Source organism: Gopherus evgoodei, chromosome 24 (assembly GCF_007399415.2).
Source record: "Gopherus evgoodei ecotype Sinaloan lineage chromosome 24, rGopEvg1_v1.p, whole genome shotgun sequence".
Lineage (NCBI taxonomy): Eukaryota > Metazoa > Chordata > Testudines > Testudinidae > Gopherus > Gopherus evgoodei.
The window spans coordinates 10,519,749-10,589,733 of record NC_044345.1 but is presented as its reverse complement, the minus strand read 5'-3'; the positions used below and the strand labels follow the sequence as shown (position 1 = coordinate 10,589,733).

General features: G+C 52.4%; 2 protein-coding genes across 3 annotated transcripts; both read left to right on the top strand.

Moving 5' to 3' along the window:
* The first annotated feature begins 21,196 nt into the window (after positions 1 to 21,196).
* On the top strand, positions 21,197 to 61,556 carry LOC115639627 (zinc finger and SCAN domain-containing protein 21-like). The gene is made up of 8 exons (XM_030542613.1): positions 21,197 to 21,252; positions 33,863 to 33,952; positions 35,044 to 35,232; positions 43,693 to 43,821; positions 52,542 to 52,733; positions 54,156 to 54,257; positions 60,354 to 61,474; positions 61,518 to 61,556. The coding sequence occupies exons 1-8, from the start codon at positions 21,228 to 21,230 to the stop codon at positions 61,554 to 61,556; spliced, it is 1,887 nt and encodes a 628-aa protein (XP_030398473.1). The 5' UTR covers positions 21,197 to 21,227.
* LOC115639429 (basic salivary proline-rich protein 1-like) lies at positions 61,519 to 64,141 on the top strand. 2 transcript variants are annotated; one of them, XM_030542149.1, is made up of 3 exons: positions 61,519 to 61,850; positions 62,538 to 63,171; positions 63,269 to 64,141. In XM_030542149.1, exons 1-3 carry the CDS (start codon positions 61,610 to 61,612, stop codon positions 63,477 to 63,479), a joined length of 1,086 nt encoding a protein of 361 aa, XP_030398009.1. In that variant the 5' UTR covers positions 61,519 to 61,609; the 3' UTR covers positions 63,480 to 64,141. The 2 variants fall into 2 exon arrangements, with proteins under 2 accessions (XP_030398009.1, XP_030398008.1); XM_030542148.1 differs by having other exon boundaries at positions 62,538 to 64,141.
* Positions 64,142 to 69,985: the final 5,844 nt, after the last annotated feature.

Here is a 69,985-nt window from a genome sequence, read left to right as displayed (position 1 = left end):
TCCCAGTGACCGTACATCCCAAAGCCCTCCTTATAACACCACTCCCTAAGCCATCTGTTGATCGCCATAATCTTGTCACTCCTTCGTCGCCCCGCTCTAGGAACCGGCAGAATCCCACTGAAGATCACCTGAGCCTCGATGTCTTTGAGCCTCTTCCCCAGTCTGGCATAGTCCTCCTTGATACAGTCCAGCGAGTAACTAGCCGTATCATTCGTTCCCACATGAAGGATAATCAACGGATTCTTTCCCGCTCCTGCTAAGATCGTATTCAGCCTCAGGTCCACATCCTGTATCTTAGCCCCTGGCAGACAGCATACCCTTCTGTTCTCCCGATCAGGTCTAGTTACAGGCCTATCTACTCTTCTCAGTAAAGAGTCTCCAATCACGTAGACTTGCCTTTTCCTGGCGACAGTGCGATTCTGCGGTCTATCCCCCACAGCAGGTGGTCGCAATTCCTCTCGATTTGTATTCGCCCTTACAATCCTCCTAGGGCTCATACTTGGTGTCGCCTCCATTGACTCCTCCCCTTCTTCTGCAGGACTAGCTGCTCGCCTCTTCTTCCTCGCCCTTTCTCCTTCAGCAGCCTGCTGTGCTCCATCTTCATTTCCCAACTCAGCAAACCTGTTCCTGAGTTCTATTTCTCCATCGCTGGCCCGTCTTTTCCTCTGCCTGGTTCTCCTAGTCACATGCTTCCACCGTCCACTTTCCTCACCCAGCAGCCCCTCCTCAGAGTCCTTTGGTCCTGCTTCTATCTGCTCGTCTGAGCTTGTCCCCTGTGCCTCATCATGTCTGTGTTCCATCAACTGCTCAAATCCCCTTCTAAACTCAGCCAGAGTTTCCACTTGCATCTCCAGTCCCCTTACCTTTTCCTCCAGCAGCTCTATCAGGCGGCACTTCATGCAGATGAAACTCCTTTCAGGTGCTCCCATCTTTGCCCTTTTTAAAGCCAGTTCCTCTGATATTTCTTCTTACAGAATAACACTTGATAAGTCTGCCAATACACAAAAATGCATTGTTTTGAAAATAAAAGCCTGTCAAAAATAGAGACACCTTTAACAAATTCCGGCATGGCCTAACCCATGCAGCCAGGTGATGAGCGTGCCAATTCGCCCAAGAATCCAACTTCTCTGCTGCAGAAATAGGTGTTACTCACAGTGGAAAAAGTCCTCATAGTGTAAGGGGGCTTCTCATTGTTTCTAAGTCCAGTTGATCTCTCCCAAAGTAGTTTGGAAAATGCATTTCAAGGCAAAATAAGCAACACCCCAGGCAGGGGGTCGCCCGCGCTCCCCTCGGGCAGGGGGAGACAGGCAGCAGTGCCAGTGGCTCCATGGAGCTGGGCCTATGTTCAGAAGGGGCCCCGGCCTGCTTCACTTGCACTGCACCCTGAGATCCCACTGGCTTCCCCGACCCACCAGCTGCTTCTTTTGGCCTGCCCGCTGGCCAATCGAGAGTTCCTCTCCGCCCCCTGGCTGGACCCCAGTGCACCTCCAGCTCTAGGCAGTCTCTGCTTCCCACCACCTGTGGGGCCCCGCGTCTCCCCAGAGCTGAGCCGCCTGGCACTGGTGCAGAAACCTGGCCAGTCTCAGGCAAGTGGGTCCTGAGGGAGCCCAGCTGGGGCAGGCCCTGGCCTGGCTGATTGCACCACTTCCGAGAGGCTGGAGTGATTCCTGGACCAGGGACCAGCCCTAGCTGCGCTGCCGGCTCAGCCTGGCAGACACAGTTGCCTCCTACCCGGACTGGTGAGTGCAGCCGGGAGGCAGGCCATGGGGCAGTGGGTTTCCTGGGGATCGGGGGAGGTGCTGGGCTGTGATGGGGTGGGGAAGATGGTGTTGGGGAACTAGGGAGTGGGGGTTCTGTGGGGGTGCTGGGCAGTTGTGGGCAGGGGGGTGCTGGGCAGGCGTGGTGTTGTGCAGGGCACTGTGCATTTGTAGGGGAGTTGGAGGGGTGCTGGGCATAGTGGATCCAGGGGGCTCTGGCCATAGGGAGTCGCAGGGGTGTTGAGTGAGGGGGGCAGTGTAGTGCAACATGGGCCTACCCCCGAGGGCAAGGGGGAGGCCGGCAGCACGGGGCCAGGCAGGCCACTGAGTATCTAGCAACTGCTGGTTTGTAAATAGTGCCCTCGCACTGGGCTGCGTGGAGCGAGGTCATCCCTGCTATACCATGCCTCACTGCCCCTGGCTGGCCCCTCGCTCTGAGGACTGACCTCCCCATGCCAGGGTCCATTGCCTCCATGGGAGCCCACAAATATGTTTTGCCCTGGGCCCATAAAAGATTAATCCAACCCTGACAGTCAGGGAATCGCCCGCTCTCCCCGCAGGCAGAGCTCTCCTCCTCTCATCACCTTCTGATTGTTTTAATCAGCCTTCCATCTCCCAGGGTTTGCGCAATCACCAGGCTCAGCACCCTGGGCGAGGTGAGTACACTGCCGTCTTCCCCATCTCTTGTCTACCCACCAACAAGCCTGGCTCCCTTTCTCATCTGACCTATTAACCTGCGTTCAGTTTGTTTCTCCATTCATAAAATAGAGACAACTGTCATCTGTCAATGAGAGAGGCCATTCAAACTCTGAATAACTAATAGCTTTGAGAAGGTGAATTGAATACTCCTGCTCACCTTCTCATTGTGCAGAAACAAGGGTTGTTTCTGTTAGGGTTGCCAACTTTCTACTGGCACAAAACCGAACACCCTTGCCCTACTCCTCATCTGAGGCCCTGCCCCTGCTCACTCCATCCCCTCTCCCTCTGTTGCCCTCTCTCCCCCACCCTAACTCTCTCGCTCATTCTCACCAGGCTGGCTCAATACAGGGGGGTGAGGGCTCTGTCTGGGGGTGTGGGCTCTGGGGTGGGGCCAGAAATGAGAGGTGCAGGATGCGGGACGGGGCTCCAGGCTGAGGCAGTGGGTTGGGATGCAGGAAGGGGCGAGGTCTCTCTCTGGGGGTGCAGGCTCTGGTGTGGGGCAGGGGATGAGGGATTTGGGGTGCAGGAGGGTGCTCTGGGCTGGGGCCAAGGGGTTTAGAGGGCGGGAAAGGGATCATCAGGGCTGAGGCAGGGGGTTGGTGCGTGGGAGGGGGTGAAGGGTGCAGGCTCCAGACAACGCTTACCTCAAGCAGCTCCCGGAAGCAGAGGTATGTCCCCCCATCTGACTCCTACAGGGAGACATCACCAGGTGGCTCTATGTGCTGCCCCGTCTGCAGGCAGTTCCTAGCCAATGGGAGCTGTGGAGCCAGTGCTTGGAGTAGGGACAGCGTGTGGAGCCCCCTGGCTGCCCCTACACCTAGGAGACAGAGGCAGGACATGCTGCTGCTTCCGGGAACCGCAGGGAGCCTGCCTTAGCCCCGCTGTACCACTGACTGGAATTTTAACAGCCTGATCAGTGGTGCTGACTGGAGCTGACAGGGTCCCTTTTTGACCGGGCGTTCCAATCGAAAACTGGACACCTGGCAACCCTATGCAGCAGAAATTGGCTCAGCTCTTAAACCACTTGCTGCAACAGGAAGTGAAGTGTGTGTGGTCTGGACTTTCCTGGAAGCCCCAGGTGGCACCCCAACTTGTCCTCACATGCTGCTAGGAATATCCACCTGATGCCAGCTAGAGACTGACCTTGCTCTGGGGGTAGGGGCAAAATGCAGGTTGCAGGAAACAAACAAACCAAACACACTGTATGGGGGGGGAGATGTCAGCAAGCCAGTAAGGTGCCTGAAACCACTATGGCTTATTGCTAAAAGCAGCCAAGTCAGCAGGCTTAGTTTAACAAAGGAAGGAGGGGAGGGCATTTTGGGTGCCACAGAAAGGGCAACTTGACCCCTTTTCCTTCCTGATAAGAATTGTGTTGAAGTTACTGATACGTGCATTTTAGAAGAGCAGGATGTGCCCCAGGAATGTCTGTTGGGGCCTCAAGGCTGCAAACTCTGGAAAAACTCGCACCTGGTTAATCAATAATCAGAAGGAACCTCTTGCTTGACCATTGAAACTGCTTACTTAACAAGTTTTCTTTAAGGGACACGTCATTCTATTACTAATGCATAAATAAGGGGAAAAAGCTTGAGGTAATTGGACTCTTCCGGACTCTCTCTCTGGATACATCTTGCAGTCCCCAGCGGCAGACAGGCTGCTGCTGTGCCACTCAACAGCCACACTCAGCTTCAGTAATTATCGAGGGTTAGCAGTGTTTTACTAACCTGTAAATGCTTGAGACTAAGTAAAGTTTAGCTTTAAGTGAAAGCACTCTTGTGTTGTCCTGTTTGTGTGAGCCATCTATCAGTCGAACGGCTGTGTCTCCCCTGATTTATTTCCTGATACCACCTCGCACAGAGTAAAAGTTATGAAGAACTTTAGGTTGAAAGAATCCCAGGTAATAACAATATTTCAGCCAGCAACAATCACTCTGCCTGAGCTGTCAGTTTCGATGCTGATGGAGCCAAAGTTCAGGGCTGATTGGACCCTGCTTCTCTGAGTTATTAGCTCTGAGCGGCGCAGCCTGGGGGCTAAGGGGGGCTTCTGCACCCCAGAAGCAGCCTGCAGATCCGGGTCCTAGGCTGGGAAGCCAGGAGATTCCACAAGCCTCTCTTGCCTGCAGACACCACCATCCCAGCTCCCACTGGCCAGGAACCAGCCAATAGGAGTTCAGAGCTGGTGCTCGGAGCAGTGGCAGTGCACGGAGCCCAGTGCCCCCCCCCCCCCCTCGGAGCCAGACCTGCTTCCAGGGCACAGCGCAGTGCCAGCCAGGAGAGGTAGGTACTAGCCTGCCTTAGCACCGCAGCACTGCCGATCAGACTTTTAATAGCGCGGTAAGCAATGCTGACTGGAGCCGCCAGGGTCCCTTTTCTACTGGGTGTTCCGGTCAAACACTTGGTCACCCTAGTTTCAATTATGTTGCAAGAAGGAAATTTTTTAAAATGACACCAGGTTTTGGGTTGGTTTGTTTGTTTTAAACACACTGCATGATTAACTTACTACTATAAGATCTCACCGAGCCAAAAGCTTCATAGGATTGTAGAAAGGATGAGACATTTATATGGACAATGAGAACATGCAGAGTTACTGAAGGGTTAAAATCCATGTGCATTTTATATAACAACCTGGTATATGGATTGTGCCAGCTCTTTTCCAGACCCAAAGTCCAGAGTTTAGTCAAGGGACCAGAGGCCTACCAAATAGTGATTAGCTAAGAGAAGCGGAATAAACAAAAAATAGTCTTGCTTTGCTAAATAAGCTTAGTCAGCAAATTGCCAGATGTTGGTGCTGAGAACTAAATAATTGTCTTATTCAGAGTTGCAAATTGAACAAAGAATCCGTGTTCCTATTGTGGTAGTTTCTTCTGTAGGGAGATGTTGTTCCCACATATCCAAACTTGAGTTTATGAAAGGTTGGCACATGTCAGAATAAGATATAGCCTCCTTCAACCTCTCTTTCCCAGGGACCAATGGCTGCCTTAAAACATAAAGAAGCCAATCTTTATTGCCATATACTTTCACTGTTTATTTGCTTCAACCTCTAGGACTGTACCTTTTGGACAATCAAAGGATTTGTTTCATTCCTATGGACCCCAAATCAGAATTCAACATGTATATTTTATACTACTAACATTTTATCAAAGTATTAATTAAATGTTAACTTGCTAACTTGAGACCATGGGCAGAGACATTACGTAACCTGGTAACCATTGGCTAATGTGCTATCTTGTCTTGCTGCAAAACCTATCCGGGGGTGTAGAACTGCCTACCCCGTCACTTTCCCCCGCCCATGGAAAATCCATATATTCTATTGTAATCAATTGATTGACAGTGTCTCTGAGCCTGATGAGCAAGGTGACACTCCCCGAGCACTGTACATAATAAACTCCTATGCTTGACCTCTACTCAGTGTGAATTTATGTTCCTTCAGTTACATTTGTAAGGGAGAAAGAGAAAGAAAGAATGTTACCCTGTGGTAAGCTTTGCTGGGCAGGAAACAGGCACGGCTAGCTGGAATGGGTGGGGGAGTCAGTGGGCAGAGGAGACGCATGGGGCGGTTACATGTCCTCCCCTTTACATGTCCCCCACTCCCCCCTAGTATGGGGAGACTAGAGTTGTCTATGGATCAAAGTGGTTGTTAAATGTCTGACTGCATTTGATGTTTAAACTTCATGAAAACTAATGGAATGTTACTTGCATTGGTTTCACTTATCCGTATCCCATTATAAAGCAGTAGAAAACATTTACTATTGTGTATAGCCCATCAAATGAGAAAGAAGCCTCGTGGAATGCAAATGAAGAACTCTTCTGTTAAAGTGCTAATTTCAAAGCAAGTGGTCATTGTGTGTGATGCTTGGAGGTCCAAGACTCACAATGCGCTCCTCACAAAGGAAAAGCCCACATGGGTAGTAACACTGTCAGCTTGTTTTCTGTGAGAAACTATATGTATGGACTCCACAAAAGGTCCTTCATCTCTGGACTGTTTGGACTCTTACAGGGAAGTGTACCAGATGCAAAGCAGAGATCCTCAGATACCATCTGAGTACCCTGAATAGACTTTTGGGAAACTGGCAGCTTCTTACATCACTTCCACCATTTGGAATTACAAACTGACTCACCTGTGCATAGTTTTACCAGCTTTAACCTCTCAATAACTCTCATTTCCTTTTCTTAGCTAATAAACCTTTACTTAGTTTACTATAGAATTGGCTACCTGTGTTGTCTTGTCTTTGGTAAGAGCTAGAGTACCGGTTGATCTGCGGTAAGTGACTGGTTTATTGGGAATGAGAGTAACCTAATGTGGTGTGATTTTTGGTTTGAGTGACCTTTTATCACAAAGCCTAGTTTGTCTGGGTGGCAAGATAGACTGGAGAGTCTGAGGGGACTGTCTGTGACTCCATGGTACGACCAGGGCTGGCTCCAGGCACCAGCTAAGGAAGCAGGTGCTTCGGGAGGCCAATATCAAGGGGCAGCACTCCGGTCGCTACTGGGGTAGCACCTCCAGGACTTCGGCGGCAAGTCCCTCAGTCCCTGTCAGAACGAAGGACCTGCTGCCGAAGAGTGGAGCGGTGCATTTGGGATGCCGCGCCTTTTCCCCCCTCCCCCTTGGGGCAGCAGAAAACCTGGAGCCAGCCCTGGGTAAGACTGATGGTAGAGTGATCCCGGTGCTCACATTTGTTACTGGTTTGGTGAAATCTAATTATAGAACACACCACCAGCTTGAGGTGTCTGCCCTGTTTTCTGACAATCTGCTCGAAGTAGACACTGATGAAGTGGGTTTTAGCCCACAAAAGCTTACGCCCAAATAAGTTTGTTAGTCTCTAAGGTGCCACAAGGACTCCTCATTGTTTTTGCTGATACAGACTAACACAGCTACCACACTGAAACTTCAGACAGTGTGACACTGGAGGAGGGCTACAGCTGAGAGTACAACACACGTCTGCATCAGGCAGTGGCTCTGCCAGGGCTAGGATTTTTGGGGGTGACTATTTGTACCAAGCCACTGGATGACTCCAGGCAAGTCCTTTCCCTTTTGGGGGTCTCTGATTCCTCCTCTGTATAATGGGGCCCAAGCTGTCACCGAGGAGCAGTGGCAGAACAGAGCTTGCAGGGAGCTAACAGCTGTATCTCCTGGAGAAATGGCTACCAAATACTGAGTAATGCAACAGAGACCAATATTTCTGGTGAGTTTTCTCTTTGCTGTGTTGCAATCAATGTCTCCTGAGCATGAGAAGACTCCAGGGAGGGGGAAAGTTGCCAAATCCACTCAAGGGTCCCAGAGCTCTGCTGCAGGCACTGCAGGGAAACCCTGCAGGGAGGCTTTCTGGAGAAAGGCTGAATGAGGATTTGCCCTCCAGGTTCCCAGCCTAGTTCTGCATGCAACAAAGGGTTCAAGACAGAAGACTAGTGCCAGACTACAAGCATTTGGCATCTCATAGCTGGAAATAGCCAGACAGCTGATATAAACTGTCCAAGCTCTAAGGAGTGGAATGGAGTTCTGCTGGTTTACACCAGTGGAATCTCTTGGAGCTGTGCTCTTCCAGCTGGGGAGAAGTCTGGAGAAGCTGTGGGAGGTAGGGATGGATGTTTGTTTCTTTGGTTTTTGCACGTGCTGTCACTGCTAATTTCATTCCTGCTGTCCCGGGTGTATAAAGACAGAGTCATATTTTAATCTCTTAGAATTGTTGTTGGTGCTGAAGTCACCAGCCCTAGGTTTAAGCCACTAGACCACGGTCATGGTATGTTTTGTTCCTGATAGGTAAAAGGCTGCTCTGTATGGGTTTTTTTAGGGAGAAGGGATAGCTCAGTGGTTTGAGCATTGGCCTGCTAAATCCAGGGTTGTAAGTTCAATTCTTGAGGGGGCCATTTGGGGCAAAAATCTGTTTGGGGATTGATCCTGCCTTGAGCAAGGGGTTGGATTAGCTGACCTCCAGAGGTCTCTTCCAACCCTGATATTCTAAGACAAATACCATTGTTCTCCCAGCAATCCTTGTGTCAGTGGGACACTAACTCCCAAGAGTGCCAGTGCTTGCAGCATCAAGGCCTTTGATGATGCTTGTAAAAAGAGCAGGTGAGATGTGTGTTTAAGTTGACAGGGCCCTGTGATGGAAGTGGAGCAGACTGAGAATCTAGGTGCTACCCCAAGCCAGAATCACACTCCCTGGTACAGCAAAGTATTAGAACGTGCCTAACTCCAAGCTTGTCAGCACTAGGGAAGTCAATAGGGTTATTCCTGTGCTTGAAGTCAGGCAAGTGCATAAATCCTGGCTGGCCTAGAGCAGTGGTACTCAACCTGTGGGCCATATGTGGCCCAATTAGCACACAGCTGTGGCCTCGCTGTGTGCTGAAGGCTGCTGGGCCCATGGGCTGCCCTGGTGCCTGGTGCAGCATGGTCCTGGTTGCCCTGCCCTGCCCCAGCCCTCCTTGCTGTGCTTCCCTGCTGCCTGACCCCCACCCAGTGAGGTCCAGGATCAGGGCTGTTGTGTGGCAGGGTCACAGGGGGTAGGGGCTACCCAGTGGCCCCAAGTCTGAGGTCTGTTCCTGGCTCCACACAGTGGAGGAGGTCTGTGGGTGGGCTAAATCATTGGGTATAGAGGTCTATTGGGTGATGGGTTGGATCACAGAAACCCTCTGGGAGCTGCCAACTGATGTGCCAAGACTACCTCTGCTCCTGTTTTCCCTGCCAGCTCAGGACTCCAGCACCCTGTCTTGCTGAGCCAGACACACCCATCTGCTCCAACACAGCCCCAGGGTCTGAATTACTTGCCCCAAAGCTACAGGTTTACCTGAAAACAGCTAACAGAAGTGTGCTTGTCTTTAACACTTAGAAGCCCAACTCTCAATGGGGTCTAAATCCAAATAAATCCATTTTACCCTGTATAACGGTTATACAGGGTAAACTCATAAATTGTTTGCCCTCTATAACACTGATAAAGAGATATGCACAGCTGTTTGTCCCCCCAGGTATTAATACATACTCTGAGATAATTAATAAGCAAAAAGTGATTATTAAATACAGAAAGTAGGATTTAAGTGGTTTCAAGTAGTAACAGACAGAACAAAGTAAGTCACCAAGCAAGATGCACAAATCTACATGTAATCAAACTGAATACAGATAAGATCCTCACCAGTTACAGAATGCTCCCTTTTACAGACTAATCTCCTTTTAGCCTGGGTCCAGCAATCACTCACACCCCTTTGTTCCAGTTTCTACCAAGTAACCTGGAGCAGGGGGTGGCTCCCTTGTTAGCCAGCTGAAGACAAAATGGAGGGGTCTCCCACAGGTTTAAGACTCTCTTGTGGGTGGAGACTCCCCCCCCTCCTCGTTCCTATGCAAAGTCCAGCTCCAAGATGAAGTTCTGGAGTCACCTGGGCAAGTCACATGTCCATGCATGACTCACAGTCTTTACAGGCAGAAGCCATTGTCCACGTGATATCTTGCATGTCTCCAGGAAGACTTCTTATGTGGGTTGGAGAATTCCAAGATGCATTGCTCCCCAAGTGCTTCCTGATCAGGTACTTAACCTTGCAAACTCCTTCCAAAAGAAGCTGACCAAATGCCTCACTTAGCTTACTTAGAAATCAAGCAAGTATACAGCCAATAGTCTTAACCTCAAGTACAAAATGCTATATGTGTACAAATAGGATGACTAGATATAGTAGATCATAACCTTTACAGAGATATGTTACATGGCACAGGCAGAACAAAACATATTTCAGTTATGTCGTATTCCCATAAAACCTTATGGGAGGTACCGGCACAGGGGGGTGCAGTGGTTCTCAACCTGCAACGCACAATGATAAATAAGTTGAGAATCACTGGCCTAGAGGGAGCTCAGCATAGTTAGCTTACTAAAGAGGTTAAGCTGTGATTTAATCATGGTCTATAACAGGGGTCGGCAACCTACGGCAAAGACGGCACATGAGCTGATTTTTAATGGCACGCTGCTGCCAGTGCCGGCAGGCATCAGTCTGCCATTAAAAATCCAGCCCAGCCCGGCTTGCTCTTCTCTGCCCCCCACACCTCCTCCTACGGGGGCAGGGAGCAAGGGGCAGGAGGCAGAAGCTTGGTTCCCCTCTTCCCGCAGTGTGCTGGGTTCCAGCCCCTCCTCCTCCTCTCCGTCCCTCCCTCCCTGCTGGCTGATCAGCTGATGGCCCTTGCGAGGGAGGGGGTCAGGGAGGAGTGGAGTCAGCGTGCTCCCTGCTCCTGGCAGAGAAGCAGCAGGGACAGGACCTTGGGGAAGGGGGAGGGGGTGGAATAGGGGCATATCCCCTCCAGCTCCCTGCTGTGAGCATCCGACCCCAGCCCACACCGCCACCCTCTGCCCTGACCCCCCACACACACACCCAGCCCTCTGCCCTGAGCCCTGCAGCCCCACGCACACCCTAGGCCCATGCCCTGAGCCCTGTACCCCCACTCACACACACCCAGCCCTCTGCTTGACTCCTTCAACCCCCCACGACCCCAGCCCTGACTCTGGCACCCCCACACATACTCAGGTCCCCCACTTCCCATGCCCTGACATCTGCACCCCCTCACATGCCCCCAGCCCTGGCTCTTGCATACACCCCGCATACCCAGCCCCCCTACACCCCATGCATCCTCCACATACTGACCCTTGCACCCCTCACATTCCCACCCCCGCCCTGAGAATCAAACGAGAGCTCCTGCACTCCCCCCCCATTCCCACCTGCACCCTTTGCACCAAATGGGAGCGGCCCAGGTAAGCGCTCCATACCCAGATCTCCTGCCCCAACTCTGAACCCCCTCCCTCATTCTAGCTCCTGGCCAGACCCTACACCCCAACCCCCAGCCTGCTCCTTCCCCCCAGCCCTCTGCTCAGTCCACTCCCGCCCTCAGCTCAGTGCAGAAGAAAATGGGTGAGAACCAGGGAGAAGGTAGGTACCCACTGTATGTGGGCAGGGCCAGGACCCCAGGCCGGCAGCGGGCTGAGCGGGTCTGGCAGCTGGGATCCTGGCCAGCAGGAGCTTGCGAATTGAAACCCTGAGTCTGTGGTCCCAGCCGCAGGCCCCACTCAGCCCACTGCCGGCCCAGGTGAACAGAACCCCAGACCAGCAGCAGGCTGGTGGCGTAAGATCAACATTTTAATTTCATTTTAAATGAAGCTTCTTAAGCATTTTGAAAACCTTGTTCATTCTACAATACAATAGTTATATAATATATAGACTTTAGAGAGAGACCCTCTAAAAACCATTGAAATGTATTTCTGGCACGTGAAACCTTAAATTAAAGTGAATAAATGAAGACTCGGCACAACGCTTCTGAAAGGTTGCCGACCCCTGGTCTATAAGTACTCTCACCCCATTTGACCAGCATGGTTAGCCGAGATCCAAGATGATGCCAGTTGTTTCAGAGAGGGGCAGGAATTGACAATGGAGTAAAAATCCTTGATGTGATCCTGTTCATTTATAAAGAATGTACAGAGTTCTGTTTCCTTGAACATAGCAACTAAGGGCTTGTCTTCACTGGTACTTTACAGCGCTGCAACTTTCTGACTCAGGAGTGTGAAAAAACACTCCCCTGGGCACAGCAAGTTTCAGTGCTGTAAAGCACCAGTGTAGACAGTGCATCAGTGCTCGGAACTGCTCCTCGTGTGCCGTGACTACACAAGTCATGTTAAAGTACTGCCGTGGCAGCACTTCTAACATTGCCAGTGTAAACTAGCCCATTGTGTTTGCTCACATTTCCAAGCCTCCTTCTAGCGAACACTCAGCCCAAAAGCTCTCTCTCACCCTGCTTCTGTGTTGTTGGGTGCTTCCTTGCTGCCTTCTCTCTGCTTCTCTGGCCTCTCTTGTGCTTCTCTCACATGGAGACAGACATGCACACCTCCAACAAACCATATCCAATCAAACCCCTCCCACCCACATGTGCCTTGCCCATATCTGTGTTTTCAGTGGAGGCTGCTATTGTTTCAGCTATCTGCTTCCATAAAAGAGCTTAACTGTTCCTTACAATCAAACTACAATGAAGAGCTGCTGTCACATTCATCAGTTTCAAGGTTTAACCCAACCTGTAACAGAACCTACACACGCATATCAAAGCGCACTGATTAGGAGCTGAAGTCAGCAAAGTTCAAGTTGGAAATAAGGTGCAAATTTTTAACAGTTATTTAGACACATGGGAGAGTCTCCATCACTTTCAGTCTTTAAACCACAACTGGATTCTTTCTAGAATATACACTCTTGTTTAGCTACATGCTATGGGCCTGGGTCAGGTTCTCTGCCTGGGATATGCAAGTCATCTGACTAGAGGTCAGTATGGGCCTTTCTAGCCAGTGCAGTGATGGATGTGGCTTTTTAACTGATCAGTAAAATAGCTGAGACACACATTATGATGAGCGGGCTTTAGGTCATACCCTTTGAAGAAGGGATAGCTCAGTGGATTGAGCATTGGCCTACTAAACCCAGAGTTGTGAGCTCAATCCTTGAGGGGGCCATTTAGGGATCTGGGGTAAAAATCTGTCTGGGGATTAGTCCTGCTTTGAGCAGAAGGTGGGACAAGATGACCTTCTGAGGTCCCTTCCAACCCTAATCTTCTGTGATTCATGCTGGGGATTTGGGGGCAGAGCACATCCAAGCCTGGAAGTGGGCTGGGTCACACAGGGTTGCAGAACCAGCCAGAATAATGAGCTCTAACCCATGGCTGGGCTCCCTCCCAGGGCTGGAACAGAACCCAGGAGTCCTGTGTAAGATGCTTGGGAGCAGCTGACAGGCCTGGGACATGGAGCAAGTACAGATTGAGACCAGCAGCAGCAGCCAGCTCTGAGCACCAGAGGTGAAACATTCTGCGCCTGTGCCACGTTCCTCCTCCTCTGTACCTCAAACTCTTCCAGCACTTTCCATGCTGTACCCCCTCCCTCCTCTGTACCCCAAATTCTCTGCCACCCCCTCCTCTGTACCCCAAATTCTCCCCTGCTTTGTGCTGTGCCCCCACCCTCCTCCCTGCACCCCAAACTCTCCCCTACCCTCCTCCTCTGTACCCCAAATTCTCCCCTGCTCTGTGCTGTGCCCCCGCCCCTCCTCCTCTGCACCCCACTCTCCCCCACCCTCCTCCTCTGCACCCCAAACTCTCCCCCACCCTGCTCCTCTGTCCCCCAACTCTCCCCCATTCTGTGCTGTGCTCCCTCCACTCCCGTACCCCAAATTCTCCACCACCCCCTCCTCTGTACCCCAAATTCTCCCCTGCTCTGTGCCCCCGCCCTCCTCCTCTGCACCCCAAACTCTCCCCCATTCTGTGCCCCCTCCATCCGTACCCCAAACTCTCCGCCACCCCCTCCTCTGTGCCCCAAACTCTCTGTGCTGTGTCCCCAAGCCGCGAGTACCCCAGGCTCCGCGCCCCGCCGGCTCCCGTTGCTAGCCCCGCCCCCTTCCCCTCCGTCCCACGCGGAGCCGCCACAGCTGGTCGCTGAGCTGGGGGAGGGGAGGGGAGGGAAGGGGCCGGGCCCGCCGCTGCTACTGCGCCTGCGCGGCTCTGCCGGCCACGTCTCCGCGGCAGATTCGGATGGGATGAGGCGCGCGGCGCTTTGTGACCCTGCCCAGGAGCGCAGCTGCCGCGCGGGGTGAGTGTCGCGCCCCCTCCCCCTCTCCCTCCCCGGGCCACGCAGCCGGAGCCTTCCCGCCTGGCGGGGCGCCTAGGGGCAGCAGCGCTGCGGGCGGCGGGGAGCGCACCACTAGACCCAGCCGTCCGTGCCCCCGTAGCTAAGGGGGTGCAAGCGCTGCGGGTGGGACAGGAGCCACTGCGGTAATTCCTGCCCTGGCTGCAGCTCCGCCTCGTGTAGACAAGCCCCCGGAGTCTCTCCAGAGGTGCAAGGGTAAGCACATCTGGACCGCAGCTGGAGAGAGGCGAGGGAGACCTTTCCTCACCCCCAGTGTAGACAGCCCCGGAGAGAAGGGGAGGATGCCCCTTGCCTGCCCGGGTGCTGGTGGGGGCAGTATTTGCCCCAGCTGGCAGTAAGTTTTGCCCCCAATGCAATGTCTCAGAGCAGACTGGAGTAAGAGCTGCTGTGGGCAGGGGTAGACACTGGAGGCTCCTCTATACTAGCTTGGTGGTTTTCAAACTGTTTTTTTCTGGGGACCCAGCTGAAGAAAATTGTTGATGCCTACAACCCAAGGGAGCTGGGGATGTGTGGTTTGGGGAGTGGGAGGGGCTCAGAGCTGGTGGGGGTCTGAGCTGGGGGTGCAGGCTATGGGGTGGGGCTGGGGATGAGGAGTTTAGGGCGCAGGAAGGGGTTCTGCGGTTGGGGGGGGTGCAGGGTTGAGGCATGGATTTACCTCCGGAGGCTCCCGGTCAGCGTTGCAGCTGGGATGCTAAGACAGGCTTCCTGCCTGTCCTGGCACCATGGAACGTGCTGTGCCCTGGAAACAGCCAGCAGCAGGTCTGGTTCCTAGGCAGAGGTGTGCAAGCACCTCTGCATGGCTCTTGCCCGCAGCTCACATTGGCCAGGAACCAGTGCGGAGCCGGTGCTTGGGAATGGCAGCGTTTGGAGTCCCGTCACCCTTCCTGCCTAGATGTCAGACCTGGTGCTGACCACATCCTGGGCGCAGTGCGGTGTCATGACAGGTAGGCACTAGCCCACTTTAACTGGGCAGCACCACCAATGGGGCTTTTAACGTCCCGGTCAGCGGTGCTGACAAGAGCTGCTTTGGTCTCTGAGTGCTGAGCAAGATGACCCAGTGCCTTACATACCCAGTACTTTGAAAAACACTGCACTAGGCCACAGTACCATCTGCGGGCAATGTTACTGTTAATGTGAACATAGCCATGGTGTGCTCTGCTGTAGTGGTTTTATCTCCTGTTATCTCTGTCTTCCTGTTGTAAACGATTGTGTTATCTGGACCTGCACAATGATGATAAACTCAAGAGCTGCCACGTTCCACCCCAGCAGTGGCTGGATTTTCATGGCGGATAAGTGATCTCTGCTCAAAGTTTGCATATGTTCATGGTACCTGGGGCGAAGGTGTTTCCTACATATACATGTACAACAGGTGGACAAACTGTGGCCCACAGGCCACATCCGGCACACAAGACTGTCCTGCCTAGCCCTTGAGCTCCTGGCTGGGGAAGCTAGCCCATGGCCCCTCCCCTACAGTCTCCTTCCCCCAGCCTCAGCTCACCTGTGCTGCCAGCGCTCTGGGCGATGGGGCTGCAAGCAGGGGGCAGTTTGGCTGCAAGAGCTGCTGGCCTGCCCCAGTGCTTTAAAGTGCTCGGTGGCCGGGCTGGCTCCAGCCGGACGGCTCGGCTGCCAGTCCTGGTGCTCTAAGTGGCATTGTAAGGGGGTGGGATAAGGGGCAGGGGGTCTCGGGGGGCAGCCAAGGGAGCAGGGGACGGTTGGAAGGCGTGGGAGTCCCGGGGGGGCCTGTCGGGGTGGGGTTGTGGATAGGGGTTGTGGCAGTCAGGGGACAGGGAGCAGGGGGGTTGGATAGGGGGTGGGGTCCTGGGAAGGGGCAGTCAGGGGACAAGGAGCAATAGGGGTTGGATAGGTCGGGGGTTCTGAGAGGAGCAGCCAAGGGGTGCAAAGTGGGAGAGGGCGGATGGAGGTGGGGGCCAGGCTGTTTGGGGAGGCACAGCCTTCCTTCCCCAGCCCTCCATATAGTTTTGGAACCCCAATGTGACCCTCAGGCCAAAAAGTTTGCCCACCCCCGATGTAAGATGTTTGTACAGTTCTCCATCTGTGAACCAAGCCAAGCCTGATGCATTTCTGAGCCCACGTCCACACTACAGGGTAAAATCGATGTTATTAAAATCGATTTTATAAAGCAGGCTTTATAAAATCGATTTTGCGCGTCCACACTAGGGCTACTTACATCGATGTTGAGCGTCCATGTTCCCTGGCGTCCATGTTTTCCCTGAGCGTTGCACTCTGGGTACCTATCCCACAGTTCCTGCACGGGTCCCTGCCCTTTGGAATTATGGGTTACTAGCCCAGTGCATGATGGGATCAAAGTCCCCGTCCTGGGTGGTTCTGGGTACAGCCCCCCCCCTTCCTGTAAACGGCACACAGTCAGTTCGCGCTGTTTTTACTGGCTGCAGTGAGGGAAACGCCATTTTGCAGCAAGCATGGATCCAGGTCTGCTCTTGTCCTTGATCGCGAATGCTGTAAATAATTCACGCATTCTCGTTCTATCACTGCTGACCCATGATGCAGAAATGCAAGAGAGAATGCTTGAATGCGGGGACGACAGCGATGACGAACTGGAGAACGAGTTTTCTGACACCCCGGGCCCCTGCACGTTGGAGCTCCTGACGGTTATGGGTGAGGTTCTACCCGTTCCGCGCCACTTTTGGGCACGGGAAACAAGCACTGACTGGTGGGACCGCATAGTCCTGCAGGTGTGGGACGATTCGCAGTGGCTGCGGAACTTTCGCATGCGTAAGAGCACTTTCTTTGAACTTTGTGACTCGCTTTCTCCTGTCCTGAAGCGGCATAATACCAGGATGAGACCAGCCCTCACAGTGGAAAAGCGAGTGGCAATAGCCATATGGAAGCTTGCAACGCCAGACAGCTACCGGTCAGTCGGGAATCAATTTGGAGTGGGCAAATCTACTGTGGGGGCTGCTGTGCTGGAAGTATCCAAAGCAATCATTAAGCTGCTGCTTCGAAAGGTTGTGACTCTGGGAAACGTGCAGGCCATTGTGGATGGCTTTGCTGCAATGGGATTCCCTAACTGTGGGGGGGCCATAGATGGAACCCACATCCCTATTTTGGCACCGGAACACCAGGGTGCCCAGTACATTAACCGCAAGGGGTACTTTTCGATGGTTCTGCAAGCCCTGGTGGATCACAAGGGACGTTTCACCAACATCCACGTGGGATGGCCAGGAAGGGTTCACGACGCACGTGTCTTCAGGAGCACTACACTGTTTAAACGGCTGCAGCAAGGGACCTACTTCCCTGATCAGAGAATAACAGTTGGAGATGTCCAAATGCCTATAGTTATCCTTGGGGACCCAGCCTACCCCTTGATGCCCTGGCTAATGAAGCCATACACAGGCAGCCTTGACAGTGCTCAGGAGTTGTTTAATTACAGGCTGAGCAAGTGCAGAATGGTGGTAGAATGTGCATTTGGCAGGCTTAAGGCGAGATGGCGAACGCTTCTCACTCGCTCAGATCTTAGCCAAACCAATATCCCCTTTGTCATTGCTGCTTGCTGTGTGCTCCACAATCTCTGTGAGAGCAAGGGGGAGGCCTTTATAGCGGGGTGGGAGACTGAGGTAAACCACCTGGCCGCTGATTATGCGCAGCCGGACACCAGGGCAATTAGAAGATCTCACCAGGATGCTGTGCGCATCAGAGAAGCACTGAAAAGTAGCTTCCTCATGGGCCAGGGTACAGTTTGAATGCTGATTTTCCTTTCAATTGATTGCTGCCCTCCCCGTCTATGCGGTGTTGCTGCTGCAAGATACTTTGCCTGCAGCATTCCTCAATTGCTTGCTTAGGTTACTTGCGAGAGCTGTCCATTGGAAAACATATAATTCTGTATTTCCCAATTATTACCTACCTCCACCATTAGCTGCTTCCGTCTGCTGCTAGGCACAGGACCTGCAACCTTCCTTAACTGCTATTTTATTGAAAATAAAGTTACTACTATGTGTTACAAGAATTGTGTTCTTTATTTAAAATCAGATCCTTTCATCAATCAAGCATCATGCTTGTTGTTACAATACTGTGCTTGAAATTTCATAACTCAGCGTTCTATGGGGGACGGAGCGAGGGAGGTTTGGAGGAAGGGGGAGGGAGGTTTGAAAGAAGAAAGTGCATCAGAGTAGACAGAACAAGAATTCTCATGGACCAGGGTATGGTATGGCTGCTTTCTTTGTTTTCCCTTTATTACCCATATCCCCAATTGTCAAATCCTGATGCTGATAACTAGCTTCCGTGCAGCTTTCCAAAGCTGCTTGCTTCAGTTCATTACCAAACTACAGTCACACTTCCTTAATAGCATGACCTGAGAGTAAAAATAGGCAAAGGTGCCATGGGAGAAGTTTGGATCATTAGAGGAGGGAAAAAACAGGACACAAAGGGCTTTTCAATCTAATGAAAGCCTTCTGGTTGGAGTGTCCGCAGCAGTGGAGGGGGCTGGTGTAGAGAGACTTCCCCCACGCGTTCTTACACGCCTGGTTCTGGAAGGTGTGGGACAGGGTGAGTACTGAGGGAGGTTATACACGGGCTGTAGGGGCATTCTGAAACCACGGAGCTCTTGCAGCATATCACGGAGGATGTCAGTTTGATCACGAAGAAGATCCAGAGTTGCTGCTCGCCAGCGCTGATCTTCCTGCCACCTGACATCATTTTTGGCGTCCCTCCTGTCTTCGCGTTGACTGGCAGCCTCCCTGTACTTTGCGACCAATTGCTTCCAGTCTCCCTGCTGAGCTCTCTCTGTACGGGTCACTGCCATAATTTCGGTGAACATGTCCTCACGCGTCCTCCTTTTCCTCAGTCTTCTTATGATACCCCCCCCAAGTGGATGAGAAGCGAGAGGGAGGCTGGAGAAATGTGCAGCTGTGTGTGGGGGGGTGGGGTTTGGAAAGAGTGATAAAAGAATCATGAGACACATTTCACACAACCATTCATACAGTCTTTCTCCTCACTGACCTGTGCCTGTTACCGAACCTTGAACATTTTACTTTACCACAAGGTCACCTTAGGATTCCTTTAATACTTATTGCTTGTGGCTGAGGACAGAGAGTTCTGCTCAGACGCAGGTCAGGGAAGCACACAGACCTTGTCCGGAGAAAATGGGAAGTTAATAATGGCTAGTAATCCCTGTAGTAGATTGTACTGGTAATCAAGCTACTGTCCTTCCCTGCTTTGCTCTCGCGTTCCCCGAACAAGCAGGTCTCCTTGCCTGCGGTTTGCTGGGTGGTTCGGGGAACGGGAGAGCAAACCGCGGCGAGGCTGCTCTCCTTCCCTGCTTTGCTCTCGCATTCCCCGAACAAGCAGGTCTCCTTGCCTGCGGTTTGCTGGGTGGTTCGGGGAACCGGAGAGCAAACCGCGGCGAAGCTGGTCTCCTTCCCTGGTTTGCTCTCGCGTTCCCCGAACAAGCAGGTCTCCTTGCCTGCGGTTTGCTGGGTGGTTCGGGGAACCGGAGAGCAAACCGCGGCGAAGCTGGTCTCCTTCCCTGGTTTGCTCTCGCGTTCCCCGAACAAGCAGGTCTCCTTGCCTGCGGTTTGCTGGGTGGTTCGGGGAACGGGAGAGCAAACCGCGGCGAAGCTACTCTCCTTCCCCGGTTTGCTCTCGCGTTCCCCCAACAAGCAGGATGGAGACTTTTCTAAAAACCACCTCATGGGTCAGTGTTTTAGGAAAGGTAAAAAAAATTACACTCACCAGAGGATGGTCCCTCAGCTTCATTTTCTGGAGTACTGCCTTGAGATGGCTGGCAGGGAACCTCAGTAAGGGTGAGGAAAAGATCCTGGCTGTTTGGGGGGATAAAATGCTCTGTGCTCTCTGCTGGAGCCTCCTCCTCTTGGTCCTCATCATCCTGATCATCGCCATCAAATAAATCTTCCGTAGTTGCAGGAATCACGACGCCCACCTCTGAATCAACAGACAAGGGGGGGTTCGTCGTTGCGCTGTTCCCCAATATTGCGTTAAGCTCGTCGTAGAACCGGCATGTTTTGGGGGCAGAGCCTGACCTGCCCTTTGCTGCTTTGGTCTTCTGATACGCCTGTCTGAGCTCTTTCACTTTCACTCGGCACTGTAACGAGTCCCTGGTATGTCCCCTCTCCCGCATGGCATTAGAAATTTTTTCAAAGGTTTTCTCATTTCTTCTGCTCGAGCGCAGTTCTGAAAGCACCGACTCTTCTCCCCATACAGCTATCAGATCCTGTAACTCCTGTGTGCTCCATGCTGGAGCTCTTTTCCTATTTTCAGGAGACTGCATTGTTCTCTCTGCTGCTGAGAGCTCCACGCTGTGCAAGCAGGAAATGGAATTTCAAAGTTCCCGGGGCTTTTCCTGTTTACCTGGCCAGCAGAAGAGTACCTTTACCTGTGTAGAGCGGCCACTAGAGCACTGTGGGATACGTCCCGGAGGCCATTAACTTCGATGGCCGTCCACACTATCATAAAATCGATTTTAAAAAATCGATTTTGGGGTTACTCCTCTCGTTTTGATGGAGTTCCAAAATCGATTTTAGGGACCCTTAAAATCGATTTTATGCACTCTGTAGCGTGGACGGTTACAGCTTAAAATCGATTTAAAGCTCTTAAAATCGATTTAAAGCTCTAGTCTGGACCTGGCCTGAGATCAGCGGGTTGGAGCAGTGGGAAGGTTTCAGGTATGTCCGTTGGAATGGGAAGGTTTAGCTGCTTTTCTGAGACTGCCTTGCATAGGGCTTGGACACTTGGAAAGTTAAGGGCAATCAACTGAAGGGTGAAGTGAGAGTGATTGGGGCTTGTCTACCTGGCACCGGGGCCATGAATTGTAGCCTGTGCTGACCTGTAGAGTTCTGACTGCTCCATGGAGACATGGGTGGCGGAACTAAAAGGCGTCCACTGTGCATTAACATAGTCCTTTTTGAAATGGGACTATACAGCATATTTAGTTAGTGCCAGCAGATAGAGCATAACATGTTACTGTGCTCTGTAATTTATGCACTGAAGCACAAGCCTTAAGTTAAAGCATGTTTTCTTCTGAGAGAAAGCAGGAGTTAAGGGGCCATAGTTTGCCATAACTTAAATTCTCTTCCTAGGCCACTTAACTTCAGGATGAGACACACACCCCCCTCCGCCACGAGGATGTAAATCAATTTTGACGTATGTGCTTTGACTTCACATCTGAAGGTGATGTGCCTTAACTTTTCTGTCCCTGTGTAAACATGGCTTCATGTCCTGAGTATCCAAATGGTAACAAAGAGAGGTGCTGGAACAGTTTTTACATGGGGGGGCGCTGAGAGCTATTGAACAAACTGTAAACCCTGTATATGATGGAAACCACTGCAAGCCAGAGTGTGCCGCAGCACTTCTAGTTCTAGCACCTATGGTAACAAGTAGGTTTGAAGTTAATTCCCTTAGGGTACTGGCTTTCCCTACCTAAACGCCCCCATTCCCCCCCACTCCCTGCTGGTCTGTTGCCAGTGTAGTCATTTTCCACACCCCCATAGATTGGAACAGCCAGGGGCACCATTTAGGGAGGGCGGGCAGGGGGCTTCTCCCCCTCCGTTTCCTACCGCAGTGGAGTGCAAACAGGAAAACGAACTGTTGCTCTGCGCTCAGAGGAATCTGCAACCCTTAGCTGGGGTCTGAGTAAGAAGTTGCTGTTGGCTGACAGGGCTGTCCTCCAGGATGTTGGATCAACAGCTCCCCCCTGGGCCCTGGGAAAAGTAAATTACCTGGCTGTGTGGGCCGCTGCTGCTCCGTGTCCCAGAGCCGGAGAACTGTCTGCATTGCTTTGCACCCCTGCACAGAGCGAGTCTAAAGAGGTTCCCAAATGCCCCCTGAAGCTGGGTGCCTGAGAGCCTGTGTGCCCTTTAGCGCCCCAGCAGCAGTACAAGCAGCCCTGGGACCAGGCGGATCTCAAAGCACTTCATGTGGCTGCTTGTCACCCAGCTGAGAGCCAGGAGAGAGCAGTTTCTGGGAGAAGAGACCTGTTGAGTGCTGATCAGCTTTGTGAGAGAGTTAAGGAGATCAGTTTTATTTTCATTGTAACAGTCAGTCAGACATTTCAGTTGGTCTTGATAGAAATCAGACTAAGGCATTGTACATAGCTCTGCTTCTCAATCAGAAAATACAAATGTTTCAATTAGTTTATGGACTCCTGGGACACCTTTTTTACAATTCCTGCAGTGTTTTTAATCCTACCAGGTTGTTACAGCCTTAGAACAGGTCTCTCTACTAATGTCCTTAATATTTGAGTATGGCCTTGAAAATAACATTGTTTAGAGGGCAGATTTTCTTAATAACATTTAAGATGTATAGTGTCATATTTTCTTTAAGACACAGTTAAGAATCATCCAGTTGGGTCACTGTAGATGCACACTTAAGATCTCTGTGTTACATTATAAAACTGAACAGGTTCCAGAGGCTAAAACAGGCTTTCAGATCTGTCATTTGTAAATGCAAGTTCAATTTTTAAATTTGTTTTTATGTTTTGAATCTTGACAGTGTTAGTACCTTCAACTGGAGTGTGTTTTCATCTGTGCTGGAGAAATATCAAACACATTAAATATATAGCTTATGTTGAAGACTTTATTTCTAATTGACAAGTAACTTAATAGGAAAAGAAAACCCATTGGGAAAGGGATAATTTACTAGAAATACAACTTCAGGTGTGTCAGAGCTGATTGACCAGCATGGGTTTCTTGTGTATTGTAATATTTTCTTTCCAATTATCACTTTAAAAGCTTTTTTTTTTTTGTAAGCTAGTGCCAAAACATTTTTTTCCTTTAATTTGTTAGTTATTCCACGTTTTGGAAGAATGCTTGAGGGGAAACTCAACTACTTTAGACATAACTTTTTAATGAGAATTGAGATATACAAATTAAGCTATTTGCTTGCTTATAATTTTCCCAAAGGTAATACTTTTAAATTTATATGTGGGTGATTGGTGTGATGTTTTAAGGACAATGATATTAAGCAAATATTTTAGATGAATTTTATTTACCGATATTAAGGCTTCTAAACTTATGTATGAAAGTAAATGCAAAGTAATGCACATTGGAAAACAATCTGAGCTATACACACAAAATGACGGAGTCTAAATTAGCTGTTACCACTCAAAAAAGAAATCTTGGAGTCATTGTGGATAGTTCTCTGAAACAGCTGTGCAGTGGCAGTCAAAAACCTAACAATGTTAGGAACCTTTGGGAAAGGGATATCATAATGCCTCTTTATAAATTCATTGTACGCCCACATCTTGAATACTGTGGGCTCATCTGATCGCTCCGTCTCAAAAAAGATATACTAGAAATGGAAAAGGTATAAAGAAAGGCAACAAAAATGATTAGGGGTATGGAGCAGCTTCTGTATGAGGAGAGATTAAAAAGACTGGGACTTTTCAGTTTGAAGAAGAGATGATTAAAGGGGGATAAGATAGAGGTCTATAAAATCATGACTGGTGTAGTGAAAGTAAATAAGGAAGTCTTGTTTACTCATAACATAAGGACTAGGGGTCACCAAATTAATAGGTAGCAGGTTTAAAACGAACAAAAGGAAGTATTTCTGCACACAATGCACAGTCAACCTGTGAAACTCTTTGCCAGAGGATGTTGTGAAGGCCAAAACTATAACCGGGTTCAAAAAAGAACTAGATACATTAATGGAGGCTAGGTCCATCAAAACAACAAGGAGTCTGGTGGCACCTTAAAAACTAACAGATTTATTTGGGCATAAACTTTCATGGGTAAAACCCCCACTTCTTCAGATACATGGAGTGAAAATTACAGATACAGGGATAAATATATATTGGCACATGAAGAGAAGGAAGTCTCCTTACAAGTGGAGAACCAGTGTTGAAGTCTAATTCAGTCAGGGTACATGTGGTCCGCTCCCAATAATTGATGAGAAGATGTCAATACCAAGAGAGGGAAAATTGCTTTTGTAGCGAGCCAGCCACTCCCAGTCCCTATTCAACCCCAAATTGATGGTGTTAAGTTTGCAAATGAATTGTAGCTCTGCTGTTTCTCTTTGAAATCTGTTTTTGAAGTTTTTTGTTGAAGGATGGCTACTTTTAAATCTGTTATTGAATGTCCGGGGAGATTGAAGTGTTCTCCTACTGGCTTTTGTATGTTAACATTCCTGATGTCTGATTTGTGTCCATTTATCCTTTTATTTAGGGACTGTCTGGTTTGGCCAATGTACACGGCAGAGGGGCATTGCTGGCTCATGATGGCTATATCATATTAGTAGATGTGTGGCTGAATGACCCCCTGATGGTGTACTTGGGTCCTATGATGGTGTCACTAGAGTAGATATGGGGACAGAGAAGGCAACAGGGTTTATTATAGGGATTGATTCCTGGGTTAGTGTTTCTGTGGCGTGGTGTGTAGTTGCTGGTGAGTATTTGCTTCAGGTTGGGGGGATGTCTGTAAGCGAGGATTGGCCTGCCTCCAAAGGCCTGTGAGAGTGGGGGATCATTTTCCAGGATAGATTGTAGATCATTGATGTGCTGGAGAGGTTTTAGCTGGGAGCTGTATGTGATGGGCAGTGGTGTTCTGTTATTTTCCTTGTTGGGCCTGTCCTGTGGTACCCGTCTCGCTTTGTCAATCTGTTTTCTCACTTCCCCAGGTGGGTATTATAGTTTTAAGAATGCTTGATAGTGATCTTGTAGGTGTTTGTCTCTGAGGGATTGGTGCAAATGCAGTAGTGTCTTAGAGCTTGGCTGTAGACAATGGATCATGTGATGTGTCCTGGATGGAAGCTGGATGCATCTAGATAAGTAGCAGTCAGTAGGTTTTCGGTATAGAGTGGAGCTGAAGAAGTGTTTTTCTAAGTCAGCCATAAAAATGTTGGCATACCATGGGGCCATACGGGTACCAATAGTAGTGCTGCTGACTTCAAGGTAAAAGTTGTCCCCAAATCTGAAATGGTTGTGGGTTAGTCTCAAAGCTCAGCCACCAGATGTGCTGTGGCCTCATCAGAGATAGTGTTCCTGACAGCTTGTAGTCCATCCTCATGTGGAATATTGGTGTAAAAAGCTTCTACATCCATGGTGGCCAGGATGGTGTTTTCAGGAAGATCACCAATGCATTGTAGTTTCCTCAGGAAGTTGGTGGTGTCTCGAAGACAGCTAGGAGTTCTGGTAGCATAGGGTCTGAGGAGAGAGTCCAAATAGCCAGATAATCCTGCTGTAAGAGTGCCAAAGCCTGAGATGATGGGGCGTCCAGGATTTCCAGGTTTATGGAGCTTGAGTAGCAGATAGAATAAATACCTCTGGTCACGGCTCTAGGCGTGTGTCTGTGTAGATTTGTTACTGTGCTGTAGCAGGGAGTTTCTTGAGCAGATGGTGTAGTTTCTTTTGGTACTCCTCAGTGGGATCAGAGGATAGTGGCCTGCAGAATGTGGTGTTGGAGAGTTGCCTGGCAGCCTCCTGTTCATAATCCGACCTGTTCATGATGACTACTACACCTCCTTTGTCAGCCCATCAAAAGCTATTAGCCAGCATAGACAGTGATGGTATCCCTAGCCTCTGATTGCCAGAAGCTGGGAATGGGTGACGGGTTGGATCACTTGATGATTGCCTGTTCTGTTCATTCCCTCTGGGGCACCTGGCATTGGCCACTGTCGGGAGACAGGATACTGGGCTAGATGGACCTTTGGTCTGACCCAGTATGGCTATTCTTATGCTTTTTAATCTCTCCTTATACAGAAGCTGTTCCATGCTCCTAATTGTTTTTGTTGCCCTTCTTTGTACCTTTTCCATTTCTATATAACTTTTTTGAGATGGAGCGACCAGATGAGCCCGCAGTATTCAAGATGTGGGCGTACCATGGATTTATAAAGAGGCATTATGATATTTTCTGTTGTATTATCTATCCTTTTCCTACAGATTCCTAATATTGTTAGCAGTTTTGACTACCACTGCACATTGAGTGGATGTTTTCAGAGAACTATCCACAATGACTCCAAGATCTCTCTTGAATGGTAACAGATACTTTAGAGCCAATGACTTTATATGTGTTGCTGGGATTATGTTTTCCAATGTGCATTACTTTGCATTTATCAACATTGAATTTCATCTGCAATTTTGTTGCCCAGTCACCCAGTTTTGTGAGATCCCTTTGTAGCTCTTCTCAGTCTGCTTTGGACTGAACTGTCTTGAGTAGTTTTGTAAAATCTGCAAATTTTGCCTATTCACTGTTTACTCGCTTTTCCAGGTCATTTATGAATATGTTAAATAGTACTGGTCCCAGTACAGATCCATGGCGGACACCACTATTTACCCCTCTCCATTCTGAAAACTGACCATTTATTCCGTCCCTTTGTTTCCTGCCTTTTAACCAGTTACTGATCCATGACAGGACCTTCCCGCTTATCCCATGACAGGTTACTTTGCTTAAGAGTCTTTGGTGAGGGACCTTGTCAAAGCTTTCTGAAAATCTAAGTACAGTATATCCACTGGATCTCCCTTGTCCACATGCTTGTTGACCCCCTCAGAGAATTCTAGTAGATTGGTGAGGCATGATTTCCCTTTACAAAAACCATGTTTACTCTTCCCCCCGCAACAAATTATGTTCGTCTATGTGTCTAACAATTCTTTTCTTTATTATAGTTTCAACCAGTTTGCCCAGTTCTGAAGCCAGGTTTACTGGTGTGTAATTGACAGGATCACCACTGGAACCCTTTTTAAAAATTAATGTCACATTAGCTATCCTCCAGTCATTTGGTACAAAAGCTGATTTAAATGATAGGTTACAAACCACAGTTAACAGCTTTGCAATTTCATATTTGAGTTCCTTCAGAACTCTTGGGTGAATATCATCTGGTCTTGGTGACATACTACTGTTTAATTTGTCAATTTATTCCAAAACCTTCTCTAATGTGATAGCTCAATCTGGGACAGTTCCTCAGATTTATCACATAAAAAGAATGGCTCAGGTTTGGGAATCTCCCTCACATCCTCAGCCGTGAAGACTGATGCAAAGAATTCATTTAGTTTCTCTGCAGTGGTCTTATAATCTTTGAGTGTTCCTTTAGCATGTCGATTGTTCAGTGGCCACACTGGTTGTTTAGCAGGCTTCCTGCTTCTGATTCATAATTATATTTTTATACTTCACTTGCCAGAGTTTTTGCTCCTTTCTGTTTTTCCTCACTAGTATTTAACTTCAACTTTTTAAAGGATGCCTTTTTGCCTCTCACTGCTTCTTTTACTTTGTTGTTTAGCCACGGTGATGCTTTTTTGGTTCTCTTACTATGTTTTTTAAATTGGGATATACGTTTCAGTTGAGCCTCTATTATGGTGTCTTTAAAAAGTTTCCATGCAGCTTATGTTGTACAGATAAAACTACACAGGATCTTTTCAGGGGGCAAGACAAAGATGCCACATTTATTTTGATAACAATTTGATTTATGACCAATAACTAATATCCTAATCCTTACACACACACACACACACACACACACACACACACACACACACACCAGATGTTCTGCAGCTGCTGCATAGTTACCAGTCCTGGACATAGCTTGAGTTCGTGGCTTGATTTTGCAGCTTGGGTTTGTAACTTGTGGTGGCTAACTGGCCAGGAAAGCCGGGCACAAGGACCAGCTGGGTCTCTGTTGGGCATGCACCGAGGTCCTTCCATGTTGGCAGCAGAATGTTACCCTCCAAAGTCTTCCATCTTACCCATCCTCTTTGTAGGCTTTAGTTTGAATCCAGAGTCTATAGGTCTTGCTGTGTCAGGCTGCCTTTGGGTTTGGTGATTGATCACCCATCAATTGCAGGTGTGACTTTCAGCCTTGGACCTGGCTTTGATCTTTCTTCTATTGTACCTTTTACTTTTAGGGTGGACTCTTCTTACTTTGTTAGGGCTGTTGTCTAGGTCTTCAGCCGTTGGTATTTCAACTTTATCTCATCAGGACAGGCTGGTGCTGGAGGTTGATTCCATCATTCATACATGCCTCATTCAAACATCTAAACTAAACTAATAAGATTACAGCAGGGTTTGCAAAAATGAAGGCTGGAGGAAGCTTTTACAAAATGGAGTGAGCGTTTTAAAGTGGGGTTTGAATTACAGTATGGCAAACCGTGAACAGAAGTTACAATGTAGGCAAGTGTAGTGAATGATGAACAGAAGTTACATTAATAAAGTGAACAATTAAAAACAATTTCATTTATCAGTTCTACACTTGCAGGGATTTCACTTTTGGTGCTGTACTTCTTAATTTCTGTTTAACTAACCTCCTCATTTTTGTGTAGTTCTCCTTCCTAATATTAAATGCTACATTGCATTGGCCCTTTTGGTCACCCTGGGGTCTCATGTTGGGTTCTCCACTGTGACACCCAAGTCCTTTTCAGGGCCTCTGCTTCCAGGATAGAGTCCCCCATCCTGTAAGCATGACTACAGCCTTTGTTCCTAGGTATATACATTTACATTTGGCCGTATTAAAATGCACGCTGTTTGTACCCAGCTTACCAAGGTGGCTCTGTAGCAGTGTCCTCTTCCTTCTTTACTGCTTCCCCCACCTCGTCTTTGTGCCATCTGCAAAATTTACCAGGGATGATTTTACATTCTCTTTTAGGTAGGTAAAAATGTTAAATAGCATAGGGCCAAGAACTGATCCCTGTGGGACCCCACTAGAAACATACCTGTTTGATTCCAAATTGATTTAAGCCCAAGCAAAAAAATAAGCCTAGTGCAACTTGGTCCTGTAGACAAGGCCCAAGATAATTTTTAAAATGTTTAACTCTGACTTCTTCTAAAAACATTATTTTAAAGTTTAAGAAGGACAAACCTGCATCACTGGTGGAAAAAAAGCCCTGAGTCTCTTGTGCCTTGGTCTACAGGGCATGGCCGGTGAAAGCAAACCTGGAGAGTCCTGACTAAACACCCAAGATTTGGGGGACCTGATTCTCTATTATGCCAAGGCCTCTTTTTGCCATTCTAGCACCATAAAACAGGTGGAAATGGCCTGCTGAGAATTCCCTTGTGCAGCTGCTCTGCAGCTGATGTGGAGCTGGTGGAAGGTTTCTGAACCTGAACCTGCCCTGCTCTCAGCATCCAGCTGGAGAGAGACTTTAGGAGGAAAAACCACCTTGTGATACGTTTTCGTGGGCTACAGCTCACTTCTTCAGATGCATAGAATGGAACACACAGACAGGAGATATTTATACATACAGAGAACATGAAAAGGTGGAAGTACGCATACCAACAGGAAGAGTCCAATCAATTGAGATGAGCTATCCTCAGCAGGAGAAAAAAAACTTTTGAAGTGATAATTGAGATGACCCATAGAAGGTGTGAGGAGAACTTAACATAGGGAAATAGAATCAGTTAGTGTAATGACCCAACAATTCCCAGTCGCTGTTTAAACCACAAGTACTCCTGTTCTTTTTGCGGATACAAAGTAACACGGCTGCTACTCTGAAACTTGTGATAAGTGTCGTTTTGGAGGGAAAGGGATGGGCTAGAGCTGTTTAAAGTCCAGTCTTGTTTCCTAGAAGACAAAACACAACAAATGTACACAAAAGGGGAAAGAAAAGAACAACTAAGTTAGAAAATGCAGCTTCAGTCTCTGGAGTTGATTCTCACTTTCAGCCTCACTGCTGGAAAAACACAGCCCCAGCCGCAGGGTCTTACAAGCCACTCCAATACCTGGCAAACGTGTACCAGCATCAAGCTGTTTAGGGCATTGCTTTGAGCTGCCTCTTTCTGGTCACAGGCTTAAAGCAAAATATGTTAAATATTGCAAAATATGCAGTCTTGGCTGGTGACGCCACGTTCATAGTAAATGGTAGGAAAAAGGAGAGGGAGAGAGGAAAGTGAAGAAATAAATTACAGCTGGAAAAGGACACGTTTGGGCAAGGAAAACAGTCTCACATCACAGGGGGTGCTTGGGATTCAGGTGGAACCAGTTGAGATGTCATCTGGGTCCCGCTCTCTGGCTGCGTCTGGTCAGGACATCTCTCAGGACCAGGATGGACGAAGGTTCAGGATCTTACGCAGTGGTGGAGGTGGCAGCTGTGATGCTGAGGCTCATTCCCATGCCCAGGGAGCATTGGGTGGAATAGTCCACCCCCTCATTATTTTGTCCGCCAATTAAACCTAGTTTCCAACACACCAGTGTGTGTTAATTGATTTTTGGTCTCACCCTATTCCTGTTCACCAGGCATGGTCTTAACAAAGTCCTTGAGTTATACCAGGAGACCTTATTCAGTCTGTCTCCCTTTCTTATCTTTTCCTGTCAATATTTGTTCTCATACGTTATTGGGACATATCATGAACTTTCACTCGCTTCTCATAGTCGAGCTCGCAGGATAAATGTGTAGCCCTGGTTATTATAATAGGTGGATCAGGGCACGGCTGGAGCACCATACTGCAGTGACTGTTCTCGCTTACGCTAGGAGTGGGGCCGGCCACTGTGTTGTCCCAGAATAAAGAAGCGCAAAGGTGGTCTAAAGCCTATGATCCCCCTCCAGCCCTGTCCCACGTGCAGAATGGAGTAACTGAGAACTGGGCCCAGTGCATGTCCTGTGTCCTCCCCCAGCCTCTCTGCTGATTACGCTGGCTGGGGGAGGAATAAGGTAGAGCAGAGGACCTGCAGTGTTCCCAGGCCAAGAGACCATCCTGACTTCTATGTGGGCAACTTTGCAGATGTCTGACCCAGCCTTCAATGTGTTATCTTGGAGGCTGAGGCTTTATCTACGCAAGTCAGAGAAACTTCAGGGCATAGCTATAGCTGGGTAACTATTACTGATCCACTACAGCACTCTAATAGCTCCCTGTGTGGACACTATACAGAAATAAGTGACTTTGTTCCAGAATAATTGTTCCACTTTGGAGTGCCAGTCGATCTCCCCATGCAGACAATCTTTTAAAGACCTGAAAGCTTGCAAACAAAACTGCCAGCAAATCCCAGGCTGTCTCCATCTTCCCTGTTTATTGCTTGGCCTCTCAGGCTGGGCTGCAGTGTACCAAGGGGCAGATGAGTATCTGGGGTCTGCAGTCTTTGGATGCTTTGCCATAGCTTGCAGCAGGGCGAGTGTTGCAAACAGGGCCCAGGCCCAGCGTGTGCTGCTGTTGAAAGGCAGCTTGAATCCAGGCAGTACTGACCCCTCCCCCCCCCCCAGTACAGATTGATCCACCCCATGAATGGTCTCCTTTAGCAGACTTGGCACAGAATTCTGCAGCGGAGTCAGGCTAAATGACCTGAACCTGCCTCTCCCTGCTGCCTGGGGAGATGCTGGAGCTGGGCTCTCTTTGACTGAATAGGCAGCGGGTAGTGGTGTGTTCTTTAGACAGGGCCTGGGCTGTTGAACAAGCTTCCACCCGGCTGCCCACCAGGGCTGTCTGCGGGGACCATGTGCGCAGGCAGCCAGAAAAGTTGAGGCCGGCTGGGGCTGGGGTTGAGTGGGGAAAACCTGCCTTCTGGGCCTTAGGGTGGAGTTCTTCTGGGGCTTTGTGCTTTAAATGATGTCCAAGAGCAGATGGTGCCTTCCTAATGTCATTATAGATAGCAGTAAGAAAATAGTGGAAGGCAGCACGGTCCAGGGGATAGAGCCTGGACTGGAAGCCAGGACTCCTGGGTTCTCTGCCTGGTGCTGTCCATGTCCTCACAGCAAGTCACCACTTGGTGCCTTAGTTTCCCTGCCTGCAAAATGGGGGCTAATGATCTTCATTCAGCTTTGCAAAGTGCTTCAGGATCCTTAGGGGTCGGGGCGATCAGAGGACAGGGAATAGGGGGGTTGAATGAGGGCAAGGGTCCCAGGAGGGCCGTCAGGAAGGAGGGGGAGTGGGGATGAGAGGAGGGGTTCCAGTGGTGGGCAAGGGACAGGGAGAAGGGGTGGTTGGATGGGACAAGGGTCCCGGGGGGGCCATCAGGAATGAGAGAAGGGGTTGGATGTGGTGGCGGGGAGCAGTCAGGGGACAGGGAAGGGGGGTGGATGAGGCAGGGGTCAAAGAATGCGGGGGGTTGGATGGGGTAGGAGTCCTGGGGGGGCGAGCCATGACCCCCTTGTGGGGTGAGGAGGGAACCGGTTGTTAAGATTTTGGCAGCTTATCACTGGCCGGGGGGTGGGAGGCTGAGGAGGCGAGCGGGTGGGCAGTGGCGGGGAGGCACGTGAGCCGGCAGCGGGGAGTGGGGGGCTGAGGACAGGCCATGAGGGCAGGGGACTGGACTCGATGACCTCTCGAGGTCCCTTCCAGTCCTAGAGTCTATGAGGAGACGAGCTACCTGTCGGTGGCTGACCTGTTCTACTGATCTGGTCTGGCTCCCATCCCCTCTCCAAGGGGTGCAGCCGTCTGGAGGTGCTGCCTTCCACACCTCCCTCAGTCACACCTCAATCATTCAACAGAGCAATTGATTACAAAGTGAGGGGAAGATCTTATTCTAGTTCTAGGAAAAAGACATTTTTCTTTTACCTTAATTGTACTACCTGTACATATTACCAAGGTTCGCTGTAACATATTACCAAGGTTCAATACTGCTTTTCGGCGGGGCGGCACTGGGGAAAGAGGGTTTGTTTCCATAGGGCGGGTGGTGCTTTGTGGGGGGGGTTGTTTCGGGGGGCTGGACGGCGCTGTGGGGGTGTTTTTGCATGGCGGGCGGTGCTGAGGTGTGTGTTTCGGCAGTGCTGGGGGAAGTTCGGAGGGGCCACGGGGGGTTCGGCCCTCAGCTGTTTTCTTTGGAGTAATATGGCCCTCGCCACTTTACGAGTTGTGCAGGTCTGGACTAGATGCTCACAACAGTCCCTTCTGGCCTTAAAATCTGTGAACCTCTAAGTGTGAGCCCAGTCGGCCCTGCACTGGCCACTGGGGAAGGGCCAGCTTGGCCTTGATGGGGCTGCTCCAGCTCTGAATTCTAACTGCACCTCCCCTGCCCTCCTGAGACTCTGCCCAGACAGAGGGGTTCAGCTCTAAGCAATGGGGGGTGGATGGTGAATGCCACTAGATTGGCTCAGCAGGAGCCTTTATCCATACAGCCGGCTCCCCCATCATGACTACACTGTGCCATATCTCCTAGCCCTGTGGGGGGGGGTGGGCAGGGCATTGGGCTTGGTGGAGCAGGTTAGGGTACTCTTTACTTTCTGAAAACCAGGCCCCCTGCTTCTTCCCCCCCACACCACAAGGCCCCGCCCTCCACTAGCTGCTCTCTCTGCCCCCCCACCCCTCCCCCTTTCTTCTCACTCAATCCTCTCCACCCACCCCCTGGCCCAGCTGGGCTGTCCCTGATGGGAGCTGCAGCCTGACATAGAGCTTGCTGCCTTCCTGCCCATGAGATGCAGGCAGGAGGCAGCTCTGGATGAGCTGATGACCCAACGCCTTCCCCTGGGGTAACCGGACTTTTGGTGTAAGGTCAGTTCTACTGACTGGACACTGCTAGGTCCAAAACCAGGCACCTGGCAACCCTAGAGCAGGGCCAGGTTTGCTGCTGACTTGTCAGGTGTTTACGTAGTGGGGTTAATGAGCAGAGAGCTCCATTCCACAGCAGTGGTTCCATGCTGGCTCGGAGCCCTAAGAAAAGACCTCCAAGGCTGGTTCCAGACAACACACAGGCTTATGGGCCTGCCTGTTCAGAGTCTGCATGGGGCAGGCTGCTGTGACACAAAGGCAGATGGAAAACTATTCTAAGGAAAACAGCAGCATCCTTGGGAATACAATGGGACCTGGAGGCAAAGGGAGTTAGCGCCCATTGGAAACCTCAGCCATGCTCCATAGTGGCTCCTGCATTCTGGAGCCATGCGTATTGCCCATTGCTGGGAAGCAGCCTCCCTCAAAGTAACATTTTGCTATTACAGATTTGAGATCCATGCTCAGAAATCAACCATCCAGTCATCTGCAGAGCACCCGAGACAAGACAATGGAGGCCACCAGTCTGCCAAATGAAGGTAATGCCCTTTATCTTTTGAGAACAAAGCATGGAAGAGCAGTATGTCCTAGTGGATAGAGCAGATGTCACGGAGTCCCTGGGCAATGCTCTGGAACTGCTCCCCACAAAGCCAGTTAGAACTTTGGGGAGCCTTCTTTTCCTTGGAGCAAACTGTCTTTAGGGCAAGAAGCTCACACTGCTTTACCTTTTGGGGTTTGATCTTGGAGCATTTAGCATCCTTTGCCCCTTCATGCGCTTTCCACAGTGAGTTCGCCCAGGCGGGGTCCTGGGGAAGCCAGAGGGTCCTGCATGCATCCCCACTTTGCAGTCAGACGTTACTCTCAGTTAGCCAGTAAAACAGAGGTTTATTAGATGACAGGAACACGGTTTAAAACAGAGCTTGTAGGTACAGAGGACAGGACCCCTCAGCCAGGTCCATTCTGGGGCCCAGCGAGCCATACAACCCCATCTGCCCTCACTTCCCATCCCCAGCCAGCTCCAAACTGAAACGCCCACCAGCCCCTCCTTTCTGGCCTTTGTCTCTTTCCTGGGCCAGGAGGTCACCTGATCTTTTTGTTCACCTTTAGCCATCCCCTTGCAGAGGGGAAGGGTCCTGGCCATTTTTTGCCAGTAGACAGAGTGTCAGCCATTTGTGCACACTGGAGACTTAAGAAATGAATAGGGGCAACTGAGGCACCCATACAGTATTTAGAGGAAACATTAAGAGCAGTTCCACTTTGTTACATCAGGTAGTTGGGCATCTGAGTTCTAGGACTGACTCTGCCCAGACCCATTGTGTGACTGCAGTCAAGTCACTTCCCCACCCTCTGCCTCAGTTTCTCCCAAGCTTTCTTCTAGCCAGGGCAGCATGTCCTTAGTGAGCCCCTCAGTCTGGGCCATGCCACATTCTCCAGCGTTATGTTAGACTGGCTTCTGGAGTGATTGAGACAGGGGAGGAGCTGCAATGGTGAGCAGGAAATGAGTCAGGGCGGGTGAGCGTGTGGTAGGAGGGGAAGTGGCGATGATGGTCCTCTGTGCTAACGTAGGAACAGAAGCCGGTAATGATGTGACACCTTGCAGCACCATCATTCTCCTCGTCTCTGCCAACAGGCCAGTTTGCCCCAGGCTCCTTCTTGGAGAAGCTGAATTCCCTGGTGAAAGGAATCGGCTGCCCCAATCCCGATGTGGGGAGGGCTCCACACAAAGCCTTTGACAAGAGATGGCTGAGTCTACCACATCCAGCCCCTCCCCCTGCCGAGGTGCCGGTGACTGGATCCCCTCCATCATCTTGCTCCAACGGTAAAAAAACATCACCTGGGGCATGGTGCACATTGGGCTATCACAGCCCATCTGGGTGGAGCACCAGGAGCAGGTAACAAGGGGTCTGAACCATCTTTATCCCAGGGAAAACAGCTGGTCAGCATGCAGGACCATGAAGAGTGGGCCAGGAGCCTCATTGCCAAGCTACTGGAATGAGCCCTGGCAGAGGCCCTGAGAACCTTCTTGTAGTGTGCACCGTCCATCCCTGCTGCAGCTGTTGTCCACTGAGTCTGTGCCGTGCTCAGCCACCACCCCCGAGCCTTGCCGGCTCAATGTCATGCACCATCCCAGTGCCTCTCAGCTTCTTTGCCCTGCGGCATGGGACCAGGATGGTACGCTCCTGGGACAGGAGTGGCCCCATGGCAGTGGGGAGGAGGAGCAGTGCTTGCCGCTCCAATGGCTGGTGTGTCCACTCAGGTTGGCCCCTACATACTTTCTGTCTTGGGGGCAGGCCCTACAGGCCTTCTGTCTTGGGTGGTTGTGGGGGGGGTAGTGAGGCCAGTCCTGGGTGGATAGTGGGGTAGACAGTGCTGCTGCATTGCAGAATGTGCCTGGCTGTGGGGGAGAGATCTGTCTCCCCCAAACTGGGCCGATGCCCACTTCACCTCACCATGGCCACCCTTCTCAGTCTTGCAGCTCGGTCATTGCGTGGCCTCTCATCTGAGAGCATCCTCGGGTGGGACAGGTGTGGGGTGGGAGGCTGAGATGCCGCTGCAGCTGTTTGTTCCTGTTTGGGGACGTGCTGAGATGGGAGCTGGTGAGGCTGGGCTGGCTGATATCTCTCCTGCATGCCTTGAACCAGAGTTCTGCCTTCGCCCTGACATGGCTCAGCCTCCTCCCTGCCATGACCCAGTCCTGAGTGGCCAGCAGGAAAAGTTCATCTGCATTATTGGGAGTAATATCCTTAACCTCCATTTGTTAACAATCCCCAAAGCAGAATACACACACACAATGCTCACCACTCCCAATAAGGATTGCCAACCCTCCAGGATTGCCCTGGAGCCTCCAGAAGTTACAGATTAATTAGAGATTATGTCATGTGATGAAACCTCCAGGAATACCTCCAACCAAAATTGGCAACTCTAGAGAGCCTTCCAGACAGGACCTACAGTTCCAGTGTGGGAGGGGGATACTAGGATCATTTCTTTAACATCCACCCTAAAGAAGCAAACAAAAGGCCCTGTCTAGGGTGTAGCAAGTGTGAAAAATTGGGACAGGAGCTGGGGGGTAATAAGAGCCCATATTTAAAAAAAACAAAACCAAATATCAGGACTGTCCCTATAAAAGCGGGACATCTGGTCACCCTAGGCCTGCCCAACTTGTGTTTTCCTTCGCTGGTCCTGTTTACAAAATGACAGTCTCTTCTCCCCACTCTGTCTTCTTCCCTCTTCCCCTCTCCATCTGGTTTGACAGATCAGGCTTCATCAGCAACTTCATCCCTTAACTCTTCTTGATCTCTGTTCGCCTCTCCCTCCCAGCAGGGAAGCCCCTTAGCCATAAAGATAAAGCAAAGGCTGGCCTCAGAGGAAATGCAAACCGGGGCTTCCCCCCAGGGGCTGATCAGCACCAGGATCAAAGCCCTGCTAGGGAGGATTCTGCTGCAGGGGTTGCTGGGGATGTTTTCTTAAGGAGACAAATGAGCCTATGGCAGACTCAGAGAGCAATTTTACTCTCTTAGCTCTTTGCCTTCAAACTTGACAAGCAGGTTTGGGTCTCTGTGTTTTTTGGGTGAGGTTGTATAATGGTAGGGGGAGGGTGCTGCTGATTAGCTGTGCATGTTTGTAAATGCCAACTCCATGGGGCTCCCTAAACCCCCCTGCCCTGACAGCTTGTGCCAGATCAGAAATCCCATCTCGTTCCACCTACCCACTTTCCCAGCACTAGTGTAAACTAATTAATGTGAAAGAATTGGTCATGCTTTTTACCAAAGATAATGATGCAATTTCTTCTTTTTCAAAAGCTTAAATTCTGTTAAACATCATCACACCACTTAAAGTTTTAACAAATAAACTTGTAAGTTTAACATGAAAAAACAGAGCCTTGATAAATGCTTTGTAGCAGTCACGCTCAAGTTTTTCTCTTAGGGATATTTTGTAGAAATACCCTAGTCTTCAAAAAAAAAAAATAGCGTTAGTTTGCTTTGTAATGTTTTGCCTAAATGAGTTGCCTGGCATTCAAGGACAATCCCAAACAAACCTATATTGCTCTAAAAACATATTACTTGTAAACCGTAAAGAAAGCTTTACGTTCCCTTCAGCACTACGTGATACAAAACACACATGCAGTCTAACTTAAAAGAAAAATTGGTTCAAACTAGCCTATGTCAGAGAGATCATAACACTAATTACCACTTTTTATTATTTCTTCCTGACTTTTAAAAAAATCTAAATTCTGTTAAACATAATTGCTCTGAGTAAAGTTTTAACCAATAAACGTTTAGAAGTTTAACATGGAAACAGTGGGCACTGATAAATGCTTTGTAGCTGTTGCACGTGCTTTTAAAGATAACACGAGAAAACAGAAATTGATAAATGTAAGCGAAGCAGCTTTGTAGTACATGCTCACACACTCTCTCTCACAAACTTGAAAAGGTAAAATAATCAAGATCCATGTCATGGGGATATTTTGTGTGGTCTAGTAAAATAATGACAGTTTATACAGGACTAGCATTTGTAAATTGTAGAGAAGCAAAGCCTTTATTCGCACCGTTTTTTCCTTAATAATTGAGACATGGCCTATGAAAAGAAACCTATCCCCGCAAGCCGCCACCTCCTGTCTTCTAAAAGAATTGTTAGTGTTTGTTTAATCACAGGATTAAAAATAAATAAAAATGGCTTTTGAACATTTTCTTTCCATTTACTGCTATCCCAAATTTTAAAAAAATTACATTACATAGTTTGTAGGTTGGATTTATCTGCTACAGCTTAAAGAGATGCCAAGAACAGGAAATTAAATTTACTTCATTTCCATAACTAAATCATTATTTTGCAGAGAGACATCCCTATGACACACCTTAAATAATACCCTAGCAGCAACTACATTGTTCTGTTTTTGTCTAGCATCACGTTTAAGGGGCCTTAAAGAATTATTTTTTTGTTTTTTATATAACACCTTACGTTACACCTTAACCCTAGATTCTTTACACAGTTAAATAATATAAGACAGTAGATGAGAGCCCTTGGCAATTACTGAAAACAGAGGTGTTAGGATGACTAAAAGTCTACTGCAGAGGGCGGGGGAGGAGGGGGGAATTAAAATGCACCGCTTTTAAGGAAGAGGGCATGATTTGAGGAGGCATATAGAAAATGGGGGAGATGAGTGGTTCAGGGCTACTGCCTATATTTCTAACGCACGCACGCACCACACATACATGGGGTCCTCTGCAACCTGCTTCCTTTTTGACAACAACCACCTCTCCATATCCTGCTGTGATCCAGACAGAAATCCCTCTTATGTAGGGTGGGAGGCCAATGGACTCTTTACCAATTAGCTATAAACTACTGGCTAAGAAACTATTGTGCAGCTGTTGTACGAAAGAGGATGAGCCGTTCAGACCTATTAAAGATAGAAGAGTCCAATTTCAGCCCTCAAGGAAGGGAAGAGGCTGGCTCTCTGATAGTGCTACATTATAATCCTACAGGAAAACTTATTATAGGACAAGAAGCAACTGATCACATAGACAGCTCATACGTAGTTTCATAGTCCTGGAGAACTTGATGGTGTTGTTTGCCCTATGGTAAAATAACAAATTGCACAACTGTATGTATTTTTTGATTGGCAGTCAAACTCTCTGTGATCTGTTAATTAGCACAGTTTACTAAGTAACATTCTCATTTCTGGAAGGAAAACTCCGAGGTGGTTTATTAGGAGAGGCAGTATGTTTGTCGCCCTAGGAGCTTCCGCTTTTAATCCGACGGAGTGGATATTCACAAGCTTATGCTCCTATACGTCTGTTAGTCTATAAGGTGCCGCAGGACTCTTTGGTGAATTTTACAGATCCAGACTAACACGCCTCCCCCTCTGATACTTGACACTTTTAGTTAGACGTAGCCATTGAGAGACATTTGACTGTGGCTAAAAGGAGGCCGTAGGAGACAAATAAAAAGTACAGGGTCTTCTTATCTGACCATGTTGGCTTATCTCAGTTTCCCTGGTACGTTAGAAACCCTCAACAGGAAAAGTATCAACAACTTACCAGACTGCTCAACACTTTTTTGCCTCTTTATTCCATAAGTGTCTTTTTGACCATTTTGGTGACAATTGTTATGTAAATAGCCACACCAACCATACTGATAACTCAGAGAGCTGTGTATCAGAGGGGTAGCTGTGTTAGGCCTTGGCTACACTCACACTTTACAGCGCTGCAACTGGGGTGTGAACCCCCCCCCCGAGCGCTGCAAGATACAGCGCTGTAAAGCATCAGTGTAATCAGGGCAGCAGCGCTGGGAGCACTGCTCCCAGCGCTGCATGCTACACCTGTAAGGGATGTGGTTTACATGCAGCGCTGGGAGAGCTCTCTCCCAGCGCTGCTGCTCCGACTACACTCACACTTCAAAGCGCTGCTGCGGCAGCGCTCCTGCAGCGCTGCCGGGGCAGCGCTTTGAAATTCCAAATGTAGCCATACCCTTAGTCTGGATCTGTAAAAGCAGCAAAGAATCCTGTGGCACCTTATAGACTAACAGACGTTTTGGAGCATGAGCTTTCGTGGGTGAATACCCACTTCGTCGGATGCATGTAGTGGAAATTTCCAGAGGCAGGTATATATATGCAGGCAAGCTAGAGATAACGAGGTCAGTTCAATCAGGGAGGATGAGGCCCTGTTCTAGCAGTTGAGGTGTGAAAACCAAGGGAAGAGAAACTGGTTTTGTCTTGCAGTAGGAGGCAAGAAAGAAACCAACAGGACTCCACTGGCCATCACATACAGTCCCCAGCTAAAACCCCTCCAACATATCATCAGGGATCTACAACCCATCCTGGACAATGATCCCACACTTTCACAGGCCTTGGGTGGCAGGCCAGTCCTCGCCCACAGACAACCTGCCAACCTGAAGCATATTCTCACCAGTAACTGCACACTGCACCATAGTAACTCTAGCTCAGGAACCAATCCATGCAACAAACCTCGATGCCAACTCTGCCCACATATCTACACCAGCGACACCATCACAGGACCTAACCAGATCAGCCACACCATCACCGGTTCATTCACCTGCATGTCCACCAATGTAATATATGCCAGCAATGCCCCTCTGCTATGTACATCGGCCAAACTGGACAGTCTCTACGGAAAAGGATAAATGGACACAAATCAGATATTAGGAATGGCAATATACAAAAACCTGTAGGAGAATACTTCAGGCTCCCTGGCCACACAACAGCAGATCTTAAGGTGGCCATACTGAAGCAAAAAAACTTCAGGACCAGACTTCAAAGAGAAACTGCTGAGCTTCAGTTCATCTGCAAATGTGACACCATCAGCTCAGGTTTAAACAAAGACTGTGAATGGCTTGCCAACTACAAAACCAGTTTCTCCCTTGGTTTTCACATCTCAACTGCTAGAACAGGGCCTCATCCTCCCTGATTGAACTAACCTTGTTATCTCTAGCTTGCTTCTTGCTTACATATATATACCTGCCCCTGGAAATTTCCACTACATGCATCCAACAAAGTGGGTATTCATTCACAAAAGCTCATGCTCCAAAATGTCTGTTAGTCTATAAGGTGCCACAGGATTCGGAGAGCTATGGCACTGTGTAGGACATTTCTGAGTGTAATTGATGGATTCATCTCCTGTTGGCCTCCATTGTTTGTTCTGTTGCTCACAGATGTAGCCTACAAAGTAAAAGTTCCATTTTATACAAGGCTGATTGGTTCATTGCCTTGGCCCTCGTTAATTCTGCATTGAATCTCAGCATTTACACTATGGCCAGCTAGAAAACCTGACAGGTTTTCTTTCACCTTGTTTGTGGCTGTCTAGTTAAGACCGGCATGACCAGATCTTTGTTTGTGATCTGTGTTGGACCATAGGGGAAACATAATTCTGTGGCTCGTGTACGTAAATCATAGGCGAAAATGTTAGCCACATTTTAAATTTTGAGTACCTGTTTATCACATAACTTGTTTGGGTTTTAATTCTGTAACGGAACTGGCTCAGGAAAGTATAAGACGTGAATAATACAAAACCAAGGGTTCAACAGCCCTCATCTTCCTGTTTCCTTAAACAGAAAGTCCTCCTTCCTTAGGAAGGGAGACAATAGACTTCTGAAAAGTTAGCCTTAAACTATTGACTAAAAGTATTGCACAAGCGTTGTGTAAAAGAGGTTGAGGCAATCTAACAGGATGGAAGTACCTTGAATCAAGCCTTCCCAACAACAGCAGTCCAAGTAGCTCATGAAGGGACCTAGGTGAGGGTTACAAAGATTAATGTCTGTCACATGAGAAGGGTCAGGGGTCACTGACTCCAGGGCTTCCTCTTGCATCTTTCTTTTCTTTGAAAATCAAATGCAGCTACTAACTCTCACAAAAGGGATAGAGCCTGAGAAGGTAGGTAGGTAGGTCAGGATCAGGCAATGTAAGGGCTTGTACTGCCACTCATCACGTAGCTTGTCGGCTCCTCCCATGTTATATCAATTAGCAGTTGGACTCCTTGGAGTCTTTGGTTCTGCTCCCTTTGGGGGTAAAATCTCATCTTATGGTAGGGTGGGTGGGTTGGTTGGTTTTTATTCTAAGGGGGCAGGAGGGTTACGAATGTCGCTCCAGTAACAGGCTTTGTCAGAGGGCAAGGCTCTCTGTGTCCCTGAAGTTGCTCTGAGTCTGTATTCAGCTATTGGCTCAGGAAGGCCGTTCCATAGCTGCATCCCTTGGCTCTTATACCATCCTTGGAGGATTGTTTTTGCTATTATTGAACATCTGTCAGTAGTAACTGCAGCACTGCCAACTTGTGTGACTTGTCATGAGTCAGACCATATTCAGTATCTGTCTTCGAGCCCCAGCTCCTGGAGTCGCATGAATATGTAAGAATCTCAGCTTTGGCTTGTCTATAAAAAGCAAGTTTCTAGCGATTATGATGGCAGGGAGAAGCTGGAAAATGTGACCTCAGTGTAACTTTTAGGCTCAGAAACCAGAAGGCAAATAAAAAGAACCCAAAATGTGTACTTGTATTTTTTTAATATCTTGTGGGTTTTAAACCCAACTGATGATTTTTCAGTGCTTTTGGCCGGTGACGCTGCTGCTGTGACTGAACTGCCCTGTCTTTCTGCTAATGTGACATTCCCCAAACAGCTCCTGCTGCGGGCTGCCAAGGCAGCTCTGCCTCTGGAGCCCAGACCGCTCCTGGTGCACTGCCGTTGTCAGTGACTGGATGGACAGGTTGTGCTACTGGGACAATTGGGATGGCCCAAAGAAACAGAGCCAGTGCCCTCTTTGGTTGTGCTTAGATGCCTTCTGTGTCCCTCCTGCAGGGCTGACCTCAGGCCTTGTGTGGTCTTGATGCTGTAGCAGGTACCTGTCAGCCACCTGAAATCTAACCACTTCCCTCACTTGCAGTTGAGATTCCTGGGCATTCTTGTTTCTCCGGTTCCAGATTCCAGCTCGTAGCTCTTTACTTAACTACTTCAGGGTGAACTGTCTTTGGCCCAAGTCATTTGCTAGCTGTTGACACGAAGGCTTTTGTCCTTTGGCCCGTGAATCTCTGAGCTGGTGAGGCTAGTACAGCACCATGAGCTGGACTGTAGCAGTTTAACAGCGGCAGTAGAGAAGCCAGTGGGTATGTCACCCGCAGCTGGCCCATGTCAGATGACTCGGGCTTGTGGGGCTCAGGCTATGGGGCTGTAAAATTGCAGTGTAGAGATCTGGACTCAAGCTGCAGTCTGGGACCCTCCAGGAACCTCAGCTGGGGACCATCACCCCTTTGCACTGGGCATGGCACAAACACAGACCAGAGATGGTCCTTGCCCTCATTAATTCATTGCTAATCTCGTGGGGAGCAAACTGCCTGACAGCTGGCACAGTGCTCCAAGATGGCTTGTGCCAACAGCTCAACTTAAAAAGAAGGTGGTAGCAGCGGCGCACTAGGGAGAGGTGGCTTTTCCAGCACTCAGTGCCAGCCTGGCACCAAGGGCAATGAGGAATTTCTCTCCATCTGTGTGTTTCTTGCACTGGTGACTGGTTTCACGCTTGGACGCTTTATCTTTGCTGACATGGTGACATGAGGAGGGTCATACCCGCTGGTTTGTGGTGGCCGCTATCACTTCCCTGGGTGTAGCGGGGGCTCAGGCTCAGGCCCGGAGTCTGCGGTGGGATGGTGTGTTGTGTCTCTGTTTCAAAGTGACTCTGATCAATTTTCAGTCAGTGCTGGTGGCAGGGCTGCTATGAAATTCTCTGTTATGCCCCACAAGCTGGCGTGTGATTTACAGCTGCTGCTGTTTCAATTTCCCACAGGATTCCCCGCTGTTGTACCACTGCCTGTGAGCGCTCAGCGAGAGCCTGTCGCCAAACCGATCGCTGAGGCTAGCGTCTCATCTGCGCGAGAAAGCAGGACAGCCGCCTGCCCCCTGCATGCTCCTGCAGGTAGGAAATCGCTGCTGTTAGAAGTGATCAATACCCACTTCCCCATCTCCACGGGATCCCCTGCGGAGGGGGATGGGTTCTCCTAAAGTAACATTTCCTTCCTTGTATACCTGTGAACTCTGGCTAAAGGGGGGGAGTTTATTACAGGACTGACCCATCACTGATCCCACTGTGCACATTCTTTGTTGCATTTTTGTCAGTGTCAACAGTTAAACCAACTGGCCAGTTTCCCTTTTGCCTCTTCTCTGTGTCTGCCTTCAGGTTCTCATCCCAATGGCGGGATGGTCATTATCTCTTTGTAGAATTGTAGAGCTCCGAGACCCCACTTGAGGTCAGGGCCCCATTCTGCTAGGTGCTGTGTGTACTTAAAAGAAGAGAACATGAAGCTGAGATGCAGGTTGGAGATGGAGGCTTAGGGGGAGGGGACCTGCCCGAGGGCTTGCAGCAGGGTCATAGCACATCTGGGAATAGAACCTGAGTCCTCATCTGCTTTGGGCTGCAGGCCCTGGCGCGAGCGTGGGAAAGGGAGAAAAGTTTAAATCCAAACAAAGCAACTGTGTATTTGGCAGTTTGGCCCACGAGTCTCTGAGCTGGTGAGTCTCATTCAGCGCTGCCAGCTGTGCTGTAGCAGTTCAGTAGCCCCGGTAGAGAGCCACTGGGTATGTCTGTGCTGCACTTAAATACCCTTCGCTGCTGGCTTTGCTGCATGTCCGACTCTAGCAGCTTGCCAGGGAGCCCACAAAGAGCAAGTGCAGCCAAAGCTCTAGCAGATGTGCGCGCCTTGAAGCAGGTTTGCTGGGCCTAGCTGAGGTCCATGCGGTGTCGTCTTTTCTTCTCCTTCTCTGCGTGCGGAGCTGTTTCCTCTCCCCCCCAGGCTGTCCGCGCCATTCGCTATGCTTCCTTCTGGGGCCAGGGGAGAGTCTGGCTTTAGAGCTAGACTTGCCCTGAGTGTTTCTGGGACTCACCCGCCATTGTTCTAGCACCCTTTGGAGTCCTAGCACAGTGCAGCCCTGTTGCTTTCACCCACCCCTACTGTCTGCTTGATCTTCATTGAGCACAAGAGCCTGGGATTTCGCTCTGGTATCTTGACAGCAGCACAGCGCCTGCTCCAGTCGTCCTTGCTATAACCATGCTGTGACTGCGTCTCCTCGCAGTGTATGCTGCACGGTCAGGCCAGCGTTTCAGCTTGCTTAGAGGCCATGCTGAGGTCTCCCCTCCACTCCATGCTTTAGGTGTGGATTTAGCCAGGGCCTGACCACATGCAGCACAAGATGTTCTTCAGTTTCCCCTCTAAACCCTGAACTGGCTTGATCCTGCGTAGCTGGAGCCAATTTTTTAAGGTCAGGTTTGACAAAGCCCTGGCTGGGATGATTTAGTTGCGGATTGGTCCTGCTTTGAGCAGGGGGTTGGACTAGATACCTCCTGAGGTCCCTTCCACCCTGATATTCTATGATTCTAATGGGATTCTATCTGAGAGCATGCCAGCGTAGGGACAGTGGCCCTCCACCCAAAGGGGTACTGAATTACAGCCCTTCCCCAAGGGCTCTGGGTTTGGGGGGCGGGGGGAGTGGGGAGAGAGCAGCCAATGAGGCATGTGACGCTGAGCAGACACCCTCCCTCCCATGCCTCCATTGTCACTAAGAGGAAGTGATGGCAGCTGATAAGGGAAATGCAGTTCTCAGTGGGAGGGAGGTGGTGGCCTAGTGGGGGTTCGGGGTGGGCATGTTTCTCTTCCTGAGAGAAGTCTCTGGTGGCTCTCCTGTCCAAACTGCCTCCGCCTTCTCTGTCCCAGGCAGCTGGAAAGCCAAGGGGCACTCCTGGGTGGGATTACGATCCTCCCGAGGGGTGTGCGGGGGTTCGAAAGGCCTGGGAGAGAGGAACTGGCCTGGCAGCCGAGGAATCAGGTTGGAGAGCCTATTGTTTGGTTGAGGGATATTTGAGAAGGTGCATGTCTTTCATGGGGAGAAGATACTGTCCTGGGGGAAGGTGCTTTAGAGAGAGATCTCACTGGGACCGAGCGAGGGGAGGGGCGTCCTTGTCACCCACCACAGCATTAAAAAGTCATTCTGATGCTGGGGTGGGGAGGTTGCCAAAGACCCATGAGCTCCCCTGCAGGGAGCTGGGAAGTTGGAGGACCTTCGGGAGAGGTGGACACACCTCTGAACTCTGTGGAAATAGCCTGAAGTAAGAGGGGCAGAGTGGGGAAGCGTTGCTTGGAAAATAGGATCTGACCCTCCTGAAATGGGGACAGGGCTATGATCAGAGTTGGGTGGGTTCCTGGGTTCCGTTTGTAGCTCTGCCGCTGGCTCTCTGTGTGGCCTTGGGTGAGTCGCTGCCCCTCTCTGTGCCTTAGTCTATCAGGTTTGTCCAAGGGGGGGATCTTTCCTTGCCTCCCTGGGGCTGAGGCCAAATCAGTGGCCTCATCCAGACCAAGATGTGGAAGGTGCTAGGTGACACGTGTTAGTTAACACCTGCCACGTCCTCGTCTGGACAGAGGCCTGAGGTGAAAGCCCTTGCTCCTTCTCCCCCATACCGGGGGCCAGGGCAACCCCTCCCCCCCCCCAGGGCGCTGTCTTGTCTCACACATGCAACGGGACTCTGCTGCCCCCGAGCTCGGCCGGGGGTGTTGCTGTGCTGGGCTCCCCAGCAGAGGGAGCAGCCAGCGGCTCTCTGGCCACACCCATTACATGTCAGCTTCAGCCCTGGGGAAGGTAAGGCAGGAGAGCTGAGAGATGCCTGCTCAATCCAACCCCATCTGCCCTTCATGCTGGCCATCCGGAGGGGGGCTGCAGCATCTGGGGCAGTGGGGGAGGTAGGGGAGACCCCATCCCTGTGTGTATGGAGCCATGGAGTGGGGATAAGTCCAGAAATGGGCTGGCAGGGGGACCAGGCTTCTGACCCCATTGCCCTCTGCGGGGACGTGAACAAAGATGGGGTTGAGCCCCAGTGCTGGAATCCGGACTGCCCTGATGTGTGGGGCCAGGTCCCATCCAGCAACCCACTGCGCTGCTGCCCCTCCTCCCACTGCTCTTTCTGGGGGCGGGGGTGGTTGGAAGGCTCTGCTCTTTTCTGACATAAAGAGGTGTCTTCTGGTCCCATTTCTCAGGCCTTGGCCTGCACATAGGTAGGGCTCTACCAAATTCACACCCATGAAAAACATGTCACGGACTGTGAAATCTGTTTTCCCCATGTGAAATCTGGTGTTTTGTGTACTTTTACCCTATACAGATTTCACGGTGGAGACCAGCGTTTCTCAGTTTGGGGGCCCTAACCTAAAAGGGAGTTGCAGGAGGTCACAAGATTATTTTAGGGGAGTCATGGTATTGCTGCCCTTACTTCTGCATTGCTGTCTTCGGAGCTGGGTGGCTGGAGAGCAGGAGCTGTTGGCCAGGCACCCAGCTCTGAAAGCAGCACTCTGGCAGCAGCAGCTCAGAAGTAAGGGTGCAATACCATCCCAGGCCATCCTTTCTTCTGTGCTGCTGCTGGTGGTGGCTGTGCCTTCAGAGCTGGGCTCCTGGCCAGCAGCCGCCGCTCTCCAGCTGCCCAGCTCTGAAGGCAGCACTGCGCCAGCAGCAGTGCAGAGTAAGGTTAGCAGTACCACAACCCCACCTACAATAACCTTGCAACCCACCACCACACCCCTACAATTACAACACTGTGAAATTTCAGATTTAAATAGCTGAAATCATGAAATTTACTATTTTTAAAATCCTATGACCATGAAATTGACCAAAATGGACCATGAATTTGGTAGGGCCCTACACTTGGGGCTGAGTAGGAAAGGACAGCAGCAAGTGTACCCCATTGTCAGATGGGAGGTAGAGTGATGCTCCTGCCCCAACCCTAGGTGAACTCTGTCCCATCTCAGACTATGTGCAAGGAGCTGGTGTGGTGTGTCCGGTGCTGCATAGACCTGAGCCCAGCGCGTGTGTGGCTGCAGTGAGCTGGTGCAGCTGGACAAGACTCTGCTGGCTTGAGAGACAGGGCCCCTGCCTGTGTAAACCCCCCTGGGTAGATGTGGAGGTTATCCTGGCTTTTCAGCTCCTTGCCTGTGGGTATGGCTGGTTGCAGGAGACCCCTTGCAGCTTCCTTCACCATTGCAGCAGGGCAGAATCCACTTCTAGCACTTTGCCGTGGAGCGCCAGGGCTGGACTGGCAGGGCTTGATCCCACAGGGCTCCGAGCTAAGGGAGAGCTTGTCTGTAACACTTGCAATGTCGCACAACGGCAGCTGGGCCTGGTGTTCCCTGCCAGCCAAGAGCCGCCCAAACACAGCTCTACTCCCCACAAGCCTCCTGTGCTTTCGAGGGCTTCAGTGAAGGGTTCGGGATGGAGCCCTTAGTGCCCCCAGCAGTGTCACAGCAAGGGGAAAACTCACTGTTTCTAACACCTCTGCCTCAGCCCTGGGCCTCGTGGTTTGTTACTGCCCTAGCAACAGACTCTGATTAGTGGGAGGAACCAAGAATGTTGCTAACAGGGTGCAGGATAGTGCCCACGTACATACTGGAAGTTTGAAGGATCTGGAGCCATCCTTCCATGGAGCAGGAACCGTGGGGCTTTATTCATAGTTGAAATGGACTGTTTTAGAAGCCAAGGCAGCCCAGTGCCATCGGACTTCCATGTGGATCAGCTGCAGGCATCAGGAAAAAGCTCGGCTCGGCTCCTCCTCTGAATCACATGTGGGGCTGGGTTTGCTGAAGGGCTTGGCAGCTCCCATTGAACAGTGCTTGTGGCCAGAGTTTCAAAAGGGTTCGGTGCTCAGTGTGAGCCTGGTGTGCTGAGCCTTTCTGAAAACAGTGGCCCTAAAGTAGCGCCACATTCCACTCTCCCGTACACGAGTTCAGCTCCGTGGAGCTGAGAGTGGAATTTTCCCCTAGGGCATGGCTACACTGGAGAGTTGTAGCGCTGGTGATGGGGTTACAGCGCTGCAACTCACTCTGTGTCCACACTTGCAAAGCACGGCCAGCGCTGCAACTCCCTGGTTGCAGTGCTAGCTGTACATCTGGTTTGCTTGGAGTGTAGCGATTCCAGCGCTGGTGATGCAGCGCTGCTCATCAAGTGTAGCCACCAAAAGCACTGTTATTGGCCTCCAGGGTATTAGGAGGTATCCCAGAATTCCTGTTCACAACAAACCAGAAGAATGACTGAACTCCGATCTCCCCGTAGCTACTTAGCTAAAAAACAAACACAGCTGCTCTTTGCTCCAGCGAGCGAGCGGAGGCAGGGGAATTGCTTTGGAATGTTCACAGCTGTTTGCTTGAGGAGACAGGGGAGGGGGTAGTCCGTGTTGAACAGCTGCTTATGTGGTCTAAAGGCTATTTAGGAGTGCATAATTTGCATTTAGTGAATAAGAGACAGGTGGGGGAAAGGTCAGAACTTTAAAAATGATTGAAGGTAGGCACTGTGTATCTTCCAGTCCTTAGAACTTGGAAGGCAGGGAGCTGAGAACAGTGTCAGCTCCAAAAATCCACTCTCTCTGTCTCCCCCACGCTCCCTGTCACACTCCACCCCACCCCCCTCTTTTGAAAAGCACGTTGCAGCCACTTGAATGCTGGGATAGCTGCCCACAATGCACCACTCCAAACAGCGCTGCAAATGCTGCAAATGTGGCCACACTGCAGCGCTGGTAGCTGTCAGTGTGGCCACACTGCAGCGCTTTCCCTAGACAGCTGTACGAACACAGCTGTAACTCCCAGTGCTGCACATCTCCAAGTGTAGCCATACCCCTAGGCTGTAACGAAGTTGCTGGTTCAGGGGACGGTCTTGTCATCCTTAGGCCCTGATCTTGCATTCGTATCAGCACAGGCAGCCTTCTGCGTCCCCAGAGCCTTAGGATCAGTGTTGTCGTGCAGGCTGCTCTTACCTGTTCAGTGCAAGCCCCGGGCCCAGTTTTAGCACAGTAACAAAGGGCATCTAGTTAATTCTCTTAAATCTTATCAACCTAGAACCTTTCAGCTGTGAAAAGTATTGCACTGTCGGCTCAAAGGGGATTAAACTGTCTCTCAGTTAGGGATTTAAGGGCCTGATCCTGATCTCATTGATGTTGGGGGGAGTGAAATCCGCTGTTAGTGTGGTGATGGGGGGGAAATGCTCCAGGAGCTGGAAAGTCTGTTCTGCATATTCTGGTACTCTGAGAAGCCTCAGCTGAGATCTGGGCCGTGTTGATTTTTGAACAGTGCGAACAATGTCGCACATATTAAATGGATTAAAGACTGGTTAAGGATAGCTCATCCTCCAATGAGATCTCTTCTAATAGGGTCCCGCAGGGATCAGTACAGGGCCAGTGCTGCTCAGTATCTTGAGCAACGATCTGGAAGAAAGCATAAAATCTTAGCTGGGAAAATTTGCAGATGCCACCTGTCCGCTGAGTCGTGAATAACGACTCGTCCGTTACACAGAACAATCTGAGCCAGTTGTCAAGGGGACAGCATGCTCGTGTTTTAACTCTGCCCGAGTGTGGGTCCCATGTATAAAATGGGGGGCTGTGTCCTGGAATGTGGGACACTAGAAAGGACTGAGGGGTCATGGCAGAAGGAATCCGACTGAACATGAGCTCCCAGCGTGATGCTTTAGCTCAGAGGGTAAACACAATCCTCGAGTGTGTAAGGGCGCTATCGAATGGGAGTAGAGAGATGCTGTCGCCTCAGCATGGGTTATATACTAGTGAGGCATTACCGGTTGCTGCGTTTAGTTCTGGTGTCCACGCTGCCACGAGACTGTTAACAAATGTGGGTTCTGGAAAGTGCTACAGGAACTATTCAAGGATTGGAAAACCTGCCTGAGAGACAAAGGAAACTTGCTCCATTTAGTTTATCAAAGAGGAAGTTAAGAGGTGACTGGATCATGGTTTCCAAGAACCTACGTGGTTACTTCTCCACCTGCGGGGCTCTTAAAGGCAGATTAAGATGCAGCAGCTGGAAGCTGAAGCTAGCTAAATTCAGAGTAGAAATAAGGTGCAGACTGTTGACCACTGGAACAGTTTATCTGGGGGTGTGGTGCATTCCCCAGCACTTGGAGTCTTTGCATTGAGATTGGGGGTCTCTTAAAACACATGCTCTGCCTCAAACACAAGCGCTGGGCCTGCCGCAGGAATTGCTGAGATTCTCCAGCCTGTGATGCAGGACATCAGACTAGATCAGCGTTTCTCAAATGCAGCCACCATGGCCACATGTGGCCACCAGGGGCTTTTCTTGTGGCCACAGCCTCCTAGGTGCCGACTGGGGGAGGGGCAAAGCAACCGCCCCTCCTCAGGACCTCCAGCAGGGGCTGGTCCTTGCCCCCTTCTGGAGCCACAAACGCTGTAGGAGCAGGTGATCAGTGTGAGTTCCCCACCTTCCTCGGGGTGGCAGAGCTCGGACTTTGATCCTGGGGGGGTGGGCGGAAGGCTCTGGCATGTGGCGGTGGACTTCATCCACCAGCCTCAGGGCTTCAGGCTCCAGCCCTGGGCTCACCCCCTGTGACAGTGCTGCCCATGGGAGCCAGCTGAGGTCACTCCATTAGAGGCAGACAAACCCCAGAAGCTGGTGGTTATTCCAATACTTAGATTTCCCACGCCAGCACAGATCAGCTTCTATAGTACCTCACTGGTTACTTAGAAATTCAAACACTGCACTTCCCTTAAAGTGCCCAGCCTCAGGCCTCTGTCCAGACACACACATCAGATATGATGATGATTCCTGAAAATCATATCATATCAAAGAGAAGGTTCTTCCAATCCCAAAGGATCAGCCACATACCCAGGTCCAATTATAACTTAGATCTTACCCAAAATTCACACTATTAGCCAATTCTTATTAACTAAGCTAAAATTTATTTAAAAAGAGAGAGAGTTGGTCAATATACAGTCAGACTTGAATTCAATTCTTGAGGTTCAGATACATACTAGAGATGAGCTTGTAGTTGCCAAAAGTCCTTTTAGAAGTAGTTCATAGGTTATAGTCCAGTGTCCATATTCAGGGTGATTCCAGTCTGAGATCCCCAGTCACTATCCTTATGACTTAAGGTTTCCCTCTCTTGAAACCCAAAGCAGATCTGAGATGAAGCAGGATCATGTCCCAGTGTTCATATACATTTTCAGCAGCCTTTTGGCCTGAGAAAACAGTAAGCTGCTTTCTTGCTAGCGTGGTGCAGAGAGGGGCCGTGAGAACCCCCTTCTCCTGCAAAACCTGGGAATGGAGACTTCCCAGGCTGCCCTTCACTAAATGCGGTGCTGGCACATGTGTGGGACACGATGAGTTCTTTTCCCAGGGCTCTGCTGAAAGCTGCTGCTTGGCCTGGCCTTGTTGTGCCAGCTCAGGCTTCGCTTTTCCTCTGCATAGTCAGTCATGACCTCGTTCTAAGGGGTACAAGGCAGCAGCCTTAAAATGGCCGCCCCCCCCCCGGAGAGACCCCAATGTGCACACTGAGCTTGAAGCTCCCGACACTGGGCACCAGCTGGGATCCGCCCTGCCCAGTGCAGGTGGCTGAATGAGGCCCTGCGCACTGCTCACACTCTTGCTGTGGGGTCAAGGTCGGGCCCAGGCCACGTGTGGGGGAGATTTTACCCCGGACGCTCCCTGCCTCCCCCTTTATTACATGGGGAGAGCCAAAATCCAGCAGCCAGAAGGGAGCAGTGTCCCCTCCTTCCCAGAGCCAGGTGATGGGGAGGTAAAAGGCAGACCCATGTAGGGCTGAGCAAAGCAGTGCACTGACCGTCTCCTTCTAACTCCCTCCTTCCTGCAGCTCCTCACCAGGCCTCCAGCATGGCCCAGGAACCTTCTCCCCAGGCAGCTCTGGAGCTTCAGGGTGGCACCGGCAGCCTCGACGAGCAGGCCCAGCAGCTGGATGCGGAGATCAACGAGCTGATCCAGCAGTGGGAGCTCAGGCCTGAGGATGAGGAGTGGGAGGACACGGCCTCTTGCGTGCTGCTGAAGAGTAGGTGCCCCTCTTGCGTGCTGCTGAAGAGTAGGTGCCCTCGGAGCGTGGTGCCCATACCCCTGTGAGCTGGCCAGCTCCCCCGCCCAGGGAACTTTGAGCTGGCCAGCTCCCCCGCCCAGGGAACTTTGAGCTGGAAGAGCCCTGTCAGATCACCTGTGGCCACAGCAGTGTGGTTCCCTACAGACCATCCCCAGGGCTCTGTCCAGTCTGGGTTTAGATCAGGGGTCTCAAACACGCAGCCCACGAGCTGCTTGCGGCCCCCCCGCCCTCCCCCAGCCTTTACCTAGTGCAACTCTGGCCCGACGTGCACTGGGGGAAGGGCAGGCTCCCTGCATGCCCTGCCCTGCCCCCGCACAGCTCCGGGAAGCGGCCAGAACGTGGGGAAGGGGATGGGGGCACCGGGGTCTGTGTGTTGCTCTTGCTTCTGGCAGCGTCCCCAGCAGCTCCCATCGGCCGCAGTTCCCCATTCCTGGCCAATGGGAGCTGCTGGGGGTGGTGCCTGAAGCAACAGCAACACACAGACCCTTGTGCCTCTCCTCCCCCAGGTTTCGGCCGCATCCTGGGGTGGGGGGGCAAGGCAGACAGGGAGCACCGGGCCAGAGCCCACCCTCCAAACCCCTCCTGCAGCCAAACCCCCTGCCACGCCCCTCCTGCACCCTGACCCCCTGGCGCACCCCTCTTGCAGCCCAACCCCCTGCCCTAAGCCTCCTGCCGCACTTTGAGCCCAGCCTCACCCCTCCTGCACCCCACACCCCAACTCCTTGCCCTGAGCCCCTGCCACACCCCTCCTGAACCCCCTGGGGGTAGGGAGGGGGCAGAGTTGGGGTGGGGATTTCGGGGAAGGGGTTGGAATGGGGGTAGGGAAGGGGTGGGCAGGGCCTCATGGAAGGGCTGGGGTGGGGGCGGGGCCGAGGGCGGCAAGGGGGAGGTGTCAGTAATGCAGCCCTCGGGCCAATGTACTAGCCCTCCTGTGGCCTTCATGGTCATTTGGGTTTGAGACCCCTGAATTAGATGCTGCCTGGCCCAGTGCCACTCCAGGAGCCAGTTCCCCCAGCCCCGGAGCTCCTAGCACAACAGGGAATGTCTGCTTTGTTCAGACACCCCCAAGGCTCCTAGCTCTCCCCTTCCCAGCCCTAGTCCCTCTCCCAGCCCAGTGCTCCCACCCTTTGGTCTGGCTCAGGACTGGGTCGTAGCTTTGCTGCCAACATGCCAGTTCCCGTCCTTGCCTGCTCTCTCAGAGCCTGGCAGAGTGAAGATGGGTCCCAGGCCAGGGTTGGGGAGAGGAGCCAGGCACTGAAAGCTCCAGAGATGTGCCCCTTTCCCCAGAGACCCACCTGGACGTGGTTTGCCTCTCCTCGCTCTGAGCTCCTGTCCTGATGAGACACGCTCAGATTCCTACCCAATGTGCTTTCTGTGCAGGTAAATGGTGCCGGGGTGACCCCATGGAGCTGGACGACGAGTTCATTCGAGAGGACCCTGCCTACAACGCAGACAGGGTGGAGAGCGAGGCTCGGGAAGCAGGTGATGGGGGAGAGGGTGTCACTGGGGTGATCTGAGTCCTTCCCAGCCCACCTGGCACAACTCATGATGTTGCCCAGCTCTCTGAGAAGGGCCCTGAGTGCAGCTGGGCACCTGGGAGTCCCTCACAGAGGGAGACGGCTGGGTGGAGACTCAGGGAGGTACAGGGCATACCTGGCTCCCTGCTGGGACTCTGCAACTGGCACATGCATACGGGAATCCTTGTCGGGGCGTGAGGCACCACCTTCCTGCGAGGGGCAGGAGGGAGAGCAGTTGCCTATCTTGCATAGGTCTGGAAGGGCCTGGGCGAGAGGAGGGATCTGGGATGGGGGCTCAACAGGGGAGGCACAGGCGGGAAGCAGCGTGATCTGGGGGCTGTGGTGCTCTGCCTGGCACTCTCCATACTCTGCAGCAGCTGTGCCCCCTTGAGCCTGAGATCCTGAGGTCAGGGGAGTTGGGCACAGCAGCCTTTAAGGCTCATACAGAGGAGCTCTGCCCTGTGTCCAGCCCTGCTCGCAGGAGACCCTGCCATTTCACTAACCACTGAGCTCGCTAGCTTCTGAGCGACCAGCAGGGGCCGAGTCCAGCTGTGTGTCACGTGCCAGATGCAGCATTTATTTACTGCTTTCTGCCCTGGCACTGCTGGGTAAGTGCAGAGCTCTCTGCCCAATGGGAGGGGATGGGGGAGCGCCAGCTCTGCCCCTGCCTTCTGTCAGGATAACGAGGGCAGCAGGAGGTGCCCTGCGGCGTTTAACGTGCAGACGTCTCTGGAGGGTGGATATTTCAGTCTCGCAAGTGACACTTGCATGTACGTGTCAGATTGTCTCTGGAGTTGGTGCCACGGGGCGCTGGGAGCTTTCCAGAGCTTGGCACGAATGGCACTAACCGCGGCTGTCTATGGGAAAGGCCTGGTAATCCATCTGGGCAGCGCGGCCCTGAAGCCAGTGACTGAGCCACAACTCAGGCAACGGGGCTCCCACGCCATTACTGGGAGAAGATTCCCAGCCCCATAGATCTCACCATGGGAAAGAACTTCCTGGTGTTCAGCATAAACTGCCTCTGGTCATCACGTCCTATCCTCTGCGCCTCATTCCTGCCTCTGCAGAACCTAAGCCTGGGCCCCAAACACTCCTTCCCATCTCCCCACCTCGCCTTGGCCTCCGCAGGCCCTTCTGTGCTTCAGCCTTCGCTCCCCTCTGCTGAGATCGTATTCCAGCCTTCGCGCTCAGGCCTGCACCCTCATCCCCCTGCATGCCCCTCCCCAGGTGCGAAACAGCTCCTTGTCCATCTAACACTGACTTCCTGTGACCCACCCAATAAACTGGCTGTTGAAGGTACAAGAGCTGTCTCCTCTGCAGCTCTCCCAGCTCCTGGCACTAGGACAGAGAGGGTCATTTGGCTGCTCTGGGAGCCCGCCAGCCAGGGAGCTAGTTGTAGGAGTGTTTTCTCTTGTATGTGGCCAGACCCCAGGCCACTGAGCCAGCAAGAACTGGGCATTAAATGGGGACCAGGAATCCAAAGGTCCCAAATCCCTGAAGCAACTGGCCCCATAAAGCCCAGGGTGTTTTAGGTTATTAGAGCAACAGCAGTAGGCTGTGCTGTGGCGTGTGTGTGCTCTACCCGGGCCCAGTGGAGAGCTAAGTGTCTCTCCAGAGCCCTCGTGGCTTTGTTATTTCTCACTCTCTTGATTTTTTTGGAACCTGTGGAGCTAGTTGGCGCTGCCAGTTCTCAATGTCAGATCAGCCCGTTATTTCGGAGCCTGCTGACTGTGCTGGGGAAGCATCAGAGCCGCCTGGAATAGAATTCTTTGAACAGGAACGAGCATCAGCCACAGAAGCAGCTTGTGGAGCTGGGCTAGGTTTTGGGAAGTTGTCACAGGGTTATTTTTAAAAAATAGCCATTAAGTGTTAAAGGAAAAGCCCCTATAACCGCGAGGCTGTGCTGGCTGAGCAGAATGTAGCAAGAGGGCCTGATTTCCAGCAACGTACGCCTGGAAACGTGTGTCTGCGCTACACGCACAGATGCCAGAATCAGGCAGGTGGTTGCCACGGTCGTGCTGGTAAACTTCCGTTTATGCCTCTGCCTGGCTCTTGCCATGCCGTTGAGTGCACAGCTGTGGTGACTGCCCAGGGTGCACTGCACTCCCAGCCTGGGATTTCCCAGAGCCCCCGGCTTTCAGGAGGAGCCGGGTTAGACAAGTGCTGAGCACTCCTGCATATTCTGCCTGGAAGCTAGGAACCATGCAGGAAACCTCCACCCGATCGGTCTGATAGAGTGCGTCTGGGCGAATGCCCATCCCCACTCAGCTGGAACTTGCCTAGGAACCTGAAAATGGTGCAATTGAACGTTGTGCTGGACAGTGATACCCGTCAGCTTCTCGCATGCTGGGGATGAATTGATGAGAGCGTTGACGGTCCCTGCACTCCAGTGCATTCAAATGGCAAACTTCTCTGGCACACTCTGTACCATCAGCTGTTGGCTTCCTGTGTGGTTCATCCTCCTCACTGTATTTAGACAGACCGTTCAGTGGCGTTTCTCTCCCAGGTGACTGGCCATGCTGGGCCGGGTGCTACCGTGCATGTTTCTCAGCCTGCATGAGGCCCGTGTTGAAGGAAACAGCTTTGTCGAAGGCATTATGAGATTGCTCCCTTCTGAGCTGCATCTGAGCGGAAAGGGTCTGGCTGCTGTGGTCCTGCTCAGCCAGTAGCTGGATACCTGAGAGCTGCTGGGCTCTTCTCAGGGTCAAATCTGGTGTGCGAGGTGCTGTCACCTCATCCGTCCTGGACGCCAGCTCAGGGGCAGCTTGTTTGCTTGGCTTCCTGCAGCAAAACCAAAACCAGGGTGAGGGAATGTGCTTCCTTTATACTCGGCATGGGGAAAGTTACTGCTTTGTCTCCAGCAGCATTGCCTGTGACTCTCCCGCTATCCAGGGGCTGTGCCGCACTGTTTTGTTCACCACTAAAGTTACAAGAAGCTATTCTAGCTTTTTTAAGTCTGCTGTGAGCAGCTGTCACAGCCCTGTGCTCCTGGAGTCCCTGTGCCACACATGGGCTACTCGGCTCAGCGGGGGTCCCATCACGAATGTGTGAAGCATGTTTAACAAACCCAGGGGCCCTCTCGGTCCGTTGTGTCCGGGAGCGTGTAATACTGCCGTTCGGAGCTGGTCGTGTTTCCCCTGCTTTGCGCTGCTGTGAGTGATGGGACAGGGCAGGGGAGGGTCTGGGCTAGTCACTGGAGAGTGGTAATCGTGTGGTGCATCTGTAGGCCTCAGCCCAGATGATGATGATGATGAGCTTGGTATTGCAGCCCCAGCCCCGTTACGTAGGCACTGGACAAACCTGTCCATGGTGCCCTTCCTTGCTGAGTTCCTTCTCCTCTCCTGCGTTACCCCAGCGCCTGGGACCTCCTGCTCCCTGTAGCCGAGGGGAGATCTCCTTTCCACTGACAGATGCCGTGCTGCCCACCCAGTGAGTTCACATGCAGCTGCTCGCTCAGAATTAGCGAATGCTGTTGCCACAAGCACAGGTTGCCACAAGCACAGGTTGCCACAAGCACAGGTCTAATTGTGTTTTCACGGCTGGTACAGATATTCCTGCTTCCAGGCTGTGACCGTATGGGAAGCACTGTGGGAAAAGCCCAGCCAGCCAGCTGAGACCCCAGTTCAGCGAAGCGCATGGTCAGTCCCAGAGGTCATCAGGACTCCTCCCAGGCTCAAAGCGAGGCCTGTACCAAAAGAGTCTGCTCCCAAGGCTAGAGTCTGTTACTTGCCTGGGTCTCTGTTCCCTTCCCAGCCCTGACAGGGAGGCCCCAGACCACCATCCGATTGAGCAGGACTTATCATCTGCCAGGTGGCTGGAGCTCCCTGGAGCACACGCTTGAAGGAGCCCAGGGCTTTCTCAGGGCATGTGCGTGTGGGAAAGCTTCCCCGCTGTGCTTAAATCAATACAGTTAAACTGGTGCAAACCTCCTTGTGGCCCCTCTGACTCCAGGATAAAAGTGACTTTAGAGGGCTTGAGCTAAACTCCTTCCAAAGCAACATAAGCTGAAGCCCCCTCCCCCAATCCCAGCATGAGTGTTAACGGGGGGGAGGGGGCGCATATGGCACGCTGGTGCAGCATTCACTGGGGGTGGGGAGGGGGCATATGATGCGCCGGTGCAGTAATCACCAGGAAAGGGGATCCGTATGCTGAGCCGGTGCAGCGTTCATCAGGCGGGATCTGTATGCTGCCGGTGCAGCGTTCACCAGGAAGGGGGAGGATCCGTATGCTGCGCCGGTGCAGCGTTCACCAGGAAGGGGGAGGATCCGTATGCTGCGCCGGTGCAGCGTTCACCAGGAGGGATCTGTATGCTGCGCCGGTGCAGCGTTCACCAGGAAGGGGGAGGATCCGTATGCTGCGCCAGTGCAGCGTTCACCAGGAGGGATCTGTATGCTGCGCCAGTGCAGCATTTGGGGCTGGAGTGGGGTGCGTATGATGCGCCGGTGCAGCTGTCACTTTACATTCACACCTGGGTTATACCGGTATCGCTTTCCTGTGTAGACGAGTGCTCATGCATAGAGCCTGGACTGTGGCTGAGCACTGGCACAGAACAGGGTCCCGAACTGTGCGCTCAATGCCGGAGCATCCCAGGCTGTTCTCCGGGCAGAGCCAGGAAGGCCCTTACTGCAGAGCTGGGGTTAGGCTCCTGCCACCCCTTTGACCAGTGTGGGTTGGTGATGAGGACTCCCCCACCGGGCCAGGCCGGGGCTGCCCCTGCTGAGTGAGGCTGTGCATGTGCAGTGCTGGCTTTCTTCAGTCCAGCTCCCCTTGGAGAGGAGCATGAGACCCACAGCTGTGGGGAGGGGAAAGGGCCCCCTGAGGAGAGGGGCTTGGGAGCTGGGGGTGGATCCACCTGGGGGCTGGATGTGTCAGGAGGTAGCTGTGGGGGGAGGGATAGCTCAGTGGTTTGAGCATTGGCCTGCTAAACTGAGGGTTGTGAGTTCAGTCCTTGAGGGGGCCACTTAGGGATCTGGGGCAAGAATCAGTACTTGGTCCTGCTGGTGAAGGCAGGGGGCTGGAATCAATGATCTTTCAGGGTCCCTTCCAGTTCTATGAAATAGGTATATCTCCATATATGATGAGCCACAGGGAGAACCGGCAAGACAGCTGGGCTCCAGCCACCTGTCTGGTGGGGAGGGCAGGGGCCTGGCAGGCTGTACCCGCCGCCCTGCTCAGGGATCCAGCACATGCTCTCTGCCCATCCCGACCCCCAGCAGGAGGAGGCGTGCAAGGGGGTAGTAAATGTGAGCAGAGCGAGGAAGAATGAGGGAGGGGGGCCAGTGAAGAAACGCACTCTGGAGGGAAGTCAGCTGCACTGTGAGATTGGGTTGGTTCTGTTCCCAAAGTCAGGGGAGAGTTTGTTGGTCCCTTCCTGTCTGGCTGTCTCTGGTGGGATTCAAGCACCATGTGGTCAGTCTGATTGTTTAGATCTGTGGCTGAGATCCTATCTCATGCGTAGACCCTTGTCCTGAGATCACCCACATCTTCGCTGGGCGGGAAGCTCTGCTCCAAGTGTCACCATCTGAGAACCTCCGAGCTGGAACAGGACGGGACCTCGGCAGTGGTTCCTCTGTGAACCATGTGCAGTCTTGGGCAAATCCACAGTCCGGGCTGTCTTGGGGAGCAGCAGCGTCTGGCTCTGTGTCTTCAGGCGCTGTCCTCCATCCCCACTGGATGCCTGAGCGCTGTGCTGGCCCAGCTGGCAGGAGCGGGGTGTTGTTAACGTGGGGGCATGGGGACAATACTCTTGTTCCATCTCCCCAAGTGCTCTGGTGGTGGGACACCCTTGTCAGCGTTTGTCAGGATCGAGGCCTGTGTTTAACTCATCCACCAGAGACCAGCTCTGGGCTTGGCTGCATTCTGACCTCCCCTCTCTGAGGCGCTGAGAGCAGGGTCCAGAGGCCAGCCGTGGGTTAGTGGTGTAGAGCTGAAGAGCAATTGGGTGAATGGCTGAACTGGGCCGAGAGCATAAGGGGTGGGGGAGGCTGAGGCACCAGCAAAGCTGCTCCGCCAGATGCAGCCCCACCAGGATGGGCATTTCACCATGTGCCTCTCTCTGCAGATGATGTAGAGGGCCAGGCCAGCAGCCCAGCAGTGCCACCTTCCTCGCCCTCCTCCCTTGCCCGGTCCTCTGAGGCAGCCCCAGACAGCCAGGGGGTCTATTCCCTTAGACCCAGGGGCCCTGCGAAGGAGCGTTCTGCAGAGGAGGAGGGAGACACCCCCACGGAGGAAAGCTCAGCAGAGGAGGAGGAGGGAGACTCCCCTGCTGGCTGCACAGAGGAGAGCTCCTCCGAAGAAGAGGAGGAGGAGGAGGAGGAAGCTGAGCGCTCTCCCCAGCGGCAGAGGAAGCGGGGACCCCAGGGAGGGACGGCTCCGCGTGTCTACCCATGCCCCACCTGCGGCCATAAGTTCGCCAACAGCAGCAACATGCGGAAGCACCTGCGGATCCACACTCGGGAGGCACCATACTCGTGCCACGCCTGTGGCAAGTCCTTCACCGACTCCTCCAACCTTACCAAGCACCAGCGCGTGCACAGCGGGGGCCGGGAACGCCCCTTCAGCTGCTCCAAGTGCCCCAAGGTCTTCGCCTCGGCCCCCGATCTGCAGGAGCACCTGCGGCGCCATGAGGGCATCCGGCCCTTCCCTTGCATGGACTGCAAGCGCAGCTTTGTGTCGCAGGCAGAGCTGCTGGCGCACATCCGCAACCACGTGGGGCAGCCCCAGGCCCTGACCGCCAAGCCCTTGCTGCACTGCGAGGACTGCAACAAGAGCTTCGCCGGCCCCATGCTGCTGCGCCTACACCAGCGCCGCCACAAGGCCTACGTGTGTGATGAATGCGGCGCCGTCTTCACCCTCGAGTTCAAGCTGCTTTTCCACAAGAGCCTGCACAAGGGGCTGCAGACCTGCACGCGCTGTGGGGTGCAGTACACAGGAGGGCACTTCTGCCGGGCCCGGGCCCAGGCCCGGGCCCAGTCCTGTGCCTCCCGGCCAGGACACAACAGTGCCAAGACTCCAGGGACTGCATCACTCGTGGTCAGAGTCCCTGACTCTGTGCCAGCAGAAGGCTCCACCCCGGCCAGGCCTCCAGCCCCACTAGCAGCTGGGCCCCCTGCCCCGGCCAGGCCCCCAGCCCCTGCCCCGGCCGGGCCCCCAGCCCCTGCCCCGGCCGGGCCCCCAGCCCCAGTAGCAGCTGGGCCCCTAAGCCCTGCCCCAGCTGGGCCCCCAGGCTCCGCCCCAGCCAGGCCCGCAGCCCCAGCCCCACTAGCGGCTGGGGCCCCAGCCCAAGCAGCAGTGAGGGTCCACAGTTCAACCACATCGATGGCCGCTACCTCAGTCCCTTTGACCATCCCTCCCTCAGACCCAGTCGCAGGAGTGATAAGTAATGGCCTGATCCTACTAAACCCGGCAACCTTGCCCCCGGGCACCAAGATCATCCTTCAGATCCCACCCCAGATGGTTGTGCCCCCGAGGGATGCAGGCACAAGAGCTGGGAGCACCAACGCTTGTACTCTGCAAGGACTGGTACCTAGGAGGATGCCAGAGCTGCACCCAGCCCCAGGTACCGTATACTGTCACCAGGGCACAATCCGTAGCAATTGGGGAGTTGGCTCCTGTTTCCCACCCTCTGCTGTCAGCCTCCCTGCAGTAGTTGAGCCCTGGAGCAATTCCCATGTGGCTCCATTCATTATAAAACCTCAGTTCCGCTTGTCCCAACAAGATGGCCACCCTGCCTTCCTGGCTAGGACTGGGCCATGCCCTGTGCTGAGCATGGAAAGGGGGGATGTGCCAACCACAAAACGAGCTGATTGCCTCTCTGCCTGGGGGCGCTGGATTCATGTCACTTAGGATCCTGGGCCCAGGGAAAGCGCTAGAAATACGGAGGATTGCTCCAAGCACACAAGCCTTTCTGAGCCAGGGAGGCTCTACCATGACTCTCCTTGCCTAGAGTTGAAGGGAGGGCAGTGAAGGGGGCCTTTTAAGGAGGAAAGGTTAGGGGGTCACCCCCGGAACTTCCTCCTGGAGTCATGGGGGTACACAGATTGATGGGACATCAGAATTTGGCCCTCACCTCCATTGGGGGGCCCCCTTTCATGGGGTTCGGGGGTTGAATCCTCTAACTCCTCTCCCCTGGCAGAGCATGCTCCCTCCTTGGGGGGCTGGGCCCTCACTGCGCATTCAGAGGGGCTCTTATTTGGACCACGAAGGGTCATCCACCTGCCTGACCTGTCTCCTCTTCTCTCTGCAGCCAAAGCTCAGCAGCCAGCAGGAGAGCAGCACGGTCATCTCACCAGCAGCATGACATCAGCAGAGAAGGGCAATGGGCCACACACCCCACCAGTGCCAGCCCCCTGCCAGCCCCCATCACCATCAGCCCCCCTGCAACCCGCACAACCCTTGCCACCATCAGCCCCTCTGCAATGCCCACCTCCCTCAGGCCCACCACTGCTAGCTCCCTCACAGCCCCTGGGCTTGATGCCACTGCCAGCCCCTCCACCCCCCTCAGCCCCTCCACAGCTGCCAGCCCCCTCAGAGGAGCTCTGGGCTGAGCAGGGAGCATGGCACAAACCCTATAACTTCCGGCAGTCCCAGCCCCAAGGGAAATACACCGAGGAGGGAGCAGGGGAGGGTAGTGACCCCGGGGGAAGCTCTGGGGAGGACTGGGCAGGGGAGAGCGGGGATGAAGAGGACGAGGAGCTGGAGCCTGTCCCGCAGGGGAAGAGGCGAGGGCGGCCCCCCAAGAAGCAAGGACTAGGTCAGTCCCCCAAGAAGCAAGGCCCTGCTCAGTCCCCCAAGAAGCGAGGCCGGCCCCCCAAGAAGCAAGGACCAGGTCAGTCCCCCAAGAAGCGAGGCCGGCCCCCCAAGAAGCAAGGACCAGGCCAGCCCCCCAAGAAGCGAGGCCGGCCCCCCAAGAAGCAAGGACCAGGCCAGCCCCCCAAGAAGCGAGGCCGGCCCCCCAAGAAGCAAGGAGCAGGCCAGCCCCCCCAAGAAGCAAAGGCGAGGCCGGCCCCCCCTGGGCCCCTACATCTGTGTGGTCTGTGCCAAGCGCTTTGTGTACCAGAGGTCACTGAAGCAGCACGTGCGGCTGCGCAGGCACTACCCCTCCTGCCACCAGTGCCACAGCACCTTCAGCGATCTCCACAAACTGCAGCTCCATAGGCTCAGCCACCGGGGGGAGGGCATGGCGTGAGCAGCCATGATGTCTGGCCAGGCACTCCAATGCCCAACCATCCTCCCACCCCCTCTGGGGGGCCCTCAGTGCAAACACCCTCTTGCTCTGTCCCTGCACCCCCACCCCATTGCAGAGCAGGCAGCTGTGTTGGGTTGAGCTGTCTGACCATCCTGGGAGATCCTGCACCCCGACATCTCTTCTCGGGCCTGGCCTTCCACATGCCATTCTGCCCTGGCACCCAGTGCCATCCTCGGGTCATCCACCCCTTGGGCTCCCCTGTGTCACTGGGAGCAGGGCAGGGCTTCTTCTCATGTGAAATGCTGCTGCCTCAGCTACTCCACTGCATAAAAAGCAGCCCTGAGGCTGGCTGGCTGGGGGGCTGCATGTCCTTTGTGCGTCAGTGATTGGGGCAGTGTTGGCAGCAGGCCTAAGGCAGGGGACCCTCTGTTGCGGTGAAGGGCAGCTCTTTCCCTCTACCCCCTTCGCTCCTTGGCCCAGGGTATTACCTCCAGGAACTGGGCTCAGACCAGGGACTTGTTTTTTTGTGTCCCCTTGTATGGCAGAACTTGGACCCAAGAGTGGAAAGGCCCCTGCCCAGCCCCTCTGCCTTAAGGGGTCAGGTAGAGCAAGAGAGACACAACTCGTTTTATTGTTTATTATTAAAAATGTTTTCAAGCTAATTGTTGTATTTGTGAGTCCCCTGCCCTGCTCAGCACACCAGCACCAGCCTTTCATGAGGCTGCTGGATTCAGGTGCCTTGGATGTGGGGAGCCCAGCAGAGCCCTGGTCTTCCCAAGCTGCTGAGAACCTGCCCCAGTCAGCACAAGGTCCCCAGCTGGGCTCCCCCAACCAGTGGCTGCACATGTCAATTGACCCTTGGGTGGGGGCTCCTGGTTCCTGCAGGGCCTGTGCCCTGCTGCTCACATTGCAAAGCCCCTGCCAGGGCTGGTGGTTGAGCAGAAATTGCTGTCTGTTCTGCCTGGTTGCTTTTGCAATGGAGGGGCTGCCCCCTGTGGGGTTGCAGGGAGGCTCGTGTTTGGGGGAGGCTTAGTGCTCCATGTCAAGACATGTGGAGGGGAACTGCTGGTGTGCTGAGAGCTCCCAGGCTGGGCTGGCAAACAGCCCCAACCTAGTCGGAGTTATTTGGGGTAGAATGGCAGCCTGAGGCCCCAGCCACTGTCAGGCCTTGCACAAACTTAGTAAGAAACCAGCCCCTGCCTCAAAGAGCAGGGACAAGACTGGGGGTGGGAGAGGACACAGCTGCCAAAAGGGGTCAAGTGAAATGGCCATGGTCACACGACAGCTCAGTGGCAGAGCTGGTTGGGAATTGTCCAAAAAAATGTGGCTTTTGGGGGGGTGGGGTTTGTTTAATGCCAAGTCGCTGAGGCAGAAGCTTTCTGTGGGAATGTCTGTACATAACATATGCATGGTGGGATGGTTCTAGGCATAGCCCGTGGTGAAGCACCCAGCTGGGTCTGTGCCTGATTTCAAGCAGGGACTTGAATGTGCTTTCCCACATCCCAGGGAGGGCCATGGCTTGGGGCTGTTGGCTGTAACATGCCTGTCGTTGAGTGCCTGGAAAATGCAGGGGCTCCCTGGTTGATATCACATGTTATTGAACTAGGAATCCACCCAGGAGTGAGCTGTGTTTAAATGTGTCTGGGAAAGCACCTCCTCCTGCTGGTTCTTCTGCTCCCAGCTCGGTTCTCCCTTTGTCAAAACAGCGCCTTCTTCCTTGAGCGTTTGGTCGGTTTAAGCCCCGTTACTTTCCCTGGTGGTTTTACCACTTGCTGGAGCTGGGTGTTGTAGCTGGACTCCTGTGTGACGTGGCACTTGGCCAGCAGGCCAGGCTGCCCTGGTGGACCGTGAGGTGCAGAGGGGAAGAGCTGGAGCTCAGGCGTTTGTCTCAGGTGTTTCCCACTGTTTTGTCTACCTCAGTGCTGAATTGATTATTTGTATTATTGTCGTGTTTAGGAGCCCTAGTTACAGCCCAGGGCCAAGGCAGGCACATCCTGCTGGGCCAGGCAGGCACATCCAGCTCACCTCTCCTGGGCCAGGATGTCCTCACCTCTCCATCTGGGGAAGGGCTACCAGCAGCCACAGAGCCAGGGGGACCAGAAATTACGTGATTGCCTCCTACACTGACTCAAAATCCACTTGCTGGCTCTTCTGTTTTCCCCCCTAACAGTCAGTGTCTGAGCTCCTAGCCTGTTGTTTTCTTAGTGGGGCACCCAGAGCCATGGCTCCTGTTGCCCAGATCCTCTGTCACGCAATCTGCACCACTCAGGTTCAAGTGGAGAGGGAAATACAGGTACCGGGAACTGCTGAGGCAGAGGGGAGAGCAGGAGGCAGCACAGCCAGGAGTTGGCCGTGTGATACAGAAGCCCTGAAAAGGCCAGCAGGGCTACGGCCAGGGCTGCCTGTGTCTGCAACCCTCGTGACAGCTCAGCTGGTATCTTGTGCTTGGCTAGGGACCCCTCACTATCACAGAGGGACACGCCAGAGAGCACTGGGCAGGGACACGCCCACTGGGTCCTGGGCTGGACAGATTGCTGGGGGAAGCGTGAAGAGACTAAAACCCACCTGGCTGGGCTATGGGGCAGGGAGGGAGCCGGAGCGATGCTGGGCCTTCCCGCTGTCTCAGGTGTGAGCAGCCCCTGGCGACAGAGTCACTCGGCCTGGGCCAGAGGACTGCCAGGGGGGAGGTGGAGAAGGAAAGCAGGATGAGATGGCTGAGGGCGCTGAGTGGGGTTTGCTTCTGGGCTCTAGTCTCTGCTCCCACGCCGGCAGCCCTGCAGGGGCCCTGTTGGAATAATTCGGTCAGGGAGCAGGATTTTGCTGCACATTCTTTACAGAAGGGATAGATAATGTTGGCAACATACGTGCCCAGTAGGGTGCAGATGGGGTCATGGGAAGTAGTTTGCGGGAGGTGCCTGCTTCATGTCATCCCTGCAGGGCAGCATTGCTGGGGTTCAGAGGCACGTGTGCCCAGGTCCACCCCTAAGCTGCCAGAAGGGCTGGGCTGGGGAAAGCTGGGTGGCTGTCAGTTACTGTGAGGGGATGGTTATGCAGCAGATCCTCAGACAAAGGCTCACAGAATCATAGAATACCGGTGTTGGACGGGACCTCAGGAGGTTCTAGTCCAACCCCCTGCTCAAAGCAGGACCAACCCCACCTAAATCATCCCAGCCAGGGCTTTGTCAAGCCTGACCTTAAAAACCTCTAAGGAAGGAGATTCCACCATCTCCCTAGGTAACCCATTCCAGTACTTCACCACCCTCCTAGTGAAATAGTTTCCTAATATTCAACCTAAACCTCCCCAATGCTGCTTGAAACCATTGCTCCTTGTTCTGTCATCTGCTACCACTGAGAACAGTCTAGATCCATCCTCTTTAGAAATCCCTTTCAGGTAGTTGAAAGCAGCTATCAATTCCCCTGTCATTCTTCTCTTCTGTAGACTAAACAATCCCAGTTCCCTCACCCTCTCCTCATAAGTCATATGCTCCAGCCCCCTAAGCATTTTTGTTGCCCACTGCTGGACTCTTTCCAATTTTCCCACATCCTCCTTGTAGTGTAGGGCCCAAAACTGGACACAGTGCTCCAGATGTGACCTCACCAATGCTGAATAGATGCGAAATCCCCCTGGGCCTGAGGCCAGGCCCTGCTGTGGGGTAGCAGCTACAGCCAAAGCACTGAAGGGGCAGGAGTTACTGCGGGGGACCAAGCCCATCTCCCAGGTGGAGGTGTAAGGAGGGGGGAGGTGCAGCATGTGCCCCGGGAGACGCGTGCAACAGAGGGCGCTGGCTCTTGCCCTGGGAAGGGTTTGGCTCAGACACGCTCTGGCCAGGTCTGGGCTAGGCAAGCAGGCTGAGCATTGAACAAACACGACTTTAAGCAGCACGTGGCACCGTGGCGACAGGGCAGGTGCTTGTTGCTGACGTTAGCAGGTTGTGGGTAACCAGGCAGGGCTGGGCCCATGCAGAGCTGTTTTCCCAAGCCATACTCCCCACCCCCGGGGGAGCCTGGACTCCAAGGCTTTTCTCAGGGGATTTTCCCTGTCTCTCCCCCCAGCATTTAGGGCCACCCAATCTGCTCCAGTCAATGCAGTGCAATTGGCACTGTTGTCCAGGCATGCCCTGTCCCATGGGCCTTTCACCAGCTGGGCAGAGGGGCAGGCTGCAGGAGCAGAGCCATCCCCAGTGACCCGAGCTGGGCAGCAAAGGACCCAGCCTCCAGGCACGAGCTGCCTGTAGTGAAGCTAGCTGTGCAGCTCAGCAGGCGTGTAGGACAAATCTGGCACCCTGGGAGGCTACAGCTACACAGGGAGCCACTGGCAGAGCACAGGGCTAGACTTTCCATTCTCTTGTTGCACCACAGGAACGAAAGGAAACTCTCCCCCAGGTGTTAACAGTATAAGGCCTATGACACCACTGAGCACCCAACCCAGCCTTCTCTTTCATTCTGCCACAGAAGCATCTCCTCCTCCACCTCATCTCTAGCTCAGGAGCGTGGTGTGTTCCCCACAGACATGGCTTTGGGGGCATGGGGGCTTCACTGACTGCATGCAATAGTGGACAAACTGACAGAAAGCACCAGAAATTTTCACCCAGGCCACCATCTGGGGTGGGGTGGGGGGACACGATGGGAAGGAGAGGTCTGACTGCTATGCCAGGCATTGGGAGAAAGTCGTGCATATGGTCTGGCACTACCTCTGAGGCTTTGAAAGTGACTTATTGTCACGGAGTCACCAGGCGATGCTCTGGAACTCCTCCCCACCAAGCCAGGCAGGACTTTGGGGAGCATCATCTCCCTTGGAGCAGACTTGTTCAGGGCAAGAAGCTCACACGTCTTCACCTCCTGGGTCTCTCCTTGGAGCATTCAGCATCCTCTGCCCCTCCGTGCACTTCCCACAGCGAGTCCACCCCAGCAGGATCCTGGGGAAGCCACCGGGTCCTGCACCCCCACTTTGCAGTCAGACGTGACTCTTAGCCAGCCAGTAAAACAGAGGTTTATTCAATGACAAGAACAGGGTCTAAAACAGAGCTTGTAGGTACAGAGAACCGGACCCCTCGGCCGGGTCCATTCTGGGGGTCAGTGAGCCAGACCCCCACGTCTGCCCTCAACCAGCTCCAGACTAACAACCCCCCCAGCCCCTCCTCTCTGCTCAGCCCCTTTCCTGGGCCAGGAGGTCACCTGATCCCTTTGTCTCCAACACCTTCAGCTGGCACCTTTGCAGAGGAGGGGCCCAGGCCATCAGTTGCTAAGAGACAGAGTGTCAGGCATTTAGGTGCACTGGCCCTTTGCTCTGCCAGATACTTAAGAACTGCCATGGGGACACAGGCACCAACAGAGTATTCAGAGAAAACATTAAGAACTTTCCCAGTTCGTCACACTTATAAATGGAGGCACGTGTAATACAGGGGTAAACCGCAGTCAGGCTAGATCATGACATGCCCAGTGTCACTCAGCGAGTCAATCGCAGGGTCTGGAACCTCTCTCCCCCCTTTGAGACCGAACTGAGCGAGGTCACCTCAGCCAGTGACCTGGGGAAGTTCGAACCCCCCAAAGTTCCCAGGGATGCCCCAGCATCTCTCCCATTCCTTGGTGTGAGTTACACCAGCACATTCCAGTTTTGCGCCCTCCATTAGGTTGCATGTGCTTGATGGCACTTGCTGGCCGCATGTGGGAAGGTTTATGCGGCCTGTACCCTTTTGCCACCCCAATACGCCCAGGGGTCAAACTGGGATGGGGTCTTCTCCCAGCACCCTGGTCTGTGATTCGGGCTCTCTTGATTAAGAGCCCCCATCTTGGCCTTGGCCAGCATTGGGCTTGGGCAGCCGCTCCCCACCTTGCACTTTCCAGATTTTACCATCATCCCACCTCCTTGAGGCAGCCCAGCACCCTCTTCACCTGGGACACCTGTTCCTCCCAGGTCTGGCTAAAGATGCACGTTATCGGTGTACACCAGGGCCAAGTTCTCCATCCCCCTCAGCTTGTCTAGAATCTCCCCAGGCCGAGGCATGGGGTAGGCATCAGACACCATGATGGCTTTAAGCTTCTGATAGTCCCCACTAAACCAGATCATCCTGTCTCCCTTGGGGACCAGCCCCACGGGTGAGGCCCATGGGCTGTTGAATGGCTGGATCACATCTAAAGCCAGCATGTCCTTGACCTCTCTCTCCAGGTTCTGGGCTGCTTTCCCAGTGACTCTGAACGGGAAACACCTGATAGGGAGATTGGCTCCCACCTCAGGGAAGAGATCCACCAGGGGGTCTTCCCCCTTTTCCTCCCAATCCTCCCCTTCCAGGTCCAGGGGTCCCCTCACTCTCCTCCCATACAGCAGCTCGAAAGGGAAGAACCTTGTGGATTCCTGAGGCATCACCAGCTGCCTCCCGATTCCCCTCAGTTCTACTTCCCCTTGGGGATCCCATTCCCGGTACAGGAATCCCCTTTCCCGCAAGACTCTGTCCCTGCAGCCTTCCCCAAGGGGGTTTGCAACGCTGTGGCCAGCAAGTTCCCTTAGC

Bases quoted from the DNA above. Each gene is read 5' to 3' on its own strand.
- LOC115639627 (XM_030542613.1), top strand. From the start codon at position 21,228: ATGTGCTTTGACTTCACATCTGAAG. The intron at 21,253-33,862 runs GTGATGTGCCTT...TTGCTATTACAG, and splicing joins CTTTGACTTCACATCTGAAG to ATTTGAGATCCATGCTCAGA. The intron at 33,953-35,043 runs GTAATGCCCTTT...CTCTGCCAACAG, and splicing joins CACCAGTCTGCCAAATGAAG to GCCAGTTTGCCCCAGGCTCC.
- LOC115639429 (XM_030542148.1), top strand. From the start codon at position 61,610: ATGGCCGCTACCTCAGTCCCTTTGACCATCCCTCCCTCAGACCCAGTC. The intron at 61,851-62,537 runs GTACCGTATACT...TTCTCTCTGCAG, and splicing joins AGAGCTGCACCCAGCCCCAG to CCAAAGCTCAGCAGCCAGCA.